This window comes from Triticum aestivum, chromosome 6A (assembly GCF_018294505.1).
Source record: "Triticum aestivum cultivar Chinese Spring chromosome 6A, IWGSC CS RefSeq v2.1, whole genome shotgun sequence".
NCBI lineage: Eukaryota > Viridiplantae > Streptophyta > Magnoliopsida > Poales > Poaceae > Triticum > Triticum aestivum.
This window is the reverse complement of record NC_057809.1, coordinates 338,270,851-338,342,939: the sequence shown is the minus strand read 5'-3', so window position 1 is coordinate 338,342,939 and position 72,089 is coordinate 338,270,851. Positions and strand designations below refer to the sequence as shown.

Below are 72,089 nucleotides of genomic sequence, written 5' to 3'. Positions count from 1 at the left end.
AGGCTGCCAAGGATAAACAACTAGATTGTCGGATCCCACTCATACCAAGCATTTCAATCATACACACAATATGCCCGATATGAGTACATACAACATGGCATCACAACAAAACTCTACAACTCAAGTACTCTATTTAAAGGCTCCAGAGAGCCATACATAACATGTCATACGGATAGGGGTCACATGACCCGATACTCAAGTCATACAATCATACAAGCACATGCGGAAGCAACTAGTCTGAGTACAGACACTAGAAAGAAAGAAGGCTTCTCGAAGCCTGTCTATCTACATAGGGCCCTCCATGGCCAGGATCACCACCTGGGTGGCTAGTCACTCGTCGACGTCAAGGTTTACATAAAACCCATTGGAGGGGGCAGTGTTGTTGTCTGAAAAAAACAAATAACCAAACATGAGTACAAAGGTACTCAACAAGTCTTACATCAGAACCTACTATACATGCTTATTCTCAAGAAGGCGGTGGGGTTGATGCAGCAAGCCAGCTTTGACTCTTGGCTAAGCTATCCTACGGAACTCCACCAATAAAATAGTTTTCGCACACGAGTCCACTACTCACCAACACAATACTCCACCGGGGATCCTCCCTCGTCATCCTATGAGAGGGCCATCCTCGGTACTCACACTTATCTTGAGTCTTTTAGTAGTATCCATTAACTTGTCTATGAACTGTATATGCAACCAAGTAGTCCTTTACCGCGGACGCGGCTATTCGAATAGTTTTATACCATGTAGGGGTGTACTTCGTCACACATGTTTCCACCACTTAGCGTCTGCACACGACATGTGCTCGGCAGACTTCAAGCGAAAACCGACGTGGGTGTAGACCACGACCTGACTAACCTCACAAGTCTCTAGTCTAGGTTTATCGCCTATTCAGGTTCCATCCGCAAGGAAATCCGGCCGGGGTGTCCTCAACGGCCCCAAACGATGTGAACAGGGTTCCCGAGACACCAAACGGGTGACTCGGTACACCGTGCCATGGTGTATCTACCGCAACATAGCCCACCCCTAGGGTCAGCGCTACGCACGGCCGCCAACACATGTCCTACAAACACTAGAAACTAGTTGCAACTCCTGGACAGAGGCAGGAGGGGTCAGTAAGTCGAGCGGGGTCATATTTCAGGGCCCAATGTGTGGTAGTAGCTGAATCTTAAATCACTCATACAGATCTTAGTTTTTTAGGGACGGCCTCAATGAAACAACCCACCATGTACTCCTACATGGCCTCTCATCGATACCTTTACCAAAACATGTTCAACACATCCCTCATATTACCGGCATAAGCATTTCACTCTAGCCCATCTCCCAGATGAACCAGACCTGACACAACTCTAAGCAAAGCAGGCATAGCAAGGTAGGAATCACATACATGGCTCAATCAACTCCTACACATGCTAGTGGGTTTCATCTAGTTACTGTGGCAATGACAGGTCATGCAGAGGATAAGGGTTCAACTATCGTAGCACACAGCAGTTTGAATCGCGTTGTCTTAATGCAGTAAGCAAGAGCAGAAGCGAGAACATGGGTTTGTATCGGAATGATCAATGGTTGCTTGCCTGATGGAGTGGTAGCGGGATACTGCCCTTCAGTTGGATACTCGTGAATATCCTCGGAGGCAGAACCTACCACGAAGAACACATCGGAACACAATCAACACATGACGATATGCAACAATATGATGCATGCTATGACATGGCAATATGATTGTGTCTTGGCCTAATGCAAGCTAAAATAGAAAGGGATGAACTCATTTGAATCAAAGATTCAAATATTAGCTCATTAAACATGGCATTTATAGTGCATTACCTTATTCTGCCTAAACAGCAAGGTAAACTTGTTTTGTCATGCATGAAACCATTACAGATGGATAGATTGAATTTTTCTGATAATTTTTCATATATAAATTATTTCATTTGGAGTTACGGTTGAATTTCTATGAATTTTTGAAGTTTGAACTATTTCCTGGAATTTCTTGTATAAAAATAAATCCAGAAAATGCATTACTGTGTCAGCATTGCGTCATGCTGACCTCAGAAGGTCAAAGGTGCCAGCCCAGGTCAAACCTGACTGGTGGGCCCCTTCTGTCAGCCTCTTAGTGCACTAACTACTTTTAGTTAGCCTAATTACTGGGCAGGGCCCACTAGTCAGTGACTATACTAATTAAACTAACTAATTTTAGTTAGAAACTAATCTGGATAATTAGCAGAGGGGGCCCACTTGTCATTGACTCAAAGGAGTCAACCTGGGCCCACCCAGTCCACGTCAGTGGTCAAACCACTGGTCAACAGGGCTAATCCCACCGGCGTTGAGTCGCCGGCGAGGCCGAGACGGCAGAGGGCTTCGGAAAACGCCCTCACGCGACCAAATCGACGGCGGAGACCATCTACGGGTAGCTGGGAACGAGCCGCAGCATTTGGTGGTGGTAGTTGGGCTCGGGGTGGCCGGAAATGTCGCCGACGACGAGCTTGGCGGTCGTCGGAGTCGGGTGAGGTCGGTTTCGACGCTACGGTGCACGGGAGGAAGATCTGGTGGTGGCTACGGGTTCCTGGTACTGCACTGAGCATGGTGAGGCGCTCGGACGCGTGCTTACATGGCTGTAGCCACGACGGCGACATGGCCGGCAGCGAGGAGCGCTCGGGCTCGAAGGGGGCGGTGGCTACGAGGCGTAATCGAGCACGGGAACTAGGGGGAAAAGAAGAGGAGCTCACAGCGGAGTCGAAGAGGGGGTCAGCAAGCTCGGGGACGGGCTGGAGAAGAGGTGCGGTCGCCGGCGATCTCGGATGCCCGAGGTTGAAGACGAGGGCGAAGGCGGCATTGCAGGGCTTCTGGCGAAGCGTGGCTCGGTGGGGAGGACGAGGGAGTCGAGGCGGAGCTGATGGGCTCGTCGGAGGGGCGAGGAAAGGTCTCTGGCGGCGACTACGGCGATCGGCGGCGAGGGACGCGCTCGGCCATCGCGAGGGAGGATGAGGGAGACGAGGGGGAGAGTGAGAGAGGATGAGAGGGAGACGTGGGGTCGCGTGGCATCCTCTGGGCGTCTCCCGGCGTCGGCAGAAGCAGGAGGTGGCCGGCGCGCGGCGAGCACGCACCCCTGCCTCCTGGCGCGAGGTAGGGGGTGACTGGCCGAGCCAGGTAAGGCCCAGGTGGGCTTCTTTCTCCCTTTTTTTGATTTAGTTTCTGTTTTCTATTAAACTGCAACTGTTTAGCTTTATTTAAAATACTAGAACATTTCCAAAAATCCTAAAAATAAATGTGGCCTCTGTTTAGAATATTTCCAACAGGAAACATTTACTCCCAGAATTATTTGAGCATTTAAATTATTTTATAGCATTTAAATGCCCAAATTCAAATACTTATGATTTAATTCAATGACCTTTTGTTGACCTAGAAAATTGTGCACCAATTTTGCCAGAGGTTCTAACCTAAGACAAAGAGGGTGAACATTTTAGAAGGGCATTTCAGGTTCATTGAAATTATTTTTAGTAAACCCTAGTTGATTTAAAAAGGGTGTTGGGAGTTCTGCCTTCCCCATTTCAAGTTTCTGATGAAAAGTAAACATGATGCACACTCTAATGCATGGACTAGCTAGGGTGTGACAGGTGTGCCCTGAGAACGAGATATGTGCAGCTCCTATCGGGATTTGTCGGCACATTCAGGCGGTGTTGCTGGTTTAGTTTTACCCTTGTCGAGGATGTCTTGTAGAACCGGGATGCCGAGTCTAATCGGAATGTCTTCGTTGACCGTGAGAGCTTGTGATGGGCTAAGTTGGGACTCCCTTGCAGGGATTTGAACTTTTGAAAGCCGTGCCCGCGGTTATGGGCAGATGGGAATTTGTTGATGTCCGGTTGTAGATAACATGAACCTTAACTTACTTAAAATGAATCAACTGCGTGTGTAACCGTGATGGCCTCTTCTCGGCGGAGTCCGGGAAGTGGACACAGTGTTGGAGTAATGTTTGCGGTAGGTTGTTCTATAGTTCTTCGTTCGTGCTTTGGCTTCTCTTCTCGCTCTCTTTTGCGAACAGGTTAGCCACCATATATGCTAGTTGCTTGCTGCAGCTCCACATATTACCTTGCCTTACCTATAAGCTTAAATAGTCTTGATCGCGAGGGTGCAAGATTGCTGAGTCCCCGTGACTCACAGATTACTTCCAAACCAGATGCAGGGACCGATGTTTCCGTTCCAGATGATGCGCTTGAGCTCAAGTGGGAGTTCGATGAAGACTCATGCCGTTACTATGTGTCTTTCACTGATGATCAGTAGTGGTGCCCAGTTGGGGCGATCGGGACCGTGTCGCATGTTGGGGGTTGATCTTTTATTTTGGTACCGTAGTCGGGCCATGAGTGTATTGGATGATTGTAATGTTATTCATGTATTTGTGTGACGTGGCGAGTGTAAGCCAACTATGTACCTTTTCCCCTATTATCTATTTACATGGGTTGTTGTGAAGATTACCTTACTTGCGACATTGCTTTCAATGTGGTTATGCCTCTAAGTCGTGCTTCGACACGTAGGAGATATGGCCGCATCGAGGGCGTTACAAGTTGGTAATCAGAGCCTTCCCCGATCATAGGAGCCCCCCTACTTGATCGAATTAGCTGGCGTTGTTGAGTCTAGAAAAATGTTTTGAGTCAATTAGGAATTATATATCAGAGAGTTTAGGAATTCTTTTTACTCCCCAGTCCCTTCATCGCTCTGGTAAGGCATCCTGACGTAGAGTTTTGTCTCTTCTCTTCTCAAATTTCACTAAAAAAAATTTAGGATCACGCGGGTATCTTGGAATCGTTCCGATCGATTTGTGACGAGAACATTGTTCTTGGTGCCTCCTGTCATTTAGGGGTTGTGGCAGTGTCCCGGGGAGTTGAGCTCCGAGGTGTTGTGGTCACAGTTTTATCGTTGCAGTTCTGGAATACCTGAGTTTAGTTTCGCCGACATCGAAAATCTCTAGAAGCTCCGCGTCTAAGGAAGCTCCGCGTCGGCTGCCCCGCGAGGCTTGGCCCCTCGCAAGGGTCTTGGGTTTGTGTTGGTGAAGATGGGCCGCACTGGGCCCCCCTTTGAGCCACGCCGCAGGCAGCAGGCAGGCAAGTCTGGGGACCCCCGTTCCCAGTTCGCCGACATAATGATGCTATATTCGTTGTCATCGACAAACTCACTAAAGTGGCTCACTTTCTGCCTATCAAAGAGTCTATCACTGCAGCTCAATTGGCAGAGCTTTATACCTCTCGGATTGTCTCTCTGCACAGCATTCCGCAATTGATCTCTTCAGATCGTGGCAGCATCTTTACCTCGAAGTTTTGGTATTCTTTTCAAAAGTCCATGGTGTAACGCCCTCGATGTGGCTATATTTCCCACGTGTCGAAGCACGACTTAGAGGCATAACCGCATTGAAATCAATGTCGCAAGTGAGGTAATCTTCACACAACCCAATTATTACGATAGGGGAAAAGATACATAGTTGGCTTACAATCGCCACTTCACACAATTACATGAATAAAGCATTACAACATCCAAATACAATCAAGGTCCGACTACGGAAAAAAAATAAAAGAAGAACCCCAAATGCGACAAAGGTCCCCGATCGACCCCAACTGGGCTCCACTACTGATCAACTAGAACGAAACAACACAAAGGACAAGATCTTCATCGAGCTCCTCCTTGAGCTTGGTTGCGTCACCTGCTCGGTAACATCGGTACCTGCAAACTGGTTTTGGAAGTATTTGTGAGTCACGGGGACTCAGCAATCTCACACCCTCGCGATCAAGACTATTTAAGCTTATGGGTAAGGTAAAGGTATGAGGTGGAGCTGCAGCAAGCGACTAGCATATATGGTGGCTAACATACGCAAATGAGAGCGAGAAGAGAAGGCAAAGCACGGTCGATAAAAGTATGATCAAGAAGTGATCCTAAAACAACCTACGTCAAGCATAACTCCAACAACCGTGTTCACTTCCCGGGCTCCACCGGAAAGAGACCATCACGGTTACCCACGCGGTTGATGGATTTTAATTAAAGTCAACTTCAGGTTTTCTACAACCGGACATTAACAAATTCCCATATGCCCATAACCGCGGGCATGGCTTTCAAAAGTTCAAATCCCTGCAGGGGAGTCCCAACTTAGCCCATGACAAACTCTCACGGTCAACGAAGGAATAGACCTCCTCCCGAGACATTCCGATCAGACTCGGTATCCCGGTTCTTCAAGACATCCTCGACAATGGTAAAACAAGTCCAGCAAGACCGCCCGATGTGCCGACATCCGGATAGGAGCTGCACATATCTCGTTCTCAGGGCAACACCGGATGAGCGCTCCATACAACTAAAACCAGCCCTCAAGTTTCCCCGAGGTGGCGCTGCAAAGGACTCTAGTTTGGACCAACACTTAGACAAGCACTGGCCCGGGGGGTTAAAATAAAGATGACGCTCGGGATGCGCGACTCCCAAGGGAAAAAGGCTAGGTGGCAAATGGTAAAACCAAGGTTGGGCCTTGCTGGATGAGTTTTATTCAAAGCGAACTGTCAAGGGGTTTCCATTATAACCCAACCGCGTAAGGAACGCAAAATCCAGGAACATAACACCGATATGACGGAAACTAGGGCGGCAAGAGTGGAACAAAACACCAGGCATAAGGCCGAGCCTTCCACCCTTTACCAAGTATATAGATACATTAATCAAATAAGATATAGTGTGGTATCCCAACAAGTAAACATGTTCCAACAAGGAACAACATCTCCATGTTCCAACAAGGAACAAACTTCGATCTTCACCTGCAACTAACAACGCTATAAGAGGGGCTGAGCAAAGCGGTAACATAGCCAAACAACGGTTTGCTAGGACAAGGTGGGTTAGAGGCTTGGTTCAACAATATGGGAGGCATGAAAAGCAAGTGGTAGGTATCGCAGCATAGGCATAGCAAAAGAGCGAGCAACTAAGCAAGCAAAGATAGAAGTGATTTAGAGGGTATGATCATCTTGCCTGAAATCCCGCAAGGAAGAAAAACGAGTCCAAGAAGAAGACAATCGGATATAGACAAACGGGTCCTCACAAACGCGATGATACCGGAACCAACCCAAAGAAGCAAACACCGAAAAGAAGCACACAACATAGTAAACAACCAACACATGAACATGGTATGATATGCGAGATGCGGTATGCGATGCATATGCATGATTTGATAAGGAATGAATGAACCTGGCCTCAACTTGGAAATCCAAGTGTGCCACTGGAAAGGTGAGACGAAATTGCTTGAAAACAATATAAAGATCACCGGAATCGGAGTTACAGTTTGGAAATAGCGAGCAATTCAAATATGGCACCGATCTGCGATTTACAGCAAGTAGCCATCTAAATGCAACGAGATGAACATGCTACAGCACTCAAACATGGCATAAAAATACATGACAGGGATTCATTCATGATGCTTAACAAAAGTCTAGCACTGAGCTACGGCCAATTCATCCATTAACAGGTTCAAACAAGCATGGCAAAAATGCATATGGTAAACAGATTTCAGACTTAGTGAAATTAACACTTGTCTGGAATTTCAGATCAGATAGCACTCTTCGGAGCATGAAAATTATATGTTACAGGACCTGAACATGGCAAAGTAAAGCATGGAATGGAACTACTCAAAGAGCTTAACAAAAGTCCCTTAGTGACCTTGAGCCAAAAGGGATCATAAAATACAATTGCAAGCATGTGAACATGGCAAAAACATAATCAGATCACAGACTTTGAAAACTGGAGCATGCTGAAACTGATATCAAGTAGGCATGTTTACGAGCTCGATGCACTCACTACAGAGCAAGGAATGACAATCTAAGCATACACCCATCAAGAATACACATTATACAAGCTAGACATGGCAAGAACAATAACATGGCATGCACGGATCAACTACAACATCCTCGGCAAAATCGCTAACAAGTAGACAATCTGCCCAGATTCATGAAATAGCAAAAGTAGAGCTCGATTGACTCAAGCTAGGGTGCTCCATAATTGCAAACAAGGACGTGGATGGATAGAGCACTACAAGATTAACAAAACATCCTTACTGATCATCCTCAAAAGAGGCACGGATCACTAGGAAACAACATGAACATATGACCATATGAGATAAACAGCTCAAGGACTTAGTGGAAATGCTAAGTCCCTGAAATCAGCATTACCAAGTGCCTCACTTTGCAAGCTTGTGCTAGTCACCACACACATCACAAAAATACATGGGTTGCACCTCTGGATAGATGGAAAAACATATAACAAAACATATGTAGAGCTCAGGGGCATATCATGCACACAATAATCATGGCAAAAATGACAAATAGCTAAATGGAGCAACAGATCTAACAATTATCTCAAGTACCACTCTTCTAACAACATTTCGGACATCAAGATGAACTCTAATGAAAATGATGCAATGAGATGAAATGATGTACTCTCTGAGATGAACATTTTGATATGCTATATGCTCAAATCGGAGTTACGAATGCGGAGTTACGACATGATGAATATGGGCATATGAAACATGGAAATCTCGAGGACTAAGTGGAATTTTACCCCGCGGGAAAAGTGGATCTCGCGGATCGGGACGGAGCGGTGCGATGCGGCCATTTGGATCAGGGATGGATGGATCTCTTCCATCTTCTCCGGATCCGGCGACTGCGAGGACTCCGGCGAGCGCCGGAAGGCGAGGAGGCCAGCGGGAGGAGCTGGGCGCGCCGGCGAAGGAGTCCGTGGGCGGCGGCGGAAGGCGACCGGCGCGGTGGCGCGTATGGCGGCGCCGGCGAGGAACCAGAGCAGAGGCGCGGTGCACGTCGAGAGCGAGGCCGGCGAAGGCGGGATGCGGTGGCGACGGGCCACGCCGGCGAGGCCGCGGCGGCGTTGGTCGGAGGAGGCGAGGGCCTCAGGCGGCGGCGGCGCTCCGGGCCGGGGGGCCGGATCTGGGCCTCCCGGGCCCGCGTGGGAGAGGCGGCGGGGCAGGCCAGGTGGCGGCGTGTGGTAGGCTGTGGACATGTCCGGCGCAGCGCGGACGCGTCCGGATGCGCGGTGGAGGAAGACGACTAGGGTTAGACCGCGAATTTCGGGGAGAGGGACATATTTATAGGTAGAGGGAGCTAGGAGAGTCCAAATGAGGTGCGGTTTTCGGCCACGCGATCGTGATCAAACGACTGAGATGATGGAGGAGGTTTAGGTGGGTTGTGGGCCAACTTGGAGGGGTGTTGGGCTGCAACACACACGAGGCCTTTTCGGTCCCTCGGTTAACCGTTGGAGCATCAAACGAAGTCCAAATGGTACGAAACTTGACAGGCGGTCTACCGGTAGTAAACCAAGGCCGCATGGCAAGTCTCGGTCCAATCCAAAAATGTTTAATCCCCACAAACGAAAGAAAGGTAGAAATGACCACCGAAGGAGAACGAAGCGCCGGAATGCAAAATGGACAACGGGGAAAAAGCTCGGATGCATGAGACGAACAAGTATGCAAATGAAATGCAACTGATGACATGATAAGCAATGCATGACATGCAAGCAATGACAAGGCAACAACAGCGAATAACTGGAGGACACCTGGCACATCGGTCTCGGGCGTTACACATGGGCACCGACATCCGTTTCAGCACAGCTTTTCATCCTCAAACTAGCGGCCAAGTCGAGCGTGTCAATCAGATTCTCGAAGATATGCTCAGGGCTTGCGTTATCTCTTTCGGTATGAAGTGGGAAGATTGTCTTCCATATGCCGAGTTCTCCTACAACAACAGATTTCAAGCGAGTCCGGGCAAGGACCCATTTGAAATTCTCTATGGCAGGAAGTGTCATACTCCTCTTAACTGGTCAAAGACTGGTGAATGTCAACTTCTTGGCAACGACTTGATCACAGAGGCAGAAGAGATGTGCAAAGTCATTCGTGATAACCTCAAAGTAGCGCAATCGCGCCAGAAGAGCTACTACGATAGCAAACATTGTGATTTGGCTTTCGAGATCGAAGACCTTGTTTACCTCTGCATCTCTCTAATGAAAGGTACTCGTCGCTTCGGTATCAAAGGGAAGCTTGCCCCTAGATACGTGGGTCCTTTCAAGATCGTCAGCAAGAGAGGCGATCTCGCCTATCAACTTGAGCTTCCCTCCAATTTTGCAAACGTGCACGGCGTGTTCCATGTGTCTCAGCTCCGCAAGTGCTTCAAGACCCCTGACCGTACCGTTAACTTCGAAGACATTGATCTCCAAGAAGACATTTCTTATCGTGAGCACCCAATTGCTATTCTTGAAGAAACTGAGCGCAAGACTCGCAACAAGTCAATCAAATTCCTCAAAGTCAAGTGGTCACACCATTCCGACCGTGAAGCCACCTGGGAACGCGAGGATCACCTCCGTTCTGAGTACCCGGAGTTTTTCCAGTCCTAGATCTCGGGACGAGATCCTTTCATAGTGGTGGAGTGTTGTAACACCCCGGATGTAATTTACCTTATCTGTATCCCAACTCTTGCCGTTTCCGGCACTAAGTTATTTTATTTCATCGTTGTCGGGTTTTTGTCTCCGTGTGTTGTTGTCTTTGTCATGCATCTCATATCATGTCATCATGTGCATTGCATTTGCATATGTGTTCGTCTCATCCATCCGAGCATTTTCCCCGTTGTCCGTTTTGCATTCCGGTGCTCCTATGTCCTCCGGTGGTCCTTTCTACCTCTTTTCGTGTGTGGGGGTTAAACATTTCCGGATTGGACTGAGACTTTTCATGCGGCCTTGGTTTACTACTGGTAGACCGCCTGTCAAGTTTCGTGCCATTTGGACTTCGTTTGATACTCCAACGGTTAACCGAGGGACCGAAAAGGCCCCGTGTGTGTTGCAGCCCAACACCTCTCCAAAGTGGACCAAAACACAGCTAAACCTCTCCAATCATCTGGAGCGTTCGATCACGATCGCGTGGCTGCAAACCGCACTCCATTTGGAGCTTCCTAGCTCCCTCTACGCCTATATATACACCCCTCATTCCAAATCCCGGGTCTCTTCTCCCCCCTAACCCTAAAAATTCCATCTCCGCCGCCGGACACGTCCGGTTCCCACCGGACGAGTCGCCGCCGCCGCCCGCAGCCAGTGGCGCGCTGCCACGTGGCCTCCCACCAGCGCCACCGCCCGCGGCCCGCCGAAGCTCGTGGAGGGCCGCCGTGGCCCATCCAGCCGCCGCCCGCGCCTCCTCGCTGCTCCGCCCGCGCGCCGATGCCTCCTCCCGCGCCGGTCGCCGCGCGCCACCACGCCGGCGAGCTCCACCGCGGCGAGCCTCCTCGCCGACCGCGCCGCCCGAGCCGGCCCCGGCTCCGCCCCGCCTTCCCATCACCGCCCCGGCTCCTCGCCGGCCGGATCCGGCGAGATCCGGCCCGAGAGCACCTCCCCGCCTCGTCTTCGACAACTCAGGCCACCGCCGCGGCCATTTCCAGCAAACCTCATCGCGCAAAGCTACAGTAACCACACGAATCTGAGATCTATTTCACTCGGTTGACTTTTAATCCCCGAACCCTAATTTTTTTGCAAACTTTGGCATGTCATAACTCTCTCATCGTAGCTCTGATTCGTGCGTGTAGCATATCAAAATGTTCGCCTCAACGAGTACATCATTTTATCTCATTGCATCATTTTTTTAGCTCATCTTGATGCCCAAAATGTTGTTTGAAGAGGGCTATCTGGTGAATTTGGCAGATCTGTTTCAGCAAATGGCATTTTGTCATTTTTGCCATGTTTAATGTGTGCATGCTATGATCCTGAGCTCTACATGTGTTTTGTTATATGCCATGCCATGTTTACAGGGGTGTGTGCCATGTATTTTTGTGATATTTGTGGTGACTAGCACAAGCTTGCAAAGTAGCGTAATTGGTAATGCTGATTTTCAGGGACTTAGAATTTCACAAAGTCCTTGTTCTGTTTTTGTTGTTATGCCATATGTTCATGTTGTTTCCTAGTGATCCGTGCCTCTTTTGAGGATGATCAGTAAGGATGTTTTGTTAATATTGTGGTGCTCTATCCATCCATGTCTTTGTTTGCAATTATGGAGCAACCTAGCTTGAGTCAATCGAGCTCTACTTTTGCTATTTCGTGAATCCTGGCAGATTGTTGACTTGTTAGCGATTTTGCCGAGGATGTTGTATTTGATCCGTGCATGCTATGTTATTGTTCTTGCCATGTCTAGCTTCTATGATATGTATTCTTGATGGGTGTATGCTTAGTTTTTCATGCCATGCTCTGTAGTGAGTGCATCGAGCTCGTAAACATGCCTACTCATTAACTGATTTGCATGCTCTAGTTTTTCACTAAGTCTGAATTTGTTTGTGTTTTTGCCATGTTCACATGCTTGCAATTGTATTTTATGATCCCTTTTGGTTCAAGGTCACTAAGGGACTTTTGTTAAGTGCTTTGAGTAGCTTCATGCTATGCCTTGCCTTGTCATGTTCAGTTCCTGTAGCATGTAGTTTTTCATGCTCTAAAGTGTGCTTCCTGATGATAAATTCCAGACTTGTGTTAATTTCACTAAGTCTGAAACCTGTTATCATTTGCACTTTTGTCATGCTTGTTTGAATCTGTTAATGGATGAATTAGCCATATCTCCATGTTCATATTTTGTCAAGCTTCATGAGTGGATCCCTGCCATGTATTTTGTTGTCATGTTTGAGTGCTGTAGCATATTTATCTTGATGCATTTAGTTGGTCACTTGTTGATTATCGCAGACCGGTGCCATATTTGTTTTGCTTGCCATTTCCAAACCGTGCATCCGATTCCGGTGATCTTTATATCGATTTCAACCGAAATCACCTCACCTTTCCAGTGGCACTCTTGAATTTCCAAGTTGAGGCCAGGTTCAATCATTCCTTGTCAAATCTTGCATATGCATCACATATCGCATCCCGCATATCATACCATGTTTGCATCATGTTGTTTGAGCATTGCATGTGGTTGATTGTGTTCCTTTTGCTTGTTGTTCTTGTTTGGGTAGAGCCGGGAGACGAGTTCGTGAACGAGGATCCCGTTGAGTTCGCTTACGAGGATCAAGTCAACTCTGAGAACTTTGTAGGCAAGATGACCATACCCTCGAAATCACTTCTATCTTTGCTTGCTAGATGCTCGCTCTTTTGCTATGCCTATGCTACGATGCCTACCACTTGCTTATCATGCCTCCCAAATTGCCATGTCAAACCTCTAACCCATCATGTCCTAGCAAACCATTGTTTGGCTATGTTACCGCTTTGCTCAGCCCCTTTTATAGCATTGCTAGTTGCAGGTGAAGATTGGAGATCGTTCCTTGTTGGAACATTGTTTATTGTTGGGATATCACTATATTATCTTGTTATCTTAATGCACCTATATACTTGGTAAAGGGTGGAAGGCTGGGCCTTATGCCTGGTGTTTTGTTCCACTCTTGCCGCCCTAGTTTCCGTCATATCGGTGTTATGTTCCCGGATTTTGCGTTACTTACACGGTTGGGTTATAATGGGAACCCCTTGACAGTTCGCCTTGAATAAAACTCCTCCAGCAAGGCCCGACCTTGGTTTTACCATTTGCCACCTAACCTTTTCCCTTGGGTTTCGCGGACTCAAGGGTCATCTTTATTTTAAACCCCCGGGCCAGTGCTTCTTTAAGTGTTGGTCCAACCCAGAGCACCGTGCGGGGCCGTCCCTTGGCAACTTGGGTTACGTTGGCTCCCGTACGCTTAGCTTATCCGGTGTGCCCTGAGAACGAGATATGTGCAGCTTCTATCGGGATTTGTCGGCACAGCGGGTGGTCTTGCTGGACTTGTTTTACCATTGTCGAGGATGTCTTGTAACCGGGATGCCGAGTCTGATCGGAATGTCTCGAGAGAAGGAATATCCTTCATTGGCCGTGAGAGCTTGTGATGGGCTAAGTTGGGACTCCCCTGCAGGGATTTGAACTTTTGAAAGCCGTGCCCGTGGTTATGGGCAGATGGGAATTTGTTAATGTCCGGTTGTAGATAGCATGAAGTTTAACTTAATTAAAATGAATCAACTGCGTGTGTAACCGTGATGGTCTCTTCTCGGCGGAGTCCGGGAAGTGAACACGGTGTTGGAGTAATGCTTGATGTAGGTTGTTCTAGGATCACTTCTTGATCATAGTTGTTCAACCGGGCTTTTGCCTTCTCTTCTCGCTCTCTTTTGCGAATAGGTTAGCCACCATATATGCTAGTCGCTTGCTGCAGCTCCACGTCATACCTTGCCTTACCTATAAGCTTAAATAGTCTTGATCGCGAGGGTGCGAGATTGCTGAGTCCCCGTGACTCACAGATTACTTACAAAACCAGATGCAGGGACCGATGATACCATTCCAGACAATGCGCTTGAGCTCAAGTGGGAGTTCGATGAAGACTCACATCGTTACTATGTGTCTTTCCCAGATGATCAGTAGTGGTGCCCAGTTGGGGTGATCGGGGACTTGGTCGCATGTGGGGGTTGATCTTTATTTTGGTACCGTAGTCGGACCATGAGTGTATTGGATGATTGTAATGTTATTCATGTATTTGTGTGACGTGGCGAGTGTAAGCTAACTATGTATCATTTCCCTTTTTTTTATTTACATGGATTGTTGTGAAGATTACCCTACTTGCGACATTGCTTTCAATGCGGTTATGCCTCTAAGTCGTGCTTCGACGCGTAGGAGATATAGCCGCATCGAGGGCGTTACAGACGCACTCCGGATCTAAGGCCGGAGCGGTGGTTGGGGCCACGAACTCTTGGAAGATCAAGTCTCCTTGGGTATCAGCGACGTAGTTTAGATTTCCAAAAATGATCTGGTGACCAAGGGCATAGGTGTCGATCTACTCCAGGTGGCCAACCGAGTTGGCACACAGTGCAAAGCCGCCGAATACAAAGATCTGGCCGGGGAGAAAAATCTCCTTCACGGCAGCATTGTTGTAGATGATTGATGGAGCCATCGAGCCTTTCGACGACGGCACAATGGAACTCTTAATGAAAGCACAAATGTCAGTGTCAAAACCGGCAGATCTCGGGTAGGGGGTCCCGAACTGTGCGTCTAAGGATCGAAGGTAATAGGAGACAGGGGACATGGTGTTTACCGAGGTTCGGGCCCTCTTAATGGAGGTAATACCCTACGTCCTGCTTGATTGACTTTGATGAGTATAAGGGTTACAAGAGTTGGTCTACCACGAGATCGTAATGGCTAAACCCTAGATGTCTAGCCTATATGATTATGATTCCCTCTATGGACTTAACCCTCCGGTTTACATAGACACTGGAGGGGACTAGGGTTTGTACATAGTCGGTTACAGAGAAAGGAATCTTCATATCCGCATGCTAAGCTTGCCTTCCACGCCAAGCAGAGTCCCATCCGGACACGGGGAAAGTCTTCCGTCTTGTATCTCCACGGCCCATTAGTCCGGCCCATATCACATAGCCCGGACGCCCGAGGACCCCGTAATCCTAGACTCCCTCAGTAGGCTTAGAGAAAGTATTGTCAACGCTGAAGAATATTTGAAGATGTAGGATAAAAAGAGGAAGGTGGAGAATGGGCTCGGATTTTTTAAATCAGACTTTGCTAAGATGGTGTTGGCGAAGGAGGAGACAGTTTCCCGGTTGGCTAGTGCAAAACAGGTTCTTATTGAACTGAAAGCAGAGGTGGGTAAGACGAGCCTGGATGATCTCGATTAGGGAAATGAATATATTGTTCTAATATTGTTCTTATGAAGCTGAACTAACTATATGTTATATTGTGCTAATTTCAAGTAACTATCGTACTATGATGTTAAAATATATTATGTGTCTGATATGAAATTGACAAACAACTGTTCGATATGAAATGTGAATTTGTGTGATACTGGAATTATTAATTATAAGCTAATAAACCTGCTAAATGGGTCATGAAACTTTGCAAACGGTTCTACCAGTAAAAGCGCTTGTGATGGATAGCCCAATGACACACAGTTTTCTTCATCAAATCATGTGTGATGTAATTTAATAAAAGCAAATGGTTATCCGAGGCATAGTGTGTGTGATAGTTACACCTATTACACACGAGCCTATACATAAAACTGTGTGAGATGTACATACAAACGTAAACATTTTCCTCAGATTGACTGTGTGGGATGTACATATGAACGGAAACGATTTCCCTGGATTGGCCGTGTGGGATGTACATAAGAACAAAAACATATTCCTTGGATTGACTGTGTAGAATATACATAACAAACGGAAACGTTTGTTTGGGACTGACTATGTGGGATGTATTTATGATCGGAACTGATTGGGCATGTATAATCGTATTTGATCGCTCGCCCGTCGCACACGACCTCATTTTGCCAAGCGTGTGTGCCAGGAGAGCCTATCCCCGACAGTTTCTTGGTCATGTGGGAAGGACCCCTCTATCGCCCACACTCACTAGGTTTATAATGTCGTTGCAGAAAGGGGTTAAAAACCGTTTGTATAGCACCTCGTTGTTCCAGTGACGCCGACAGCTGTCCACCTCCAAGAACTCATTACCCTCACTGCTGGTCCCTCCGCCGCCAACTGACTCATCGCTGTTGTAGCAACACAGAGAGAAGAGAATGAGCGGTAAAGAGGAATGGAGTGCACGCGAGAGAGAGGGAACTGACATAGCCAATCAGGTAACGACCGCCAACCCCCTCTCTGTCTCCCTCTGCTGACGTGGCACCATCGAGCGGGCCTAAGATGTCAGAAATTCAGGTTCGTTGGCTCCAATCGACCATCAGTGTTTATTGAGAGTCTCTACTCCTAATGTCTGAGTTGGTTGAATAGTACGGTTTATTTTCGTCCCACCACTTTCAACCGTTTTATTTGGCTGGGTTTTTTCGTCCCCTCCCCCACCCTATCGGTTAGTTCCGCGTCACGTCTGAACGAATCAGAATTTTCCATGCTGGCGCAAGTTATTTAGTAATATCTTTATGTGAAAGAATCAATCACGATCAATCTCATTAATTAATTAGCCTTACCATAAATTAGACTGTTCATCAGTACACAGGCTAATCAGTACCCTCACATCATTCCCACCTAATGAAATCCAAGAGTCTACGTTACTCTAATAGTCTGCCATAGTATCTAATGGCTTAGATTGAATGTTCTGTTGTGGTCTGCCAGGATTTGGCTGCTCCACAAACCACGCCAACAGCTTCCTTATGTGCATCGTCCTGATCAATGAAATCACGCGTCCTTATCAATCCACGCCGTCGTCCCAAATAGAAAAGAATTATATGAAATCAGGTCTCACATGCTAGTATGTAAGACCCATCATGATGGATGACACGTGGCATTTACAAATCACAAAGCATCTACCCGACCCCTATTTGAAATCAGAGGGGAAGATTAGATACTTTATGATTTATGAATGTCACGTGTCATTCATCAAGATGAGTCTCACCTGCTAGCCCGTGAGACCTGGTCTTGTATAATTTTTTTCCGTCCCAAGTCAGGTCACCCAGAAATCTCCTCCTGATGCTGATCAAGCACGAGGGGATCAATCGCATGGCGTCCTGGGGAAATTATGTGGCCTGGTAGGACCATGAGGGCCGGACCATCTCCACCACCATGTGTGTTGATGCTTCCGCGTGCCTCGGCAAGCTCCGCGATCAGATCCTTGTCGGACGCACTTCCTTCGCCGACGTCGCGGCACAGGACTCCGATGGCTCCTCCACCTACCGCAGCGGCGACCCAGGTACGCCATCAGTCGCCCGGGCCGCCGCCCCGCCGCCTTTCAGATAGGGTCTTGGATTTTGGTGCGCCACTGCTAGGATTTGGGGTTTACTCCTGGTGATTCAGTCGGTTGTTGGTTCCTCTCGAGGTATAGCGGATGCGTGCGTTCGTTTCTTGGTTGCTATTTGCAGATTCAGTACATAACAAGTGAAGCAACATATATTGTGATGAGAAATATATGATCCTGATTTTTGGTCACTGCCAAATCGACGACGCTGATTTCTCTTGTATGTCCGCCTCCTTGGCAGTGTCGTTTTTGTAGTTACAATATGAAGATGATTTGGATGCTCATGTTCAAGTTTGCATCCTTGGGTGAGTTTTGGTTCTTCTCAACATGAGATAACTTTTTATTTTCTTTCATTCTTATTTTTTAGCTCATATTCTGTCTAGCTAGCATAGGATCCATGGAAGATATCCACTTGTGGGAAGACAAATAGCTTGTTGGAAAGCATGCTCGCTGACGGTGGCATCCAGGACGACGATGCGCTCGGGGACAACAACTACCACCCGCACGAAGGCATTCCTGCGGAGGGCAGCGTCCAGCAGGGCGACGTCGTCCGCCTATATGATGGCGTGCCCACGGAGGACTGTGTCCACCAAGACAGCGAGTTGTTGTACGGACGCCACATCCTCGGCCATGCCGTTCAGGAGGTTTGCTGCCTTGCACAGCCGACGATGGTGACTATGTGGCGCATACAGACGGCCAACATGCGCGCAGACGATGGCCACGGCATGGCGCAGGCCAATGTCCAGCACTCGCACGCCTCGCGAAGTCGAGGAATCTACGGACTCCGCCAGGTTCCCGTGGATGACGACCACGTCATTGTCATTGTTGTTATGGAGGACGATCACCATGAGCAGGCCAGTGATGGCGAGACGTATTGCACGCGGGCAGCCAGCATGCGGGTGCCAATGATGGCCACTGCATGGCGCAAGTCGACAGCCACCACCACTTGCACACAGGCGTCCACTACTTGCGCCGCTGCTCTTGCTGGCCTTCTCTGTGTTGTGTACTCTTTCCTTCTTAATATACTTGCATGCAATTCTCCTGCATGTTCTCAGAAAAAATGAAAAAAAATAAGTAAAATTGAAGCAATTATTTTTAGCTGAAATTTCTTATCTATATGCAAACTAATTGTCTGTTTTTAGTACTCTTGCAGGACATCAAAGAACAGTTGTTGCAGACTTTGGATATTGATTAACTCATTTTTGTTGTTTCTAAGCTTCCTTGATTTTTCTAATATCTATTTTGATGTTTCTCTTGGCAGCAAGTATCAATTTAATGCTTGAGAAGACTCGGACTCTGAAAATTTTAAGTGTGGGAGATTGTGCTTTCAAAGTTATTGGTAAAGGTGATTATGAATGAATTCATATTTATCTTAAGGTTATTAAAATACTTCAAATGTAGTTTAAATTTTTCTTTTCTTTATTAACATACAAGACAAGATGTTCTCAACATGCCCTCACGACCATTACTTTGACATTCCATACCTGGTAATCTCCATGGCAATTCGGTAACCATATTAGGATGCACTGCTATTTACTTTTTGATTAAACTGAATGAGCTATTTTTATGTTTATTTTGAAGTAGCACCAATATGACAGGGGGAAATGATATAAAACTCTACCTCGTGGCAATTTTAAAAATACCAATTTTGCAGGTACTTGTGATGTTGATTGCCACTATACAACTAGCCAGGCAGCTTGATAGGTGACTAGAGAAAAATGAGTGAATAGGAGAAGGTAAATGGCAATTCTTTTCAATTCTATTTGGCAAAATAATGGCCAAACCAGTATTGACGTCAGTACTGAAACCACAAAGGGGATGTGTTACTGACTTCTGCCCTAAACATCTAGATATATGAAGCAATGCAATGAAAGCCGAACCCCGAGCGTGGGTGTGTTCTTAGGCCACTGATTGTAAGTGACATTGTAAACTATAATAAATTGTTGTTTCTCATAGAAGAAAAAATATGCCATGAATGGTGTGTCGTCGATAATTTTTTAGAGGTTGGTGGAGAGCGGGTTATATTATTCTGGTGTGACGTCATCCTAGCCACGCTAGAATCAAAGCGTCCCCCTCCCGTTTGGAGTGGTGGAATATGGATACGAGGACCCACTATCTCGACGACAAAAGGTGGGGCAAACCGTCACCGCCATTTTCTCGCTACGGGGAGAGTTAGGAGAGAGTGAACCATGACTCTTTGATAATATGTGACGCTCACTAATTAAGTGAACATGAAAAGTTATCCTTTGCCGATTCCATCAAATATATCTGCTTGCATGCAGTTCAAAAAAAAGCGGCCGATCCTAATCTTCTCTAGAGGTGTACGAAACGTGGGAACTATATCATCTGGCTTTGGTTCTTTATTAGCATCCAATCTGGAAAATACTCTTCTATGTATTGGTACACGCTCTGTATGATGAGCAACAACATGTATTGATTTCCTTCCAAATACAGGAGCAATTATAGGTCCACAAAGCTAATGCACACGGTCATCATTTCCTCGATGAAACCTGATGGCATGCATGCCAATAATTTTCGCAAATTTTTCATGGCTTGACTCATTAACTGGCTCAACTTTAGTAGGATTATGGATCAATGGTTCCATGCACGTATCACGGTTAGCATAGCAAGGTTTATATGTTTGATTAGCAAAGTCATTTCCTCCCGCATCCTATAATCTATATAGAGCATGGTAATGTTAGAATATAAAATAACGGAAGCAAAAGGAATTTCTCATGCCACACTTTTTTACCTACTAATAAAGCACGCATTGTACTGATGTTTACAAAAAAGGCACGCATTGATTCTAGCAGGTTCATCGTCGCGCACTTTTTGCGAATAAGTCCATGTGGTTTCTGGTAATTATACATGTTCTCCTTTTTTAAGTGGATCTGAAACGTTCTATTTTTGCCAAAAGAAAAACCCTGCACCTATCTTATCCAAAAGCATGAGGCCAGGCTCGTCGACGGCCGTGTTGCAGGAGGCTTCGCGCCTCCCCTCCGGCCGGCTCTCTCGGCCTCTCCCTCCTCTGCCCTCGGCCTCCGGCTCTCCCCTCCGCCTCCGGACCTCTCAGCCTGCTCCCCTCTGCCTCAGGCCTCCTCGAACCCCCTACATGTGCCCAGCGCCCTCCATCGCTGCTGCCGGTGCCTTCACTCTTTGTTCCTCTTCGTCGCACACAGCAGCGGCGGACGTATAGAGCCAATGCGGTCAGGGTCGAGCGGGCAAAATCAGGGGCCTATGCAAAATTTAAAAATGGAGCCCTAGCTCACTAAAAAAATTGAACTAATGAGTAATTACAATGTATATATATCTCGTAGAAGAAAAATTATAATGTATATAATATAATGTCTTACATAACAATTGGACATATAATTTTTTTAAAAAATATCATTCTTTTAGTATTCTTTGAAATGAAATCTTCAGTGATATCCTTGTAATCAATCTTCTCCAACATTTCACTCTCAAATTTTGTTCTCTTTCTTTTCTCTTGCGCTTAGAGGAACCAGATTGATGTTTCCCCATGATGACTCAAATCTGCATAATTGAAAGACAACATACAAAAGATTAATAAATAATAATTGAAGTTATAGAGTAGCATATATCAATCACAATCAATCTCATTAATTAATTAGCCTTAAGTTATGGCTTTCAGAAGTATTTAAACATCATGTCTTTTATATGGTTGTCTACCTTTTCAAAAAAATTGAGGATCAATTGAGCTATCAAACATAATATAGGACACAAAAATAGAAGTGTATGAGCATGTAGTGTATAATTGGGGAAATTAGGGGAATGTACTAACAAGTGACAAGCATATTTCCTTGGGTCGTCGATGATGCTTCCTTAGCTCACACAGTAGTTCTCTTAATGCGTATCGTACTCGATTTGATTGGCAGGCTTCACATAATTTGTGTTCATGTGGTAAGATCAATGGACCTGTACTGCTAGGAATTATATCACAGACTATGTGCTACTTTATTAATTGTAGTTTCTTTGTTCAGATAGTTCTTTGGAGAAAAACCACTTCTTCTCCCGACGTATATGTTTCTTGGCAAAATTTGTTGTGATACTAATCTTCCAAAGATTGTTATAAGAAATAAGTATATTTACTATCTTATCTCATCAGTTGGCTAATTCTATAAAAGAACTAGTAAGGAGATTTCTTAGCAGTACTTTATATGTTTGCAGCAGTGAGATAATTTTATCCTATATGACTTTCTTTCTCTCGCCTTTCCTGATTTCGTTTTCCCCTCCATTTTTTTCAGGTTCCAAGGTTTGGTCGCAGCTAGCTTGATTTGGAGACATTTCCTGTTAGGAGTTAAACTTTGGTTGGAGGCATTGAGCTTTGGCTGTAACTAGCTTTGTTACTTGGTATACCTCTGTCGGTGTTCAGGTAAACACTATCTACCACATTGTTTATTCTAGGGTTTACTCTGGTGTCAAGTGTACTATATTGCTAGATTTAACTTTAATCTATGAGTTGCTCTGTATCTATTTCGGCATAAATGGTTCATACTAGGATATAATTAGTGATCTTACTTCTGTTGCTTCTTGGTGACTATGAAATATATTGCATTTTCATGGAAGGAGGAGCCGGGTAGTTGTGGAGCGGGTCGTGGGAGAGGCGGTCGGCGAGCGCGGGCTGGACGAGAAGGTGATTCCAGTGATGGCGACCCTGTCGGCAGGCAGGGCAGGGTCGATCGTGGCCATCATGGTGTTTCCGAGGGAGAGCGAGGCATCTACCATGACGTAGCTGAAGAAGTCGATGCTCGGGGCGACGTTGGCCACCGTGGCCGGTGTGAAAGCTGATGGACTTAAAGGCCGGTGACAGGTTCGCTGCCTTCGCACCGTCTCTCAACTTGGTGGAGACACGAAAGAAGAGCCATGGCGCCATCAAGACCTCGACGCATGCTGCCGTGACCACGACAGGCCATTGTGCTGGTAATAAAGATAGTTTTTTGCAGGGTGCTGGTAATAAAGATACTAATTGTATACATATTCCCCAGCCTCGGAAACATTAGATAAATATCCAACTTATTATTGAAAAATCTTGATTCAAGATAAATGAAACCTTTCCTATATACAATGAGCTCAGAAAACATTAGATAAATATCCAACTTATTATTGAAAAATCTTGATTCAAGATAAATGGAACCTTTCCTATATACAATGAGCTTATTATTGAAAGTTGCATCGATTGTGCTATTATTGCTGAAATAAGAGGCTTATGTGAATTTGTCAATCTTTTTGTACCTTGTAATACTGTTTTTCAGTCTTTGTGTACCTTGTAATAGTGATTGTCAATCTTTGTGTACCTTGTAATAGTGACACGTGGATGCATGAAGTTGAGTGACACTCCCTCCGAAAAAATATAAGAGCGTTTAGATCGGAAAGTCAGTTTGGCTCCCGGGAGCATATGCTTAGGGGCCCAAATTTTTTTTGAAAAAAAATCAAGACAAAATTTGTTTGTATACTTAGTCACATCCAAGTGCCACCTACAAATTTGGAGGCAAAAAGCTTAAATATTTTGGCTTGAGCAAAAAAACAAATTGAACACCAAAATGTGAGCCCAAATTTGTTTTTTTGGCCGATGAAACACCGCCGCTCTGCTTCGCATGAAATTGTCATGCATGCTTGCAACACTAACACAAACATCTACAAAAAAATCAGAATTTTTTGAAAACATCTAATATAATTTTTTGCGTTACTGTTCTAATTTACAGAGGGAGTACTAATACTATTTAAAAATGGATGATATATATCCAGTTATCAGTTCTTGGGTGGCGATCGATTTGGATGGTTAAGGAGATACGAAGATTACCCAAAAGGAAAAAGATGAAGATAATTTAAGGATTTAATTAGTGATCTTACTTCTGTTGCTTCTTGGTGACTATGAAATATATTGCATTTTCATGGAAGGAGGAGTCGGGTAGTTGTGGAGCGGGTCATGGGAGAGGCAGTCGGTGAGCACGGGTTGGATGGGAAGGTGATTCCAGTGATGGCGACCATGCCGGCGGGCAGGGCAGGGTCGATCGTGGCCATCATAGTGTTTTCGAGGGAGAGCGGGGCATCTGTCATCACGCAGTTGAAGAAGTCGATGCTCGAGGCGACGTTGGCCACCGTGGTAGGCGTGAAAGGTGACAGACTTAAAGGTCAATGACAGGTTCGCCGCCGTCGCACCGTCTCTCAACTTGGTGGAGATGCGAAAGAAGAGTCGTGGCGCCATCAAGACCTCGACGCATGCTGTCGTGACCACGACCAGGCCATTGTGCTGGTAATAAAGATACTTTTTTTGCGGGGTGCTAGTAATAAATATACTAATTGTATACATATCCCCCAGCTTTGGAAACATTAGATAAATATCCAATTTATTATTGAAAAATCTTGATTCAAGATAAATGAAACCTTTCCTATATACAATGAGCTTAGAAAACATTAGATAAATATCCAACTTATTATTGAAAAATCTTGATTCAAGATAAATGGAACCTTTCCTATATACAATGAGCTTATTATTGAAGGCTGCATCGATTGTGCTATTATTGCTGGAATAAGAAGCTTATGTGAATTTGTCTATCTTTTTGTACCTTGTAATAGTGTTTGTTAGTCTTTGTGTACCTTGTAATAGTGAGTGTCAATCTTTGTGTACCTTGTAATAGTAACACATGGATGCATGAAGTTGAGTGATACTCCCTCCAAAAAATATAAGAGCATTTAGATCGGAAAGTCAATTTGGCTCCCGGGAGCATTGTAGGATCGAAAGTATGTCTAGAGGGGGGTGATTAGACTACTTGACCAAATAAAAATCAAGCTTTTCCCAATTTTAAGTCTTGGCAGATTTTAGCAACTTAGCACGAGTCAAGCAATCAACCTACACATGCAAGTCTAAGAGTATAGTAGTGGAATGTAAATCATTGCATATGAAGGTAAAGGGAGGAGTTTGGAGGGAGCAAACGCAATGTAGACACAGAGATTTTTGGTATGGTTCCGATAGGTGATGCTATCGTACATCCACGTTGATGGATACTTTGACCCACGAAGGGTAACGATTGCGCGAGTCCATGGAGGGATCCATCCACGAAGGGTCCACGAAGAAGCAACCTTATCTATCCCACCATGGCCATCGCCCATGAAGGACTTGCCTCACTTGGGGAGATCTTCATGAAGTAGGCGATCTCCTTGCCCTTACAAACTCTTTGATTCAACTCCACAATCTTGACGGAGGCTCCCAAGTGACACCTAACCAATCTAGGAGACACCACTCTCCAAAAGGTAATAGATGGTGTGTTGATGATGAACTCCTTGCTCTTGTGCTTCAAATGATAGTCTCCCCAGCACTCAACTCTCTCTCTCTCTCCCAAATTTGGATTTGGTGGAAAGATGATTTGAGTGGAAAGCAACTTGGGAAGGCTAGAGATCGAGATTCTTGTGGTTGGATTGGAATATCTTGGTCTCAACACATGAGTAGGTGGTTCTCTCTCGGAAAATGAATGGTAGAAGTGTACGTTCTGATGGCTCTCTTCATGAATGGAGGTTGGGTGGAGGGGTATATATAGCCTCCATACAAAATCTAATCATTACACACAATTTACCAAACTCGGTGGGACCGAATCATGAAACTCGGCCAGACCGATTCAGTTCAAAATGTGAACATTAGGATTTTTTGTGGGACCGACACATCAACTCGGTGGGACTGATTTCATTAGGGTTTGGGCATAACGTCAGTGAGACCGATCACATAAACTCAGTGGGACCGATTTCTGTAATAGGAAAACAGAGAGTTGACCAGGCAAACTCGGTGGGACCGATCGCTCATTTCGGTGAGACCGAAACGTTACGAAAAGGAAACAGAGAGTTTGCATTGCGAACTCGGTGGGACCGATCGCTCATCTCGGTTAGACCGAAACGTTAGGAAGGGAAACAGAGAGTTTGCAATCCCATCTCGGTGAGACCAAGATCCCTATCGGTGAGACCGAACTGATTAGGGTTTCTCGCTATGGCTATGTCAAATGAACTCGATGGCGCTGGATAGATCAAATCGGTGGGGCCGAGTTTGACTTTAGGTTTAGGACATATATGGATATGAGAAAGTGGTTGAGGGATTTTGGAGCATATCACTAAGCATTTTGAGCAAGCAAGCCATTAAGCAACACCTCATCCCCTTTTAATAGTATTGGCTTTCCTATGGACTCAATATGATCTTGGATCACTAAAATGAAAAAGAAGAGTCTTGAGCTTTTGAGCCAATATGTGTCCTTAGCATTTTGAGGGGTCCACATTCCTAGTCCATGCCATGCCAATCATTGAACTTTCTAAAATGATCATCTTGAAAGAGCATTAGTTTAATGAGATACATGTTGTTATGAATTACCAAAACCACCCAGGGATAGTTGCACTTTCAATCTCCCCCTTTTTGGTAACTGATGACAACATATAGAGCAAAGCTTCGACAAATGATAATAAGATTGAAAAACATCGTCACTTTGAGAAGTATGTGATAAGCAAGAACTCCCCCTAAATTTGTGCATTATTTAAAATTTGCTTTTGAATGCAAATGCACAATCGATTAGGATCATGGGTTACTCTTCCATGTCACATACATCTTGGTAGAGCGCTCAAAATGATAGAATATGAAATATGCACTCATCACCAAGGTAAAGTGAATGATTATACATGAGAGATAAATAATGTCATCATTCAAGCACAAGCATTAAAGTAATATGATCAAGCACATGATCATACAAGTATCTCACACACATAAACATAGAGTATCATCCAAGCAAACACACAAATAAGTATCAACCAAATAGCAAAGGCAAAAGGAAGCAAAGCTCTCTCTCTCTCTCTCTCGAAGCCTATGATATATACACTTTCTCCCCCTTTGGCAGCAAGTTACCAAAAATCTTGAAAATGCATAGTGCTATGCATCTCTCTAGGCTTGATCTTTGGGAGGAGGCGTTGAGAGGACTCCAAGGACGAATGCATCTGTTGAAGTTGTTGGAGCTAGTGGAGTGGCAACTAGAGGTGCTACTGATGTTGTGGCTGCAGGTGATGTTGTAGTAGATCTTGTGTCAGTCACTGGCACTACAGCAGATCTCTGTCCCCTTGGCACTCTCTAAAAGGCATCTGTGGTAGCCTGCCCTTTCCTCTCCTTAGCTTCTTTCTGGAGCTGCTCAACAGCTGTCTGCATCTCTGTCACCTTTAAATCAAGATCATAGAATTTTGTTTCAATGATCCTCTCTAGGCTTTCTTGGTTCTGAGTCAGGGTGGCCAATCCCTTCTCGATCCTCAAGGTGGCTTGAATCAGATATCCAAGTTGATCTTGCTTAGATTTGAGAAACACTTGAGAAGCATATTCAGCACTTGGCATCTTTGTTGCCTTCTCAGCTTTAGCTTTTTCCCTCTTCTCTTGAGCCTCTACAGAAGTAGGATCTTCAGCATTCATGACAACTGTGTTGTCCTCAAAATCTGGCCTCAAGGGAAGATGTTTCTTGTCCAACAGGTAGGTGTCTATGCCCATCTTGGAGTTGATGAGCATCTAGATGTGTGGAGCATACCCACATGACCTATTTTGATCTGCAGTTGTCCTCTTGATTGTCTCAACAATCAGACTCGTCACTTTGAACTTTTGGGGCACATCAAACAACTGCAGCAAGTTAATGGAATGGCCTCTGATCATTCTATGACCTCCTGACTTGGGCAACAGGGTATGCCTCAAGATTGTGTTGATGGTGGTCAGACCAGACAATAGATAGTACATAGAGCCCATCTCGTGAGTCTCCAAGGCTTTGTATGTAATCTCCTTATACATGTTAGTCATGGAGTTGTGATCCTTCTTCTTATTGGCATATGCATCTATGCCATCTTCATGCTCTATAGGGGCATTGATCAGTTTGGCCCATTCAACAACTGTCGATTGGTACATGGTACCCTCAGACATCCAGACAAATCTGCCATCAGGATAAAAATGTGTTGTGGAGTAGAATTGCATGATGAGTTCATCATTCCACTTGGTCAATTTCTGACCCACAAATTTGTCCACTCCACATAGCCTGAAGCTCTCATGTACTCATGGAAAGTGGTCTTCATTGTTGTCAATATACTTCCAGTCTGCCCACTTCATATCACAGACAATTGGCTTCTTATCAAGCAAAATGGTCTCATAGAAGTCTTGTTGTTCCTTGGTGTGAAACCTATAGTCCACAGCAGTCTTTCTCCTCGCAGCATATGGATTAGATTGTCTGCATAGTCTGAGACCTGCATCCTTTCTGATCTTCATGTTTTCTACCACTGGATGATTGTCATCATGGTCAGGGATCTTGGGCTTCAGCTTCCTAAGCACTTGGGCTTCAGCATCTTCTTCTTCTTCTTCAATCTCAGTCTCAGGCACTGGGCCTTGTTCTTTTCAGCAACTGGTATATTCCTTGTGCTCCTCTTTGGTGCAGTCTTGGGAGCTGGAGCAGAGGCCTTGGGAGCAGTCTTGAGCTTAGAGGAAGCAGCCCCAGACTTAATGGCATCCCCATAAGCTTTTGAGCTTTAGTTGCTGGTGCAGCATCCTCTTCTTCCTCTTCCTCTTCCTCTTCATCCTCAGCTGGGTCTTCCATCATAGAGGATCTCCCAATGACTTTGGCCATAGTTTTCTTGACCCTTTCTTTTCTCTTCTTGCCCTCACCAGTAGCCTCTTCAGTTGATTTGGAAGTCTCAAGAGTGGAGGCTCTGGCCTTTGACATGGGCACTCTTTTTGCAGGAGCCTTTTTGTGCATACCAGGCTTTGTGGATGCAGTTGTGCCAAAGTCCTTCTTAACAACCTTTTTCTTGGAGCTAACCTCCTCCTCAATAGCTACATAGTCTTCATCTTCAGACTTAGAATTTCTCTTCCTTCTCTGCCTAGTAGCAGCCTTAGGCAGGTTGCTAGGAGTACTTCTGTTGCCTTCATCATAACTGCCAGAGGGACTAGTGAAGGAAATATGCCCTAGAGGCAATAATAAAGTTGTTATTTATATTTCCTTATATCATGATAAATGTTTATTATTCATGCTAGAATTGTATTAACCAGAAACTTAGTACATGTGTGAATACATAGACAAACAGAGTCACTAGTTTGCCTCTACTTGACTAGCTCGTTGAATCAATGATGGTTATGTTTCCTAACCATAGACATGAGTTGTCATTTGATTAACGGGATCACATCATTAGAGAATGATGTGATTGACTTGACCCATCCATTGGCTTAGCACGATGATCGTTTAGTTTGTTGATATTGCTTTCTTCACGACTTATACATGTTCCTATGACTATGAGATTATGCAACTCCCGAGTACCGGAGGAACACTTTGTGTGCTACCAAACGTCACAACATAACTGGGTGATTATAAAGGTGCTCTACAGGTGTCTTCGATGGTACTTGTTGAGTTGGCATAGATCGAGATTAGGATTTGTCACTCTGATTGTTGGAGAGGTATCTCTGGGCCCTCTCGGTAATGCACATCACTATAAGCCTTGCAAGCAATGAAACTAATGAGTTAGTTGCGGGATGATGCATTATGGAACGAGTAAAGATTCTTGCCAGTAACAAGATTGAACTAGGTATTGAGATACCGACGATCGAATCTCGGGCAAGTAACATACCGATGACAAAGGGAACATCGTATGTTGTTATGCGGTTTGACCGATAAAGATCTTCGTAGAATATGTAGGAGCCAATATGAGCATCCAGGTTCCGCCATTGGTTATTGACCGGAGACGAGTCTCGGTCATGTCTGCATAGTTCTCGAACCCGTAGGGTCCGCACGCTTAACGTTCGGTGATGATCGGTATTATGAGTTTATGTGTTTTGATGTACCAAAGGTAGTTCGGAGTCCCGGATGTGATCACGGACATGACGAGGAGTCCCGAAATGGTCGAGGCGTAAAGATTGATATATTGGACGGCTATATTCGGACACCGGGAGTATTCTGGATGGTTTCGGAGAAAACCGGAGTGCCGGAGGGGTTACCGGAACCCCCCGAGGAAGTATTGGGCCTTAGTGGGCCTGAGGGGAGAGAGAGGGCAGCAGCCTAGGAGGTGGCGCGCCCCCTCCCATGAGGAGTCCGAATTGGACTAGGGGAGGGGGCGCGACCCCTCTTTCCCTCTCCCTATCCCTCTCCCTCTCTTTCCTTCCCCCTTCCCCCTTCCTAGTAGGACTAGGAAAGGATGAATCCTACTCCTACTAGGAGGAGGATTCCTCCTCTCCTTGGGGCGCACCAAGGCTGGACGGCCTCCTCCCTTGCTACTTTATATACGGGGGCGGGGGGGGGGGGCACCCAAAGACACACAAGTTGATTGTTCCAAGCCGTGTGTGGTGCCCCCCTCCACCATAATCCACCTCGGTTATATCGTAGCAGTGCTTAGGCGAACCCCTGCGTCGGTAGCATCATCATCACCGTCATCATGCCATCGTGCTGATGGAATCTCCCTCGAAGCTCTGCTGGATCGGAGTTCGTGGGACACCACTGAGCTGAACGTGTGCTGAACTCGGAGGTGCCATACGTTCGGTACTTGGATCGATCGGATCGTGAAGACGTATGACTACATCAACCGCGTTCTCATAACGCTTTCGCTTACGGTCTACGAGGGTACGTAGACAACACTCTCCCCTCTCGTTGCTATGCATCACCATGATCTTGCGTGTGCGTAGGAATTTTTTTTGAAATTACTACATTCCCCAATAGTGGCATCCGAGCCAGGTTTATGCGTAGATGTTATATGCACGAGTAGAACACAAAGGAGTTGTGGGCGTGGGTATATACATATTGCTTGCCATCACTAGTTGATTCTTGATTCAGCGGCATTGTTGGATGAAGCGGCCTAGACCGACATTACGCGTACGCTTACGCGAGACTGGTTCTACCGACATGCTTCACACACAGGTGGCTAGTGGGTGTCTGTTTCTCCAGCTTTAGTTGAATCGGATTCAATGAATATGGTTCTTTCTGAAGATCAAAAAACAATCACTATACCGCATTGTGGTTTTTGATGTGTAGGTAAGAACGGTTCTTGCTCAGCCCTTAGCAGCCACGTAAAACTTGCAACAACAAAGTAGAGGACGTCTAACTTGTTTTTGTAGGGCATGTTGTGATGTGATATGGTCAAGACATGATGCTAAATTTTATTGTATGAGATGATCATGTCTTGTAACACAGTTATCGGCAACTGGCAGGAGCCATATGGTTGTTGCTTTATTGTATGAAATGCAATCGCCATGTAATTGCTTTACTTTATCACTAAGCGGTAGCGATAGTCATGGAAGCAATAGTTGGCATGAAGACAATGATGCTTCGATGGAGATCAAGGTGTCAAGCCAGTGACGATGGTGATCATGACGGTGCTATGGAGATGAAGATCACGGGCACAAGATGATGATGGCCATATCATATCACTTATATTGATTGCATGTGATGTTTATCTTTTATGCATCGTATTTTGCTTATATCAATGGTAGCATTATAAGATGATCTCTCACTAAATTTTAAGGTATAAGTGTTCTCCCTGAGTATGCACCGTTGCAAAAGTTCGTCGTGCCGAGACACCACGTGATGATCGGGGGTGATAAGCTCTATGCTCACATACAACGGGTGCAAGACAGTTTTGCACATGCAAAATACTCGGGTTAAACTTGACGAGCCTAGCATATCCAGATATGGCCTTGGAACACTGAGACCGAAAGGTCGAGCGTGAATCATATAGTAGATATGATCAATATAGTGATGTTCACCATTGAAAACTACTCCATCTCACGTGATGATCAGACATGGTTTAGTTGATATGGATCACATGATCACTTAAATGATTAGAGGGATATCTGTCTAAGTGGGAGTTCTTAAGTAATATGATTAATTGAACTTTAATTTATCATGAACTTAGTACCTGATAGTATTTTGCATGTCTATGTTGTTGTAGATAGATGGTCTGTGCTATTTTTCCGTTGAATTTTAATGCGTTCCTTGAGAAAGCAAAGTTGAAAAATGATGGTAGCAATTACACGGACTGGGTCTGTAACTTGAGGATTATCCTCATTGTTGCGCAAAATAATTACGTCCTGGAAGCACCGCTAGGTGCCAAACCCGCTGCAGGAGCAACGCCAGATGTTATGAACGTCTGGTAGAGCAAAGCTGATGACTACTCGATAGTTCAGTGTGCCATGCTTTACGGCTTAGAACTAGGATTTCAACGACGTTTTGAATGTCATGGAGCATATGATATGTTCCAGGAGTTGAAGTTAATATTTCAAGCAAAATGCCCGGATTGAGAGATATGAAGTCTCCAATAAGTTCTACAGCTGCAAGATGGAAAAGAATAGTTCTGTCAGTGAGCATATACTCAAAATGTCTAGGTATAACAATCACTTGATTCAACTGGGAGTTAATCTTCTGGATGATAGTGTCATTGACAGAATTCTTCAATCACTGCCACCAAGCTACAAGAGCTTCGTGATGAACTATAATATGCAAGGGATGGATAAGACAATTCCCGAGCTCTTCGCGATGCTAAAGGTTGCGGAGGTAGAAATCAAGAAGGAGCATCAAGTGTTGATGGTCAACATGACCACCAGTTTCAAGAAAAAGGGTAAAGGGAAGAAAGGGAACTTCAAGAAGAACAATAAGCCAGTTGCTGCTCAAGTGAAGAAACCCAAGTCTGGACCTAAGCCTGAAACTGATTGCTTCTATTCAAAGGTACTTGCCACTGGAAGCGGAACTGCCCCAAGTATTTGGCGGATAAGAAGGATGGCAAGGTGAACAAAGGTATATGTGATATACATGTTATTGATGTGTGCCTTACTAATGCTCGCAGTAGCACCTGTGTATTTGATACTGGTTCTGTTGCTAATATTTGCAACTCGAAACAGGGGCTACGGATTAAGCGAAGATTGGCTAAGGACGAGGTGACGATGCACGTGGGAAATGGTTCCAAAATTGATGTGATCGCGGTCGGCACGCTACCTCTACATCTACCTTCGGGATTAATTTTAGACTTGAATAATTGTTATTTGGTGCCAGCGTTGAGCATGAACATTATATCTGGATCTTGTTTAATGCGAGACGGTTATTCATTTAAATCTGAGAATAATGGTTGTTCTATTTATATGAGTAATATCTTTTATGGTCATGCACCCTTGAAGAGTGGTCTATTTTTGATGAATCTCGATAGTAGTGATACACATATTCATAATATTGAAGCTAAAAGATGCAGAGTTGATAATGATAGTGCAACTTATTTGTGGCACTGCCATTTAGGTCATATTGGTGTAAAGCGCATGAAATAACTCCATTCTGATGGACTTTTGGAATCACTTGGTACTTGCGAACCATGCCTCATGGGCAAGATGACTAAAACACTGTTCTCCGGAACTATGGAGCGAGCAACAGATTTGTCGGAAATCATACATACTGATGTGTGTGGTCTGATGAATATTGAGGCTCGCATCGGGTATCGTTATTTTCTCACCTTCACAGATGATTTGAGCAGATATGGGTATATCTACTTGATGAAACATAAGTCTGAAACATTTGAAAAGTTCAAAGAATTTTAGAGTGAAGTGGAAAATCATCGTAACAAGAAAATAAAGTTTCTACGATATGATCGTGGAGGAGAATATTTGAGTTACGAATTTGGTCCTCATTTGAAACAATGCGGAATAGTTTCACAACTCACGCCACCCGGAACACCACAACATAATGGTGTGTCCGAAGGTTGTAATCGTACTTTACTAGATATGGTACGATCTATGATGTCTCTTACTGATTTACCGCTATCGTTTTGGGGTTATGCTTTAGAGACGACTGCATTCACGTTAAATAGGGCACCATATAAATCCGTTGAGACGGCGCCTTATGAATTGTGGTTTGGCAAGAAACCAAAGTTGTCGTTTCTTAAAGTTTGGGGCTGCGATGCTTATGTGAAAAAGCTTCAACCTGATAAGCTTGAACCCAAATCGGAGAAATGTGTCTTCATAGGATACCCAAAGGAGACTGTTGGGTACACCTTCTATCATAGATCTGAAGGCAAGACATTCGTTGCTAAGAATGGATCCTTTCTAGAGAAGGATTTTCTCTCGAAAAAAGTGAGTGGGAGGAAAATAAAACTTGATGAGGTAACTGTACCTGCTCCCTTATTGGAAAGTAGTTCATCACAGAAATCTGTTCCTGTGACTCTACACCAATTAGTGAGGAAGCTAATGATGAAGATCATGTAACTTCAGATCAAGTTACTACCGAACCTCGTAGGTCAACCAGAGTAAGATCCGCACCAGAGTGGTACGGTAATCCTATTCTGGAGGTCATGTTACTTGACCATGACGAACCTACGAACTATGAGGAAGCGATGATGAGCCCAGATTCCGCAAAATGGCTTGAGGCCATGAAATCTGAGATGGGATCCATGTATGAGAACAAAGTATGGACTTTGGTTGACTTGCCCGATGATCGGCAAGGCATCGAGAATAAATGGACCTTCAAGAAGAAGACTGACGCTGACGGTAATGTTACTATCTACAAAGCTCGACTTGCTGCGAAAGGTTTTCGACAAGTTCAAGGAGTTGACTACAATGAGACTTTCTCACCCGTAGCGATGCTTAAGTCCGTCCGAATAATGTTAGCAATTGCCGCATTTTATGATTATGAAATTTGGCAAATGGATGTAAAGACTGCATTCCTGAATGAATTTCTGGAACAAGAGTTGTATATGATGCAACCTGAAGGTTTTATCGATCCAAAGGGTGCTAACAAAGTGTGCAAGCTCCAGCGATCCATCTATGGACTGGTGCAAGCATCTCGGAGTTGGAATAAATGTTTTGATAGTGTGATCAAAGCATATGGTTTTATACAGACTTTTGGAGAAGCTTGTATTTACAAGAAAGTGAGTGGGAGCTCTGTAGCATTTCTAATATTATATGTGGATGACATATTGCTGATTGGAAATGATATAGAATTTCTGGATAGCATAAAAGAATACTTGAATAAGAGTTTTTCAATGAAAGACATCGATGAAGCTGCTTATATATTGGGCATCAAGATCTATAGAGATAGAACAAGACGCTTAATTGGACTTTCACAAAGCACATACCTTGATAAAGTTTTGAAAAAGTTCAAAATGGATCAAGCAAAGAAAAGGTTCTTGCCTCTGTTACAAGGTGTGAAATTAAGTCAGACTCAATGCCCGACCACTGTAGAAGATAGAGAGAAAATGAAAGACGTTCCCTATGCTTCAGCCATAGGCTCTATCATGTATGCAATGCTGTGTACCAGACCTGATGTGTGCCTTGCTATTAGTTTAGTAGGGAGGTACCAAAGTAATCCAGGAGTGGATCACTGGACAACGGTCAAGAACATCCTGAAATACCTAAAAAGTACTAAGGATATGTTTCTCGTTTATGGAGGTGACAAAGAGCTCATCGTAAATGGTTACATCGATGCAAGCTTTGACGCTGATCCGGATGACTCTAAGTCACAAGCCGGATACGTGTTTTTTGAACGGTGGAGCTGTCAGTAGGTGCACTTCTAAGCAAAGCGTCGTGGCGGGATCTACGTGTGAAGCGGAGTACATAGCTACTTCGGAAGCAGCAAATGAAGGAGTCTGGATGAAGGAGTTCATATCCGATCTAGGTGTCATACCTAGTGCATCGGGTCCAATGAAAATCTTTTGTGACAATACTGGTGCAATTGCCTTGGCAAAGGAATCCAGATTTCACAAAAGAACCAAGCACATCAAGAGATGCTTCAATTCCATCCGCGATCAAGTCAAGGAGGGAGACATAGAGATTTGCAAGGTACATACAGATCTATGATCAAATGTTCTTATTTGACTCTAAGTCAATATACTCATCGTTTAAGAACAAGTGGGGTTACCACTTTTACATAAAGCATTGTTGTGTTCACACCATTAGAGTTGCTTTAGCTCAATTCTTAGAGTAAAGCTCCCCCTAGATGTGATATCCCCCCTAAGAGGGATGAACTAACCTTGGGTTTTGTCGACGATGACTTCATGTAGATGTTGAAGATGTGGATGGTCAATGTTGATGTAGATCATTTGGAGAAATCCATTGGAGTGAGTTGCACTTTCAATACCTACACGGGTTGGTCCCACAAGGAACAAACAAGTATATCCATAGACATAGAGTGAAGTTCACACAAGAAGATGTCCATGAAAGCATTAGGTTAGCTTGTCCCTTGTATTACCAACAAGAGGGTTTGTGACTCCCTAAACTGGTGCAAGGTGTGGAAATTATTTGCACTTGTTCTCGCCAAAATGATATGAGTGAAGTATGTTGGCGGAGTCACCCTCAAGAACTCTCTAGTTCTTCTTCTTCGGGATCCACATCAACTTGATGGGAATCCTTGGAGTTGTAGTCATACTTGATGAAGTAGAACTTGATGTAGTCTTGGGAACCCACTTGACCAAGGCCTTGAGGGCTTCTTCAAATTCATCAATCTCCTCTTGAAGCTTGTGCTTGCCTTTGTGCTTGTGGTCTTGTGGTGGAAGATCATCTTGATCTTGTGTCCCCTTGAAGGAAGTAGGATCATACTTTTCTTGTTGAGGGACAAACTTCGTCTTGGGGTATTGATCTTCTTTCCACTCAACTCCATTGGGATTGAACTTTCGTTCAAAACCAACACCTTGATTCTTCCGGTGCCTTCCTTGCTTGCGTACAATTTCCTCAAATTGCTTATTTCCGGCAAGACTCTTGTAAACACCTTTCTTTATAATTCCCTTCAATAAACTATTTTCTTACTCAAGTGTAACTTGGATAAGAGAATCATTAGTGGAATGAAGAGAACTACTAGAAGCAACATTATTGGATTTAGCATGATTATTGTTACTACTAGAAGAAGAATCTTTCTTACTCTTGTTGCTAGATTTTACTTGTGGCATGCAAATAGACAAGAGTAAAGGCTTGACAATGTATAAAGAACTTTTCTTACGAAGATCATCATTGATTGTCTTTAAGAACCCATGCTCTTGCTCAAGGTTGAGCTTTTCAAAGCGTAGCTTCTCATGAGTCTTTAAAAGCTTTCGATGATCTTCCAAGGTAGTTTCATGATCTAACTTAAGAGTGTTTAGTTCTTTAGTTAGATGCCCAATCTCCTTCTTATCATTGTCATTCGTTTCATCTTGATTAGCAAGATTAATAGCAAGTTCATCATAGTTTTCATCACTAGAGTTGTCAACAAGTAAATCATCATCACCTAGCAAATCATCTTCATCACTATTGAAATCAACATACTCGGGGTGTGATACCTTTGGGCTTTTAGCCATGAAGCATCTTTCAATTCCTTCATTTGGTGAGTCAAATATGTCATAGGAGTTGGTCGACACAAGTGCTAGATCGGCAACACCTTCATCTTGAGTATATTCGGAGTCGGAATGATAACTTCTCTCGGAGTGATGGTCGGAGTCGGAGCCGGATACCCATTCACCAATGTGAGCTTGATGTCTTCGTTTTGTGTAGCTCCTTGATGACTTGTCCTTCCTTTCCGAATCCTTACTTCTGCGAGAGGTTCTTCCTTCATAACGATCATCTCTACTCCTTATCTCTCTTGGAGGTGATTCTTCTCTTCTACTTCTCCTTTTGGGTGAGTCTTCTCTTCTTTTGTAGGGAGCCATACACTCATTGGAATAGTGTCCGAGTCTTCCATAATTGTAGCAATTACGCTCATGACTAGAAGATATTTTGTCATTGTAGGACCTTGACTTGAAACTTCGTTCCTTGCTTCTACTCTTGTAGAACTTGTTGAAGTTCTTCACCATTAGGCTCAATTCCTTATTGAAGGCTTGTTTCTCACTTGATGATATAGGAGCATCACATGAGGCTTTGTAAGCACAACTAGACTTGTTGTGATAGAGGCAAAGGTGTCCCGTCTTTCGATGAGATGATGGATATCGCTTTGGTGGCAGTCGACTTTGACGATCCGACTACGAACGTGCGAGGACGTCGCGCCTTAGCAATCGCTAAACCAACTCCGAGAGGTTATTGACCACGCCGGAGCACGATCAACCTGACCACGAGGGTCTGTTTCCTGCAAGCAAACGAAGAACAAGCAAGAAACTGAGATTGCAATCTGGATATTGCGAATATAAGATGAAAGCTTTATTGATCAAGGTGGGGTTCTGTGACGCCTTTGTCTGGTCGTTGAACACAAACGAAGTACGCGAAGTTGCAGCTATGGAGAACTTTTAATCTAAACAAAACCCAAAGTCTAAACGATGCCCTAAGAGCTGTATATATGGAGGAAGAGGGGGGAATTTCATGGCCCTTGGTGGAGGGGTCCGAAATCAACCCAATCTCTTGTTTCCCCACACATACGGACTCTAAAAATAGCCTATACTTATGTATTTCGAAATTACATGGGCCTGGCCCAATAAAAAGGTGACGCAGCACCTAAAATAGCCTCTGGACGAAATTTATGAAGTGGCATCTTGTATATTTCGTCCAAGGCTTCATGCACCCATTATGGTGGCTTCAAAGTCCTGAAATCATCACTTGTAACTCCGTTCTTGTTCCCCTTGCGCATGCCATCATCTCCATGCTTGTTCTTGCTCCAATGTTCATCCTTCTCCAAGCTAGGCCCTTCATTTGTAAGCAAAACAAATGTATCCAATTTAGGCAGCATCATATTCTCATGAACATTAGAATCATTACCAAGAAACGAAAGTACCTGGTAATTTAGTTGGCGTGCACGAGCTCTAGTAATTGGTCCAGTATGTATAGCAGCAGGGGCTGTGGGTGTAACAATTGTATTGATGTCCTCATCATGTTGTGAAGCTCTTCTTTATCCTTGAGTGGCATCTCATGAGCAACAATTTTTCCAATGACTTCCATTGGCTTGAGATCTTTATAGTTGGGCATCATTTGGATCAATGTGCACAAAGTATCATATTTTCCATCCAAGGCTCTTAGGATCTTCTTGATGATGAATCTGTCGCTCATCTCTTCACTTCCTAAGCCGACAATCTCATTTGTGATGAGAGCAAGCCTAGAGTACATTTCAGCTACACCTTCACCATCCTTCATTTTGAACTTGTCAAGCTGACTTTGAAGCACATCCAATTTGGATTGCTTGATGGAGTCGGTACCTTCGTGCATATCAATCAAAGTATCTCAAATTTCCTTTGCATTATCAAGACGAATGATTTTGTTGAATTCTTCGGGGCACAATCCGTTGAAGAGGATATCGCAAACTTGGGCATTATATTGCAACATCTTCAACTCTTCCGCGGCGGCTTCACGGTTCGGTTCTCTCCCATCAAAAAATTCACCTTGCAAGCCAATACACGCAATAGCCCAAACGGCGGGGTTATGTTCAAGAATATGCATTTTCATCTTATGCTTCCAACTAGCAAAATTAGTAACATCAAAGTAAGGACCTCTACGGTGGTAATTTCCCTCGCTAAACGTCATACTCTCCTAGGTTGTGAAACCAAGGCTATGATCACCAAAGCTATGGAAATCAAGGCAAATGGAGACCAAAACTCTAATACCATTTGTAGGATCGAAAGTATGTCTAGAGGGGGTGATTAGACTACTTGACCAAATAAAAATCTAGCCTTTTTCCAATTTTAAGTCTTGGCATATTTTAGCAACTTAGCATGAGTCAAGCAATTAACCTACACATATAAGTCTAAGAGTATAGCAGCAGAATGTAAATCATTGCATATGAAGATAAAGGGAGGAGTTTGGAGGAAGCAAATGCAATGTAGACACGAAGATTTTTGGCGTGGTTCCGATAGATGGTGCTATCGTACATCCACGTTGATGGAGACTTCAATCCACGAAGGGTAACGGTTGCGCGAGTCCACGGAGGGCTCCACCCACGAAGGGTCCACGAAGAAGCAACCTTATCTATCCCACCATGGCCATCACCCACGAAGGACTTGCCTCACTTGGGTAGATCTTCACGAAGTAGGCGATCTCCTTGCCCTTACAAACTCCTTGGATCAACTCCATAATCTTAACGGAGGCTCCCAAGTGACACCTAACCAATCTAGGAGACACCACTCTTCAAAAGGTAATAGATGGTGTGTTGATGATGAACTCCTTACTCTTGTGCTTCAAATGATAGTATCCCCAACACTCAACTCTCTCTCATAGATTTGGATTTGGTGGAAAGATGATTTGAGTGAAAAGCAACTTGGAAAGGCTAGAGACCAAGATTATTGTGGTTGGATTGGAATATCTTGGTCTCAACACATGAGTAGGTGGTTCTCTCTCAAAAAATGAATGGTAGAAGTGTAGGCACATTTCGATGGCTCTCTCCGCGAATGGAGGTTGGGTGGAGGGGTATATATAGTCTCCACACAAAATCTAACCGTTACACAAAATCTACCGAACTCGGTGGGATCGAATCATGAAACTCGATCAAACCAATTTAGTTCAAAATGTGAACATTAGGATTTTCGGTGGGACTGACATGTTAACTCGGTGGGATCGATTTCATTAGGGTTAGGGCATAACGTAATCTCGATGAGACCGATCACATAAACTCGGTGGGACCGATTTCTGTAATAGGCAAACAGAAAGTTGACCAGGCAAACTCAGTGGGACCGATCGCTCATTTTGGTGAGACCGAAACGTTACGAAAAGAAAACAGAGAGTTTGCATTGCGAACTTGGTGAGACTGATCGCTCATCTCGGTTAGACCGAAATGTTACGAAAGGAAACCGAGAGTTTGCAATTCCATCTCGATGAGACCGAGATCCCTATTGGTGAGACCGAACTGACTTTAGGTTTAGGATATATGTGGATATGAGAAAGTGGTTGAGGGCTTTTGAAGCATATCACTAAGCATTTTGAGCAAGCAAGCCATTAAGCAACACCTCATTCCCTTTTAATAGTATTGGCTTTCCTATGGACTCAATGTGATCTTGGATCATTAAAACGGAAAAGAACAGTCTTGAGCTTTTGAGCCAATATGTGTCCTTAGCATTTTGAGGGGTCCACATTCCTAGTCCATGCCATGTCAATCATTGAACTTTCTGAAATGATCATCTTAAAAAAGCATTAGTTCAACAAGCTATATGTTGTTACAAATTACCAAAACCACTCAGGGATAGTTGCACTTTCAAGCATATGCTTTCGGGCCTAATTTTTTTTATAAAATAATCAAGACAAAATTTGTTTGTATACTTAGTCACATCCAAGTGCCACCTGCAAATTTGGAGGCAAAAGCTTAAACATTTTGACTTGTGCAAAAAAAACAAATCAAACACTAAAATATCACCCTAAATTTGTTTTTTTTGCCGATGAAACACCGCTGCTCCGCTTTGCATCAAATTGTCATGCATGTTTGCAACACTAACATAAACATCTATAAAAAATTCAGAATTGTTTGAAAACATTTAATACTTTTTTTGCGTTACTATTCTAATTTACAGAGGGAGTACTAATATTATTTAAAAGTAAATGATATATATCCAGTTATCAGTTTTTGGGTGACGATCGATTTGGATGGTTAAGGAGATACCAAGATTGCCCAGAAGGAAAAAAAATAAAGATAATTTATATTTATCGTTGCATCATGAAAACTGGATGTAACTATGTTTAACTCGTATTTCTAAATTAGAAGAATAATTTGATCAACGTGTCTATATTTTTATTATTCCGTGGCAACGTATGAATATTCGGTTTTCTTCCTTCACGTGCATTCTACTAGTTTTAGTAAGGAAATTGTGTGAGGAAGAAATGTGATGGCAATCTCGGAACAGGTGGTTTTTTGCAATTCACTTCAAATATTGCGTTAAGTTGACGTCAGCACACTCTGGTGCGCACCAGTCGTGTCAGTCCAACGCCTTCCCGCTTCTCGTCCCTTCTCAGTCCCAGATCCATCTGACCATCTCCCCTCGACGGCTCAGCCGGTCCCCGCCGTGCAATGGCCGGCCGCCCCCGCCCGCAGGCGCACTCGTCGTCCGCCTCCACGCGGCGGCGCGAGCGGTGGCTTGTCGTCCTCGGCATCGTGCTCCACGCCGTGTACATGCTGAGCATATTCGACATCTACTTCAAGTCCCCCATCGTCCACGGCATGGCCCCGGTGCCGCCCCGCCTCTCCGCGCCTCCAGCCAAGCGCCTCGTCCTCCTTGTTGGTTCGTCGCCCCCCCCCCCCCCCCCCCCCTTCCGATCCTCTTCTGATCCTGCTGCTCAGGCTTTCACTCTATTTGGGGGGTTTTCGTCCGTGTTTTCTGTGGGTGTGATGCAGTGAGGGTTTTGAAAATTTTGGTGGCTGCAGCGGACGGGCTCAGGGCGGACAAGTTCTTCGAGCCGGACGAGCGGGGAAGGTATAGGGCACCATTCCTGCGTGGGGTGATTGAGGAGAAGGGCCGGTGGGGCGTCAGTCACGCGCGGCCACCCACCGAGTCCAGGCCAGGGCACGTCGCCATCATCGCCGGCTTCTACGAGGATCCCAGTGCTGTAACAAAAGGTGCGCTGTTTCATCTCTAGTTCCAGTGTATCTCTATTGGGCAGTAGTGTTCTTCATGTTCATAAGAGCTAGTGCAATGTTGGTTGTTGGTGCTTACTGCCAACTTGAATTCATACTGTTAGTTGTGGTTACTGCCAACCCCATAACATGCTCGGTTCATACATTTTAAGGCTCCAAAGTAGTTACTTACTGTTAATAATCACACTTCAAAGATCTGGACGATTCTGGCACAGCTTACAGAGGGGTGAGGGGGCAATGGATGTGAGGGGAGGACAATTCTGTCTCTGTCTTTGGGAAGGAGAGGGGTGGGTGGGTGGTAATGGAGGTGAGGTTGGAGAAAAGGAGTAGCCTGGAGCAGCGCTGGGGTGTACAGCACGTCTACATTATTAGTTATTTTAGTTTTTAGGAGTTACGTGAGCAATTTCATTAGAACTCACTGTCTCAGTTACAGCGTTGGCGTTAGTGTTCAGTGGTGGGTATTTGCAGATAAGAACAATGACTGGTTAAGTCATGGCAATACCTTTGGATTCGACAAGACTCACATGGACATGTTTTTACAACAAGTCATTCAACTTGCTGTAATATTCTTGTCTACTGGATTCAGTTTCTGTATTGCCTAATCTGGCAAGGGCCTCCTTGGCAGTTATGAGGACTTTGGAGTGATGTGTGCATCAGGTACGATTGTTTAATTTTTTTGTTACTACTGGAATAGTGCGGGTGGCACTTGTTCCCACAGTCCACTGACATACTGGCCACTATGCATGTACTGGACCATGTACCAGTGACCATGGTCCATCGGAGTATGATTCGTTGAAAGTATAGGATTTACAGCCTGCATTGATTATAATCAACAAACACCAATTATAGTTCTATTCCCTGCTGTCGTGTGATAGTTTGTTTTGTGTTATTGGAAATTTGGGATATGGCGGTGAGGTTGGGGAAAAGGAGTAGCCTGGAGCAGCGCTGGGGTGTACAACGCGTCGTCATCATTAGTTATTTCAGTTTTTAGGAGTTATGCGAGCAATTTGATTAGAACACACTGTCTCAGTTACAACGTTGGCGTTAGTGTTCAGTGGTGGGTGTTTGTGGATAAGAACAATGGCAAGTTAAGTCATGGAAATACATTGGACTCGACAAGACTCACATGGACATGTTTTTACAACGTCATTCAGCTTGCTGTAATATTCTAGTCTACTGGATTCAGTCTCTGCATTGCTTAATCTGGTATAAGGACTTCCTTGGCAGTTATCAGGACTTCGGAGTGATGTGTGCATCAGGTACGATTGTTTTTTTTTTTGGGTTACTACTGGAATAGTGCGGGTGGCACTTGTTCCCACAGACCACTGACATACTGGCCACTATGCATGTACTGGACCACGTACCAGTGACCATGGTCCGTCGGATTATGATTCATTGAAAGTATAGGATTTACAGCCTGCATTGATTATAATTACATGTTTTTACAACAAGTCATTCAGCTTGCTGTAATATTCTAGTCTACTGGATTCAGTTTCTTCATTGCTTAATCTGGTAAGGGCTTCCTTGGCAGTTATCAGGACTTTGGAGTGATATGTATGAATCAGGTGCGATTGTTTATTTTTTTGTTACTACTGGAATACTGCGGGTGGTACTTATTCACACAGTCCACTGACATACTTGCCACTATGCATGTACTGGACCATGTCCCAGTGACCATGGTCCATCGGAGTATGATTGTTTGTAATTGTAGGATTTACTGCCTGCACTTGATTATAATTAACAAACACCAATTATAGTGCTATTCCCTGATGTCGTACGATAGTTTGTTTCGTGTTATTGGAAATTTGGGGTATGAAGGCACTTCAGAGATAAATGTAGGAACTGATGACTTGTTGCATGAAATTGCTTCCACGATATTTACACATTTCACTTATTGTTAGTGCAGGATGGAAGGCCAATCCAGTTGAGTTTGATTCTGTATTCAATCAAAGTCGACACACTATCTCGTTTGGGAGTCCAGATATTGTTCCTATATTCTGTAGCAGCCTACCTCACAGTACCTGGGGTAGTTATCCACATGAATACGAAGACTTTGCAACAGGTCAGACTTATTGATACTGCATGCAACAAATTCGCAACGGGATCATCTGTATTTTACTGTGTTTTGATTTATATGATAATCAGAGAATCATCTTGTGCCTTTGTCACCATATATTGGTAATGCTGTGCTTACTTAATGCATGCACATCATACTGAATATTCCTGTACTCTAAAAGTTATGTTACAGTCTTTGAGTTGATAATTTGGATGTAAATAGGGTTCTAGATCTGCTTTCTGAGTTTAGGTCATAATTTTCAGAAATCTGGGAACTCGCAATTATCATTGTTGAACTTATAACCTTTTGTGCGATGAGTTAAAAAAAGTTAATACTGCAATTGCTATGTTTCTTGTATGAATAATTAAATGTTTTGATCCAATTGAAACTCTAAATATCACATAATCTAAGGCATCAATCCTCTACTTTTCTGATTTATTTTGTCTATGGAATCATTTATTCACTTGGTTAGAGACCTTGATTGCAGATGCATCATTTTTGGATCATTGGTCGTTTGACCAGTTTGAAGGTCTTCTCAACAGGTCTCTTGATGATGTTAAATTGAGGCAGTTACTCCTACAGGATAAGTTGGTTATATTTCTGCACTTGCTGGGTTGCGATTCTAATGGTCATGCACATCGGCCCTATTCAAGCATCTATCTGAACAATGTCAAGGTTGTTGATGAAATAGCTGAGAGAATGTACAATCTCATGGAAAGCTACTTCAATGACAACCGAACAGCTTATGTTTTTACTGCAGATCATGGAATGAGCGACAAAGGTACGATAAAGTACTACACACACAATGTTTTCACCCATCAACTTCCCTCCCCTTTTTCGGGTTTTCCATATGCTTTTTAGGGCTAGAGATCCCTATAAAGTTCTAGACCTACAGGGTTTGACAGCTCAGGGCATGGCATCTTAACACTCCACAGTCTACTGATTTTGGTCTAACCTTGCATGGCATTGCCTCAGGGTGTTGTGCATCACAATCACATGTATTGCTGACCTGCTAGTAATAGCAGAGGCTTCTGCTTCTTGCTTCACTTTTTATTCTGTAGAGTAGCGTTGGTTGGTACTTGGTACATCATATTATGCATTTTAATGATGCCAATTTTGATTTTTCACTTATAGTTTGGAGAATAGGGTTGGTTGGTAGTACATGGCTCATCATATCTTATGATGCCAATGTTTTTATGATACTAATATAATTATGCATTTCTACTGATAGGAAGCCATGGAGACGGACACCCTTCAAATACTGATACTCCACTTGTAGCATGGGGGGCTGGAATCAGGAGCCCAAAATTCTTGGCCTATACAGACAAACCTGATGATGGCTTTCGGTTTGTTGATGACCACAGACACGATATGCCCACGCCACAGAACTGGGCTCTTGAAGGCTTCGAAAGAGTTGATGTCAACCAGGCTGATATAGCTCCTTTAATGGTTGTTTACAATAGTATACCTTATTTTCCTTTCTTCCTCAGCATGTTCTACATTTGTAAACACAATATTGCATTTTCTCAGTCGTTCATAAATTTTGCAGGCGACACTTGTTGGTCTGCCATGCCCTTTGAATTCTGTGGGGAACTTACCTTCTCATTATCTGAAGTTAAGCAAGGTTAGGCAATAAGCACCACAGTACTATCCAAAAATTCTTCTGTGCTTGCAGCCTAGGCTTGCAAACTTCTCGTTGAATTCTATATCCCAATTATTTCTCTTTTATTTTACAGTCTGATGAAGTTGAAGCAGTTCTGGCCAACACAAAGCAAATTCTTAACCAGTTTCTCCGAAAGTCAGGTACCCATTCAGAACAAGATCTGAAACATATTTGTATTTTTTTTTTGCTTACTCCACTCTTCTAAGCTAGTAGGCTGTTGCACTCAATTGTACATAAGACTTGGAATGATAATGATTGATGGGGACTATTTCATTATTTGTCCGCTGAAGTCAATGTTTTACAGCAGACCGTTGGAAACTGTTATCCCATCATGGCAATCACCTTTGTACTTTATGCAAATTTATCGCCTCCAAGCTGAATACATCGGATGATATTCTTACTCCACACATGTCTTTCCTTGACAATCTCAGAGCAGAAGCAATCCAGTTCACTCTATTTCAAGCCTTTTAAACCACTGGTGAACTATTCGTCTGTCCTCGATCGAATCGAAGATCTAATATCTGCAAGGGACTACAAAACTGCCATGAAGTATTCTGAAGAGCTCCGTAGTATGGCTCTTGCTGGTCTCCATTATTTCCAAACATACGACTGGTTCATGTTAATGACAACCATTACCCTTGGATACATTGGATGGATGGCAAACCTCATTCTACATGTGCTACAGTCTTATACAACATTTCCTGCTAATCTTCTAAAGAGGACTCAAGTTTATCCCAAGAATACCTCCATGAAAGTAAGATTATCTAAGTACGATTCTATGTCTATAACATTGTGTGAACACATGCTTCTGTTGCTATAGACTCCTGGATGCCGAAGGTGTCCTTACGGTGATCTTGTAGTTCCTATGGGGTGGAGACAATGGAGTCAGTCCATGGAGTTTCCCTTCTCTAGCTTGCTCAGGGTGGATTGTCATCAATATATTTTTTATCCACTAAAGACCCAAAGTGGTCGGACCCTTCCCTGGACCCTGCGCAAGCGGGAGCTACATGCACCGGGTTGCCCTTTTCATATATGTTTTGTTTCTGTTTCTCTCAGATACTCTTACTTTCCCTAATGAAATTCAGCATTGCTGTAAAATTTACATAAGCGTCAGATAGAATTATGTTCAGAATATGTGGGTTTGGTACTTGTTCATTCTTTTTCTCTCAGATACCCATATTTTCCCTAATGAAATCCAGCATTGCTGTAAAATTTACATAAGCGTCAGATAGAATTATGTTCAAAATATATGGGTTTGGTACTTATTCATCTTGTGAACTGTTCAAAGTTACTTGAGAAATGATGAATTATAATTATAATTTACTGGAATGTCTTTTCTGTTTGGTGACAGCTGATGTGGTCCTTTACACTATTTTCATCTTATCTCTCCTGGTTTCAGGTATACATAGGTGGATGCTTGTTCATGGGTTTATCATCCATTATACTACTTCTAGAGAAATCTCCACCTCTTTACCATGCTTATGTATTTGTGACAATATTCCTTTGGACAAGAATTGTACAAAACTATGAATTCATGAAGTCAGCATGGAGAGAATTGTTTAATATGCCATTTAAGTACAATATGAATCTTCTGATCAGTTCGGTTGCTGCATTGCTCATATTGGAGTTTCTGGTGCGTACACCACCTGTTATTGACATCTCAAATGTTTAAGTTTTATAAGACTGATATTTGACATGGGATTTGATACTTCTGTGCAGGTTATGAGCTTCTTTGATCGGAAGCTTTATACCTGGTGCTTTTTGGCCCTTGGGATACTAGCTTCAGTTTGTGGAGCCTTTTCTATTGAAGCTAGCCCTGCTGTTGCAATATACACATGGCTCGCATGCTGGTTCCTGTCTGTATTCACATTGATGCCAGCTGAAATTCCAGAGAACAACAACTTAGTGTATGCTTCTTTGCTCACAGTATTAATACAATGTTTCTTTCATTTTTTTAATATTAGCTAACACAAGAGAGTTTAAAAGTTACATATACATAATATGCTATCAATGCTGTTCTCTGAAATTTATGACTTTGAGAGTCAAGGCATACACATCTAACTGTCACCACATTTTAATTTTTCTGTTTTGTGTTTACTTGCATTTATTATATTTGATGAATCTTACTTGTGCAGAATTTTTAGTGGGGCACTTATAATACTGATCGCAATGGCTTCGAGATGGGCGACCATCAATACCACTACCTTTTGGTTGTATCTTAATCGAGCAAACAAACAAGCCCCTAAATCCTCCAAGCTATTTTTCGTTCAGGTACAAAAGGCAATTTGTTGTATTGATATTTATTTTGTGAAAGTTAAGTTGAGACAGTGTTGACAGCTGTCATGTGCTCTAGGTTATTTTGATCTCAGTGTCTTCAATAATGGTGTGGTTAACTACATCTCATCGGTCCCAGCACAAAGAACTGCACCTGTTGCACCAGTTGATCAACTGGTGTGTAGCTGGTAAGCCATAAACACTGACCCTATAATCTTGCAGTCGTGCTGTTAAGTATCTCCAGTATCTCACATTTCTTTCTCACTTCAGTTTTTCATGGCTATGGGAATGTTTGGATTGTGGCCAAAGTGTACCTTAGCAAAATTTTGGCCATGGCTCAAAAATTGGTCTTTGTTTGGATGGTTGCCGACCTTTTGGCATGCCAATGCACTTTAAAAGAAAAAGCAGGAAAAGATTATAAAAATATTTTTCCATCGAACAACTCTAACTTTGTGTTAGAAAAAGCAGAAATAGCTCAGTTCGAGAGGGGAATCCACTTTGAATTTGATAAATGTATTGCTTCTGAAGTACTATGTGTTCGCATATATGCGATAGATCTACCCATTGTGGATTGGAGATTTGAAAAGGACATTAATGTTATATGGATGCAACTTGATTGTATTGCAAGGCCCAAGGGGCATATATATAGCACAAAAGGCTTGATATCTAATATATCACAAAAGATTTGAGGTACAAGAAAGGAAATATAGGACTCCTAGACCGATGCTAATATACCCCCCCCCCTCTCAAATGCAAAGCGTATGCAATAGCATTGCATTTGAAGAAGTGTAACACCATAAAGAAAATTGATAATCCAAATTCCGCGTCTTGAGAGTGTCGTCGTATCATGAGGAGTCTTCAAAACTTGTCGAGTCAAGCCAAAGAAGAAGATGGCGCATCAGAGGAAGACACTGCAGACACAGCATCACTAGAAGATACAAGATAAGTATCAAGAGAAGATGGGTTGTCAGAAGAAGATGACACATCAAGAGAATGAAGCATTTCACACAAAATCATGCCCAAGAAAACCGGCGACAAGAGAATGGGCGTAGATCAACAATGCAAAGAGAGGCCACAAAAATCCTATAGAAAGGACAAGGACCGGAAAAAGGCTGACAGACAATATGGTGGACTTGCATGACATGAGAAACACAAAATATCAATGGATTTGGTGGACGCAGCGGAAAATATAGAGCTAGGAACTAGAAATCATACATGGGACAGAGATGCAAGTCATCGTGAATGCAAGAGTGGAAGAGGCGGAGAAAGCCGTGCACATTAGATGTTGACAAAGAGCAGCAAAGAACAACAAGTAGCGGAATAGCAGGCAACACCGATAGAAGATGCATGCGCGAGATGGAGCACCGTCAAAAATCATCGAACAATTAAGGGAGTCGGTGTAGAGCAACAATAACCATGTGCGAAGGTCACAAGAGGATTTGCTGTATAGTGACCAGCACAGCCTGCGAAAGATGTCTGAAAGGACGACGTCATAGGTGTGACGAGCACCAAGCACCGAGAGACAGCGCATGTGCGAGACAGGACCAATATAGGAAACACCGTCCAAGAGTCGGGGAGCGAGGGAGATGCATACCCGACGAGAACATTCTGTTTTTTTTAACTCAGCGGAGCAGATCTACTCGCAACATGCGTGTGCAAGCTACTCAGCTGAACCGACCTGGTCGGAACGTGCGTGGATGAGTGCCGACGACATGGGTGGGGGTGCATGGGGCGCAACGCGCCGGCGGCCGGCGGGGGGCGGAAGAGGAGCCGATGGCCTGAGCGTCGAGCTGGAACATCGGCTTGGAACATCGATGGCAACAGAGTTTGATCTGGAACAACAGCGGGAGGAAATCTCAATCGGGAAGAAGCGTGAATCGTGGGCGAGGTGACGAAGAGCGGCAGCGGGACTTGTTGGGTGATGGCGTTGCGTTGACTTGAAGCAGATCATGGGAGAGAGTAGCGACCAGAGCAGTCTTACATGAAGGCAGTAGAGGAGGAAAACAGCAGCCGGCCGAGAGGATTACGACGACACGATATTGGATTGGAGCACGAGTTGCGCCTGCGAAAAAAGAACCTAGAGGTCTAATACCATGTTATGGATTCAACTTGATTGTATTGCAAGGCCAGAGGGGCATATACATGGTACAAAAGACTTGAGGTACAAGAAAGGAAATATAGGACTCCTAGACCGTCACTAATACTTACTAAAAATTTAAAGCAAATACTAGTTTGTTAAGAATCAATTGAATCAAGGTCATAGTGTCATCCTTGGCTGCAAAACACACGCAATCTACTTGTATCCACTAGTCTTAGGCCAACTTCAACTTGTCGACTCAAGCGGACACGCAATGTGTCTATTTTTTGTCGGTTTGGGTCGGCTAGGCGGACAACAAAGTCTGGTTTCATCCACCGGCTTGTAGGTACGCCCAAAAGGGACGCATTTGACGTGGTTCGGATTTGCGAATTAAAAAAATAAACAGCCAACAGAAGTCCAGTCTTACATTAATTAAAACTAAAAAACATTAAATAAAACTATTCTAGTTGTCGCCGTCGTCCTCCTCTTCGGTTAGATTGACGAACACCGGCCCCTCCCATGAAAACACCTGCTGCCACGCTAACAACGCCGCCTGCGCCGCCTGATTTTGATGCGCTGCATCCTGCCGCGCCACCTGCCGCTGCTTGGCCTCCCACAATGCGTGCCGCTCGGCCTCCTCCTCGGACGCGCCCAACCACATGAGCGTGCATGACACCCACCTCGGCGAGTAGGGCACCATGGTCATCCATGACCAAGATTGCCCCGCCAATGGCCCTAGCGCGTTCTCTGTCTCCACCGGCTGCTGATGCCGCTCTCGCACGGAGACATCGCCTGCGGCCGATAAGGCTAGTTGCTCTGTCAGGCCCTCTCATTCGGCTTGCTTGGCGAGCTGGGAGTCCTCGATGGCCTTTTTGTAGGCCTAATCGTTCTCGTCAGAGCTGGAGGCTTCGTCGGTTGGTGGCAAAGGACTGGGGGCATGCGCACACGCATGAGTGGCGAAGTAGGAACGACGCCAACGTTGTGATCGTCATGGGACCAAGTGTCCCAGAATGGCGAGTTGACGGCGAACGCCGGGTCGCAACGGAGGTCCATGCGTGTGCGGCCGGAGGCCGGAACGGCAGGCATTGGAATCCTCTTCGGGTTCAGGTGCCAGCCGTTTGGTAAGTGGGCGTCAAGCCACGACACCGGGGTGGCCTCTTGCCAGTACCGCTCGCACTGCTCGACGCTGACGTACACACGTTGTCGTGGGGCCGCATGTGGCGTCAGGGTGAAGCTTGCCGCGCGGCGTCGGCTCTACCCCGAGGTGGAGCCGGCCTCGTGTTTGTGCTTCTCGACCTTCCCGGGGATCCATATCCATGGCATTGTTGTGCCGGTGGCTGGTGGGACGGTGGGCGGCGACTAGGGTTCTATGTCGGACGGTTGCGGGGCAAGAGGAAGAGAACTGGGCGCCCCCCGCACACGTGGCATTAAAAAAAAACGCGTGGGGAGGAGGTTGGGTGGCTGACATGTGGGCCTGCCAGCACACGTGGAATTAAGTAGGACCAACGGGGGTCGGTTGGGTGGCCGACACGTGGGCCTGAGCTGGACACGAGTGGATGCGCGGTGCGTCCGTCTCGTGTCCGTGTGGACGCAAATTCGGCCCAATTTGGGGCGGATTTGCGTCCGTACGGACACGAGACAGACAGAAGATGTGTTTGCGTCCGCATGTTGGGCCGTGGTTTTTGCCCTCGCGGACCCAACCAAACAAAATGGGTCCGCCGTTTGGAGTTGCCCTTAATAGAGCGTTGATGCCTTGACGACTATCACCTCGTACAAAATTCTCTTTCATTGTTGTAATAGGAATACAGGATAATTGATAGTCCAATCAGTTCGGATGATTATATCACAGAAATGTGAAGTTTCTCGCATAAGCTTTATTCATAATCACTAAGAGCAACTCCAATGCGCCAACCAAACAGACGTGCGTTTTGTCCGTTCGGGTCGGCCGTCCGCTCGACATCCGCCCAGTTTTTGGTTTGGGTCGGCAGTGCGCCCAACGCGCTGACCCATATTTGCCCGCGCGGCCGGGTTGCTGTGGTGTTTCAATCAATACACACACATTTTGCATAGTTTCACAAGCAAACAAATATAGCATAGTTCCACAACCCAAATAAATATATTGTAGTTTACAAGCCGAATAAAAATTAAATTGTCTTAAATACATTTAAAAAAAGGTACATCTATTGGTTGCCAACATGAGCCCACATATGCTCAACCAAATCATCTTGCAGCTGAATGTGAGTTTCCCAATCACGCATTTGATTATGAAATTGGGTGAACTGTGCAAACATTGCCGCTCCTCCTCCATGCTCAGGCACAACATTGTCACCTTGGAACTGAAACCCTTGATCGTAGATACGTCCTGGGCGCTTATCCTCTACTATCATATTGTGCATGATCACACAAGTAGTCATCACCTCCCACAACTTCTTGGTGCTCCAAGTTCTAGCAGGATACCGAAGGATGCCCCATCGAGATCGCAGAACACACCAAATGCACGCTCGACATCCTTCCTAGCACTCTCTTGCTCTCGGGCAAATCTCCTCCTCTTCTCTCCGATAGGGTTGGGGATTGTCTTCACAATAGTGGTCCACTAAGGATAGATACCGTCAGCTAGGTAATATCCTTTGTTGTAGTTGTGGTCGTTGATGTTAACATTCACCGGCCGGCAGTTGCCTTCGGCAAGCCTTGCAAACACCGGCGAGCGTTGAAACACGTTGATATCATTGTGCAATCCGGCCATGCCGAAGAAAGAGTGCCAGATCCAGAGATCTTGTTAGGCCACGGCCTCAAGTATGACAATGCAAGCCTTGACATGGCCCCTATACTGCCCTTGCCAAGCAGAAGGGCTGTTCTTCCACTCCGAGTGCATGCAGTCTATGCTGCCAAGCATCCCTGGGAAGCCCCTGCTGGCATTCATCATCAACAAGCGGTCTATATCTTCGGCAGTTGGCTCTCTCAAGTACTCAGGGCCAAACATTGCAATCACAGCCTTGCAAAACTTGTACATGGAGTCTAGGCACGTAGACTTGCTCATACGGACGTACTCATCAATGAGATCACCGGGTACTCCCAGTGCATTTCTGATAAGAGGAGAATCCAATCTTTCCAAGGGCATCCTCCTTGCACTCGAAATACTTAACATATCCGACCACCCCCTCCCGTATACGGTTGAAAACATGCCTAGCCATACGGAAGCGGCGCCGGAATTGGTGATGTTTGAAGAGCGGGCTGGGTGTCTCAAAGTGGTCCTTCCAAAGAAGGAAATGGCCGCTCTCTCGGTTGCGATTCAACGCCGGAGTGTGCCCCGGGATCGAGCCCCGGAACAACGGCCGCTCCTACTAAGGTGGTCATAGACCAACAAGGCAGCCACCATCTCCTCATCGTCGGATGAGGAATCGTCGGAGTCGCAGAGGAAATTGTGGAAAAAGAACTCGTCGCCGGAGTCCATTTGTACCTTGGGGGCAAACTGTCGAACAACTTGCGGGCGTCGTTGAAGAAGCTAGCCGGCGAAGAGACGCGCGCCTCCTCTGGACCAGGTAGCTGGCTTGTCCGCGTCAGGCGAAGGAGCTGGCCGGGGGCGCGGGGGCGACTTCGTGCTTGCGGCGACGTCGGGGTGGGGGTGGGAAGCTGCGGTGGCCCGGCGGTGAGACGGTGGTGACGGCGATGTGGGAGGTGGCAGTGTGCGGGGGAGGTGTGTGGGCGCGGACTGCTGGCAGGGGCACCGGAGCTGGGCGGTGCCGGCGACGGGGTGGGGCGGGCGAGGGCTTGCTGTCGATGGGGGTGGAAGAGAATGGCCAATGTGCCACCGACTGGCGGGCCAGGGGGAGCAGCGCGGGGAGCAGGCGCGCGTAGCGCGCATCCGCTTCGTGTCCACGCCAACGCAAATGAGGCCCAAATTTGGGCCAGCAATGGGTCGTCAGGCAGACGAAAAGCGGACGCACGTCCGTTTGGGTCCGTTTGGGTTGGCGCGTTGGGCCGACTTTTCTGTCCGCTGCGACCCAAACGGGCACGCGCGGACAAAATGGGTCGGTGCATTGGAGTTGCTCTTATGTCAGTGTTCAGTTTTACGGGAAAAGATCTCAGGACTGCACTGGAATATGTTGACAGAAACTGTACATCTAAAAGAAGGAAATACAAATTATCCGAGACACTGAGAAATAGCTGATCCCGGGTAAAGAAACTAACTTTAGTTTTACATTACCACACGGATCAACAAAGCTTCTTCTATCTGAAATCGAGTTTGCTAAACTGCATTAAACATGCACCATTTTGTTGTTGAAACCATATGGGCTATCTTTTGATTATTGTTATCCTGGTTTGCTCTTGCTGAACTTCTAAGACTTTTGGGTGTTTGTTTTTTTAACATATCATGTTTTGGCAGGTTTTGCGATGGCGCTACCGCTCTTTTCACCTTGTAGTGTTCTATCCCGTCTTACATCTATCTTCTTGGGTTTTGCTCCTCCGTTTCTGCTGCTTTCTATTGGGTATGCAGTTAACTTATGTTGAAGTATTCATAGATCAAAGATTTTGTTGATATATCCATGGGATGACATGTACATCATACGTTGTTTGAAAATTTGACCTCTGCAGCTATGAAGCGGTTTTCTATAGTGCTTTTGCGCTGGTACTCATGGGATGGACATTTCTTGAATCTGCCAACTTGTATTGCTCTGAAGGAAGCAATTCTTCATGCCACAGTGGCCTTGCGGATGGATCAGTTTATGGCTATGACGAAAGATGCTTACAACTATCTGATTTACGAATCCCTCTGTTATTTGTAAGCCTATGATCTTTTCCCATTTTGTGTTCTGGACTGCAGTATGCTTTCTGAGTAATATGATCTCAATCCATAGCTGAGGTGCATAACAGCACTGAGGAAGATGTTCAGCACTATACAAGGTTCCTGACTAATAATAGCTTATAAACATACTTTGTTCTCTCCTCTCTTGATGAAAAGGCAGCACTCCTGCCGGTTGCTTGAAAAAAATTTAATTATCTTATGAACACGGGTCATCCGCCAATATGAAGATGTATTAACTACAGTCAAAGCTGAATCCTTTAGTAGGGATAGCCAATGGAGCCTGTGAAATCAGTAGACATGCCAATAGGTAGGAAGAAAGACTCGATGGTATTGCAGTAGGACAATGGAATTGATAGTATCATAGGCTTAAAATTTTAGGGTTCTGATGAGCGATATCAAGTGAGTTAAAGGGATTGTTGGGTTTCATTGAACTGAAATCAGTGCACTTCATTTTTTGTTAAGTCCCTTGAGGTTCCTTGTTTGCCTTATATATGTTCTGGTGCTTGTAGTTGTCACATATTTGCCTCCACAAGCCTGACACCCATTGGCTGTGTGAAGGCATTTCTTGATTGATGCAGTATTTTCAGGCCACTCAACATTCACATCCACCTTTCCTACCTTACCAGCTCCAAAGTTCCAAGGCCTCTGCTACTAGTTCTTGTGTATCTTTTACAAATGCATTTTGCCTTGCAGATGATCTTATTCAATGTTGCTTTCTTTGGAACTGGTAATTTTGCAAGTATTGCAAGCTTTGAGATCTCATCTGTGTACAGATTCATCACAATATTTAGTGTAAGTGCTTGTGATGTGTTTTTCTTTTTAAGGTCGTCTTTTTAATTCCAGTTACTGATCATTCCTCCTTTTTTTTTCATGGCAGCCATTTCTTATGACGGCACTTCTTATTTTCAAATTGTTCATTCCATATATGCTTGTCATGTAAGTTTTCTCTGCCTTTTTGATCATATGTGAGTTTTTTGACGAAATGCAGCAGCACTGCTTTCAATTATATTAAGAGGAATAAATGAAGTTACAGAACACGAAAAGCGAAGCACAAAAGAAAAGAAAAACCTGAGATGCTAGCCTGTACAAGAGATTAATAGAGATGTTCAGGATGTCACACTGCACCCTGGCACCCCGGCGCCACACCATACATTCAGTTCAGAGATCTTAGCAACAAGATGAGCAGCGATAGCTTTGTTATTGATGATCCTGCAGCTCCTTGCCTTCTAGACCATCCACCTCGCAAGGATGGTTAGGGATCCCCACCGATGCTGTTTTCTAGCCGAGAGAGCAGCAATGCGTTAGACCACCAGCCTACAATGTTAGCAGCAGAAGGTGCTCGAGACAGCTTCAGGTTGGGCATTGAGAGCAGCAACTTCCAAACGTCCATAGTGAAGGAGCAGCAAAGCAAGATATGCGAGATTGTTTATGGATGGATGTGGCACAATCTGCTTATAGGATTATGCGGCCAACCTCTTCGCGGAGATGATCCTCCTTAGGTACCGCGTCCGGCTTTTCATCGAGGGCCTGCCCAATGAGGCCTTCTTGGTGGAGACGACACAACAGACGATGTGCCACTTCATTGTGTACGCTTGGATGGCCGACCCCAACTTGCCGCTGAAGAAGGTGATGTTTAGGGTCGGTAAATCGCTGCCGAACAACAACCCCTCCAGTTGCTCGCACTGCCGGACGGCTTCGACGAGAATGTCAACGACAACCCATGGGATTTGTTGGACATCCCACACCCCGTGGCCCTGCAGTGCCCGGTGCTGATCCATCTCGACTCCCTCGCCTACCGGCTTCGACGAGAACATCAACGACAACCCATGGGATTTGTTGGACATCCCACACCCCGTGGCCCTGCAGTGCCCGGTGCTGATCCATCTCGACTCCCTCGCCTACTTCCCGTGTCATGAGGGCACTCTAGCGGCGTCTAGTGATGCTGCTGGTGACGGTTATTGGGACACCTCCATCTGTTGCTACCCTTGTGCTTGAGGGCTTATCGATGCCCCCCCTCTCCCGAGCTTGCCCGTTCGGTCTTGTACCGTCTTGGCAGGAGCTCTTCCTCGAATTGGCGCCGCAAGCCGGGTGCTCACCATGCTGGGCCGCCGTCCAGTCTGTTGCCGGCACCTGTGCCTCTCCCTCCGCAAGTGCTTGGTTTGCAGGCGCCTGTTCCGTCTCTTCCAGTGGATGACCTAGCGACGCAGGACACACTCCACTCTGTGTTACCTCCTGTCCATGGTGGGCAACGGTGGGCTAACGGTGCAGTTGGGCGCATGCTCACAGCGTCCCACGCTGTCTGACAGCTGTACCACGTCTGGTTGCACAGGCGGGCCGCTTGCCACTGCTGTAGCTCCTAAGCTCGCGTGCACTCTGGTGCAACCCTCAGCATCCGTGAGCTCTGCCCTGCTCCCTCCCATGAGCGCTTTCTCTTCTTGGCTGCACCGTGGCTGGAGCATTGCCGTTATGATGCTGATGTTTGGGCGATGGAAATGCGAGCCCTGGCTCCTCCCTCTTCAACGCCTACCGCGAGACGGTCAAGGCGAGGGACTAGACCACCTGCTCTGTCGGGCCCATCCTTGGGTCCGCTCCGGTGCATGCTGCCCTTGTCATTGACTAGATGGAAGCGGGCTTGCAACTTCTCCGCCTGGAGTTGCATGACCTACTGCCCCCGCCTTCTGCCGAGCCGGTAGTTGGGCTGCTTCCAAGGGCCTTTGGGCCAGGAAAACGTTGAGAGTGCAACCGAGCCGCCCGCTCCTTATGACATGTGTCGATCGGCCGTCATTGGGCTCTTCTCTTAACCCTCTTGCGCCCATGCAGGTTTCCCTGGCCTCCCAAGATGCGATTCAGCAGACTGCTGCTAGTGAGATATCTGGCAGTGTGTCTTCTGCCCACCAATTTGCCCGCGCTGATCTCGTCCCCCACTGCCACCCTCGCCAACGGTGACAACGTCCCCCCTCCGCCGCCCTCGACCGGTTCATCGCTTACATCCCCGAGCCTGTGATCCCGGGCATCCTTGCAATCACACTGTTCAAACCAATAGGCTTAGGTGTCACCATCGGGCCAAGTCTAGGTGCGGCAGCGATGCCATCTCGCAGGCTCAGAAGCTGATCTGCAAGAAGCTTGGGCTGCCATTTGAGGAGAAGCAGCAGGACCCTGCTGCTCTGTTAGTAGCAGCAGTATTGGCAGAACGTCAAGGACGGTCTGGCTCTGGTGGAGATTGATGCGCCCACGCGCTGCTGCACGCGGTTGGTGGCCGCAGGATGCAGAAGACTGCTCGAGCGACTATCATGGTGCTATGTATCTGCATCTTACAGCCTCCTAGTCTTTGCCAGCTTAGTTTCCATGATTCAGTGCAATTTTTTGGTTTGGAATGTACGGTGGTCTTAATTCACCCACCCCTAGAGCTGCTATTACAGGTGTTATGCAACAGAAGAATGTGTCAGTTGTCTGTTTGCAAGAGTCCAAGATGAATATGCTTGATGCCCCATTATTAATGATTTTGTGGTCCTGGTTTTGATCACTTCGCTTTCACCCCATCTGTTGGTGCTAGTGGAGGAGTGATCACTGCCTGGAAGGATAATATTCTTTCAGTTTGTGCGAGTCTTTGCTCTGCTCATTTTGTATCCATCAACTGTTTGCAAAGAAGTTCTGGTAAACAGCGGCAATTGTAAACATCTATGGCCCTCAATCTATTGCAGACAAGCTTGCTTTTGTTGGCTAATCTAAAATCTCTGGCTAGTGCTACTCCCGGTCCAATTATTTTCACTGGTGACTTTAACCTTAAGTTAATGTTGATCTGCTGGACAAAGTTTCAGTCTAATAACTTTGTAGTTGTGTATGCTCCCATGTCGCAGAAACCGTCGCCACCGCGCGCATCCTTAGGCGGCCACGCGCTCCCAGCCCCCGCAGCCCGTCGCCGGAGAGCGCCGGCCTCTGTTTCCGCACCCTGTTAGGGACTGCCCGAACGACATCCGCTGCCTCTACCTCGGCCACGGCTCCCGGGACTGCCACAAGTATTGCCGTGGCGTGCTTCGTGCGCCCCCTCGCGCCGCCACCCCCTCGGCCGCTGCGTCGCGGGAGCCGCAGCGCCTCCTGGCCCCGCCCCCACCTGTTGCGGCATGCGACTCCGCCGTGCCGGCCCAGCCCTCCCTCCCGGTGCGTGTGGTCATGCCACGCTCCGTTGAGATGAAGGAGGCCGAGCTCGTTCTGCGCTGTGGGATGGTGGTCTCCATCACAGGAGCCAGGCCGGTGGTCACGCCTGGTGAGGTCGAAGCTGTGCTGCACTCCTCCCTCGACCTCTAGCCCGATGACTTCTCCGTCCACGTGCACCACCCGGAGGATTTCCTCATCTTCTCCACCAACGAGACCATGCATCGTCTTGCGGGCGACCATTTCATCAACAGACCCGGCTTCACCTTGTCGCTCCGCCCATGGAACAAGCTGGCCCACGTCGGCGTGAGCTCCTTCGAGCACACCATCCAGCCGGAGCTGCATGGGATCCCGGTGCAGGCTTGGCATCTCTCCACCGCCAAGCACCTGCTCGGCACCAGCTGTTGGATCGAGCGGCTGCACCTGAGCACGTGGTCGCGTGCTGACCTCGCCGTTTTTCGGCTGACGGTGCGCACATGAAGCCATCCTGGAAATCATGGAAACTGTCCCCGCCCGCAACCGCACCTTGCCGCCGACCGTCCGCACACTCATCTACCCCGTGTCCATCAAGGTCCTTGGCGCCGTCACTGACCAGGCTGCTTCGGCCGTTGTCGGCAGTGGCGGAAGCCCGAGTGATTGCGCGCTTGGTGGTGACGTTGGCGACGAGGCACACCAGGATGAGGCTGGGCGCAACCGCGGCCGCCGCCGTAGCCGCAAGCGACGGCGCATATCCGACGCCGGCGACGGCGCGTGGACGGCATGGTTGTGGACTCGGCTGGCTGGAGAGCCATCGACCATCGTGCCCGTGCTGATGGGATAGCCGTCGTCACTGGTTGGCCCGCATCCCGCCGTCGTACGGTCGAGGCGGCGCCACTGCGCGAACGTGCTCATGGACGCACGATGGAACCCTGACCCACAGCTGGTGGGCCACGGTGTTCTCGTCGCCTTTCCAGAAGGGGAAGGAGGGTGGAAAGAAAAAGCGCGCCGCAGAGGCTGTGCCAAGGCTGCACCCCTGCTCGCTGGCCCACCCACGCGTCCTGGAGAGGACGGCCCGATGCCAGATGTCCTACCCCCTTTGGCGGAGAACCCCCCTCGAATGCGCCGCCGCTGTCACCCTGCGCGCATGACCAGGGCTATGCAGTTGCCGTAGTGCACCCGGCCAATCCTGGCAGCCCTGTGGATCCGGAGAGCCCCATGGGCCACCTGTCGCTGGACAGTGAGGTCCCAGATTCACCCAACCACGGGCCCGAGGCTGATCCTTTGTCGGGGCAAAGAGGCGCTTCGCCTTCGTCAGCGCCTGCTGTGGTGATGCCCCAGGCTGACCAGTCCACGGACCCAATCCCCTCGACACGGGACGGCATGCTGCAAGTTCAAACTTTTGTGCCAACCCTGCCACGCGACCAAGACGGAGTGCTTCTGGATCCCTCCGAGAGAAATGCGCAGAGCCCGGGCTCCTCTCTGGCGGCCCCTCACGTAGCACATGCCGCACCCATGAACAGCCTCTTGGCCCAGGCTGCTAGCCCCTCAAGACAGGGAACCCCCACGCGCTTCGCCTCGCCCCTGGTCATGATGCGCCGCTCCCGTCCGCGAGCTGCTGCAACAGCGACAACTACCTGGACATTAGGCGACTTCGTCGCTGCAGCTACCAAGCAGATCGACCCCGCCCTACCGACCCCGGGGAGGCGGCAAAGGCGATGCCCGCCCAACTTCACCCCTCAGCGCGGGTGATCTGCCTCCTCCACGACATGCAAGACCGCAACTCCGCCCACGGCGGAAAGACGCGCTCAAATCCACATCCTGCGCACTCTTGGGATCGTCGGACTCAACCAGAAGATTACGGCTGCGGAGATGCAAACTTACGATGGGCTCTTCGCGACGCCTCTCCCCATGTCCGTCCTCTCGGCCATCGCCGCGCTGGTCGATCGTGAGCTCCCCATTGATCCTGCCATCGCGCTGATCACCACGGTGATCGCCGGTAGCCCGATCGAGGCCTAGCCGTGCTACCGCGCCCGCTCGTCGACCCCTGTTCCATGTATTACGCCCCTAAGATCCTAGTTTGGAATGTGTGCTGCCTCAACGCGCGCGCTCGCCAGAACGCCATCCTGTCGCTAGTTGTAACCGCAAACGCGTTGATCGTCTGCTTCCAGGAAACAAAGATGGAGTTAATCTGCTCGTCGGTCGTCCTTGAGACTCTTGGTTTGGATTTTGACGACTACGTGTACCTGCCCGCACTAGGGACCCGTGGCGGCATTCTGCTGCCTGGAAGAGTAGAGAGGTGACCATCACCAATCCTCTTTTCACCGCCAATGCCTTGTCTGCGAAGGTCTCTACCCCGTCCGGTGCCGGCACTCCGTGGTGGCTCACCGTGGTCTACGAACCCCAGCATGACGACGCAAAGGTTGCCTTCCTACAGGAGCTACGCGACATCCGCGATGAATGCCCTGGGCCATGCATGCTTTGCGGGGACTTCAACCTTATATACCATGACGAGGACAAGAACAATGCAAACGTCAACCGCCGCATGATGGGTCGCTTCAGATGCGTGCTCAACGACCTAGCACTTAAGGAGGTTTACCTTAACGGGCGACGCTACACTTGGTCGAACGAGCAATCGCCCCCGACCCTCGCCCACCTCGACTGTGTACTCTACACCACGGACTGGGAGGAGCTGCATGGCGTGTGTCACCTTCACTGCCTCGCCTCCGTCGTCTCCGACCACAACCCTCTCTACCTGGATTGCTCTTCGGTGGCACTGACGCATCGGCGCTTCCACTTCGAGGCCTTAACGGCTTCCAAGACGTTGTCGCGAAAGCTTGGAACTCGGTCCACGAGATTGACCCATTCCGGCGCTTCATGATGCGCATGCAGGCCATCGCGCGCAAACTCACGAGCTGGAGCTCGCGAACCGTCGGCAATGTGCGCCTCAAGCTGGCAATCTCTCGGGAGCTTCTCCTTCGGCTCGACACAACGCAGGAGAGCAGGGCCTTGTCCCCGCATGAGGACTGGTTGCGTCGTCAGATCAAGGCCTCCTATCTTGGCCTTGCTTTGGAGTGCACCATTGCCCACCGGCGCGCCCACCTCGCGACCCTAAAGGACGGTGACGCCAACACCTCGTTCTACCACCAGCAATGCACCTATCGACGGCAAAAGAAAATGGTGCACGGCCTTGTGGTCGAGGATGAGGTGATCACAGACCCGAGCGACATGGCCACGGCGGCATACGCGCACTTTGATGCCCTGCTTGGCACCGCCGTGCCCCGGGAGTGCACTCTGGAGCTCTCCGCCCTCATCACGCCTGCCTACCTGGACGACCTCGAGGCACCCTTCGACGCCGAGGAAATCTGGCAGGCCGTCAAGCGGATGCCCGCGCGCAAGGCGCCAGGTCCAGACGGCTTCACTGCAGAATTCTTGCGCGCATGTTGGCCAATCGTCAAACAAGACCTTGTTGACGTATTCCAGCAGCTATTCGCGCTTCGAGGCCGGGGTTTTAGCTGCCTAAACCAGGCGCTCCTGATGCTGCTGCCTAAGCGTGCGGATGCTCGCGCCTCGGCGATTACAGACCCATAAGCCTCATCCACCTCGTCGCCATGATCTTCACGAAGGTTCTCTCGTTGCGACTCGCGCCTAAGCTCAACGCACTCGTCAGCGCGAACCAGAACGCGTTCATCCTTGGGCGCAGCTTACACGACAACTTCGTCCTGGTGCGGCAGTCCGCGCGCCTACTCCATCAGCTTGGGGCCCCTCGCATACTGGCCTTCGACTCGATTAGCTGTCCGTTCCTCTTCGAGGTCCTGCGCCACTACGGATTTGGCGACTGCTTCTTGGACTGGCTGGCCATTCTTCTTTCCTCGGTCAGCACCAAGGTGCTCCTGAATGGCAAGCCTGGCCCGGCCATCTGGCACCGCTGCAGGTTCCGACAGGGCGATCCCTTTCGCCCCAGCTATTCGTCCTAGCGGTCGACACGCATGTCCGCCTCCTACGCCGCGGCACCGAGCTGGACATCCTGCAACAGCTCCACCCCCGGCGACCGATCCCCGCCGTATCACTATATGCGGACGATATGATCCTATTCCGCCACCCCTTGCCGGGCAACATCCTGGCGGTGCAAGCGATCCTGCAGCTCTTTGGACGTGGCTCGGGCCTCCAGGTGAACTTCCTAAAGAGTTGGGCCACTCTTATTCGTTGCGATGACGATGAGGTGGCGCCCGTCATCGGTTTGCTTGGCTGCCTCATCGTGGACTTGCCGATCACCTACCTTGGCATCCCATTGACGATCAGGCGCCCCTCCGCTGCTCTACTCCAGCCCGTGGTTGACAAAACCGCGGGCATGCTCCCTACATGGAAGGCGCGGCTCATGAACAAGGCCGGCCGCCTCGCGTTCGTTAAAGCCGTGCTCAGCGCAATTCCTATCCATTAGCTGCCGGTTCTAGCACCTCTGAAGAGGATCATCAAGGCGCTTGAGAAAATCTAGAGGGGATTCCTCTGGGCAGGACGCATGGAAGCCAACGGTGGCAATTGCCATGTTAACTGGTGACGTGTCGCCCGACCAATCTTGCTTGGAGGACTAGGCGTCCACGACCTCGAGCGGACCGGCCTCGCGCTACACACACGTTGGCTGTGGCTAAGCTGCACTGACAGCACCAGAGCTTGGAGCGGTCTTGATTTATAGTTCTCCGACGACGAGCGAGCCTTCTTCTCCGCCTCGACAACCATGCAAATCGGCAATGGCATGAAGGCCCTGTTCTGGGAGGACCGCTGGATTGGGGGACGCTCGGTCTGCAAGATCGCGCCATGACTATACTCATGCATTCCAAAGTGCCGCCGAACACTGCGGACGGTGGCGGACGGCCTTCAGGCCAACAGTTGGGCGCACGACATCCAAGGCACCATTGGCGTACAGGAGATCGGCGAATACCTACAGCTATGGCACCTCATCGAGCACACGACGCTTTTTGCCGAGCCGGATCGCCTCATCTGGAAGTGGAGCTCGGAGCTCGAAGGGCACCTACACTGTCCAGTCTGCCTACCTAGCCACATTCCACGGATCCAGCACCTGCAACGCCTGGAAGCTTACTTGGAAGTGCTGGGCACCGCCTCGCGTCCGATTCTTCCATCGACTTGCTCACCTCGATTGGTGCTGGACCGCTGACCGCCTCACCCACCGCGGCCTGCAGCACCCTGTGCGCTGCCCACTATGCGACCAGGCGCCGGAGGCCATCCAACATCTCCTCGCCTGCCCATTCTCACGGCAGATTTGGTATGAGGTACTGTGCTGGCTTAGGGTACCCTGCAACCCGCCTGACAGCGAGCCATCGATCAATTCTTGGTGGCTCTCCGCGAGGCAGCTCACGCCCAAGCCCATGAGCAAGGGCCTCGCCTCCGCAACCCTGGTCATACCATGGATGATCTGGAAACACCGAAATGATTACGTCTTCGAGAGAGCTAGCCCCTAAACCGCGGCGCTGATGACCAAGATCAAGGAGGAGGCGGCCCTCTGGGCCAGAGCCAGAGCGCTGGGGCTTCGCGCCCTCACCCCCAAACCTGGGATGTACACTGATTTCGCGCTTTTGCATTGTATGTTTGCCTCCTAGGAGGATTGTAACCCAAACTCCCGCCTTTTCAATGAAATGGAACGCAAAGGTCTTTTGCGTTTTCTCGAAAAAAAGGGTTCCTGTTACAAAACAAGTTTTGCTGTGTGATACAAGGATGAAGCAAAAATCTGTATCCTAATCTACCTTCCCTTGTTTTTCTCTGGGAGGCAATTTTTGGAAGAATTAATTGTACAGCTTCAAGATAATTGATACACCATGAATGAATGAGTATATATCTCTTGGTCCTTAATGGGTAATGATAATTACTAAAACACCAGTTACTTTTTGTATCTGACAAAATAGTAGACTATAGAGTTTTCATCTTCATTTTACATATGGATGTATATAGACATATGCAGTCGGGTTAAATGTGTAATGTTCAACTTAGTACACTTGGGTGGTTTTGGGAATAATTTCGTTTCCTGTTCAACATGTTTAGTCTGCCTCTAGCATATTTGAAAGGAAAAACATACATATGGGGCATCTTCCGTATGGAACCTTTCGTTTTGTGGAGTGCCTATTTAGCGTCTGCTGTCTAGCATATAATAGAAAACGGAACATGTTCAGTCTGCAGAAGACGGGGCTTTGGGCCTTCCATATGACACCTAGATAATTTAGTCATTTTTATTCAAGTTCAACTGCTTGTTATTTGTCAGTAAGCTTATACAGTATGTTCTGACTTACTGCAGATGTACATTTAGTGCCATAACCAAGATTGTACGGATTCCACGTATCGGTTGTTATTTTCTTGTAATACTGCTTTCAGATGTGATGACAATTCATTTCTTTTTTCTGGTATGTGTGTTCTGCCCTTATGTACCTGAAATTTTCTTTCAACACTTTTAGCTATTTTCTTTCATTGACCATAGTTAATTTATATACAGTACAATTTTTGTCATTTCTCATTCCCTTAACATTTGAATGGTGTTTGGTTTGTCATGTTAGAGCTCTGCCAGGTAAACTTCTTATATTACATTTGAATGGTGTTTGGTTTGTCATGTTAGTAATGCTAAACTAAACGTGAGTGTAGAATAGCTTATTCTACAGCACAGTAACACTTCATACAAAATATAGTAACGCAGTATACAAAATATAATGATTTTAAAAAAATATAGTATATCACAAACTTGGATAATAAAAAAATATTTTCAAAATTACTACATTTTGTACACCATTTTACAAGATTTTGTATATAGCGTTACTAGGGGGTGTAGAATAAGCTATTCTACACTCACGCTTAGAATAGTGGTATATAAAGCGGGCTTGTAAGTTATCATTCTGTTGGTACAAGTAATGGTCTTGTAACCGTTGCTTTTAGACTGAAGTTGTAGAGTTCATGGCCTCAAGGGTTATATGCCCTTCGATAATTTTAAATTGAACTGCACCTGAGTCCAAAATTCTTCTCTTCAGAAGTGCCGTTGAACCTAGATGTTCTTTGTTCAAACTTGTTGATGAAATGCTCAATACATGTTGATTTTCCTATGCTGATAACTATGTTCAGGGCACATTTGCCATGCAGGAGAGTCACATGGAATACATAATGCATGGTTCAGTTCCCACATAATTTAGAATATTTTTTGTGTTTCAAACAGAGACTACTCCCTCCGTTCCTAAATATTTGTCTTTTTAGAGATTTCAAATGGACTACCACATACAGATGTATCTAGACATATTATAGTGTAGATTCACTCATTTTGCTTTGTATGTAGTCACTTGATGAAATATCTAGAAAGACCAATATTTAGGAGCGGAGGGAGGTTTTTGTCTACATAATTATCTCTGTTTAAATGGCAATTCCTACTTCCGCAGTAAACAATATGGTCAATATTCTTGTTCATTTCAACCACAGGTCCAAAACACAGGGAGCTGGATGGAGATTGGCAACAGCATTAGTCATTTCGCAATTGTGAGTGCGCAAGTAGTCTTCGTGTTGCTGCTTTTTGCACTCACAAATATATACACAAAAGATATCGAAGTCTCGTCTCGGCAATTAACCTCGCGAAAATTTATGTGAATTGATCTGACTTTATATAGATTTTGCAGAATGTATCCATTTTTGTAGAACTAACTTATGGGCTGTGTTTTTATATGTGGCCCAAGTTTTGGGACTAAGCTCTTGTAGTTTATATATATTCATTGTATTGGGTTGATTAACTTGTTTACCCTTGTCGTTCTTAGAGACAGAAGTGCCTGCTTAAAGACATAATCTGGCCACGACATCATGAATTTGTTAATGCAAATGGTCGCATTATGACTTTATGAGTTAGAGGTTGTTAGGGCATCTCCCCCACGGATCATCAGGCTTCCACTCGCAAATGTCTGTGGGCACATTTGAACGTGTCAGCAGACATGTCTGCCCCCTTTGTTTTTTCTGTTTACATTCTGAATATTGAAAATAATCAAAGATAAGTACCACGGTGCATCAAGAACTCAAAAGATAAATATACTCAAAACATAAATATTTCAGTGCAACAGTAATTTAAATAAAAATATTACTCCCCTCGTAAAGAAATATAAGAGCGTTTAGATCACTAGAGTAGTGATAACTTAAACTTATGAAATAAAATAGTTTAAATTTGAATTTAGTTTATTTAGACACATGTTCTAATTGTCCTTGCCCACTGATCATATCAGAAGTGCACCCTTGTACAGTCCCAAATACTAACCACAACTATCTCATAGGGCGTGCCCATGCCCACTTATTAGCTTGTTGAGGATCACCTCCTCGAATAACAACCAAAGGGCTTTAGAACATTCCCTGGGTGTAAGATGCCAAGTTCATGAAGGGTCTTCGGCCTATAAAGATTGGCTCTCAATTAATCTTGCACCAGCCATAGAATATCTAGTCATACCCTACCCAAAGGAGCGACCGAAACTGCTCAAGCTATCCATAATGACTCTCACTGACAGCGGTAGGGAGGTGAGTTGGTAGATTGCTTGATATCAGAGCGCTAACTTGGTCGAAGTCGTATGTTCGCATCGTGATGTACCTATCCTCCTGTGTGAGAGGGTGAGCTTGGTGGCCACCTGTTTGAAGGAAATATGCCATAGAGGCAATAATAAAGTTATTATTTATTTCCTTATATCATGATAAAAGTTTATTATTCATGCTAGAATTGTATTAACCGGAAACATGATACATGTGTGAATACATAGACAAACAGAGTGTCACTAGTACGCCTCTACTTGACTAGCTCGTTGATCAAAGATGGTTATGTTTTCTAGCCATAGACAAAGAGTTTTCATTTGATTAACGAGATCACATCATTAGGAGAATGATGTGATTGACTTGACCCATTCTGTTAGCTTAACACTTGATCGTTTAGTATGTTGCCATTGCTTTTCATGACTTATACATGTTCCTATGACTATGAGATTATGCAACTTTCGTTTATCGAGGAACACTTTGTGTGCTACCAAACGTCACAACGTAACTGAGTGACTATAAAGGTGCTCTACAGGTGTCTCCGAAGGTACTTATTGGGTTGGCGTATTTCGAGATTAGGATTTGTCATTTCGATTGTTAGAGAGGTATCTTTGGGCCCACTCGGTAATACACATCACTTAAGCCTTGCAAGCATTGCAACTAATGAGTTAGTTGTGGGATGATGTATTATGGAACGAGTAAAGAGACTTGTCTGTAACGAGATTGAACTAGGTATTGAGATACCGACGATCGAATCTCGGGCAAGTAACATACCGATGACAAAGGGAACAACGTATGTTGTTATGCGGTTTGACCGATAAAGATCTTCGTACAATATGTAGGAGCCAATATAAGCATCCACGTTCCACTATTGGTGATTGACCGGAGACGTGTCTCGGTCATATCTACATAGTTCTCGAACCCGTAGGGTCCGCACGCTTAAAGTTCGATGACGGTTATATTATGAGTTTATGTGTTTTGATGTACCAAAGGTAGTTTGGAGTCCCGGATGTGATCATGGACATGACGAGGAGTCTCGAAATGGTCGAGATGTAAAGATCGATATATTGGACGACTATATTTGGATACCGGAATGGTTCTGGGTGAGATCGGGATAATACCGGAGCATCGGGAGGTTATCGGGACCCCCCGGGAGGTATATGGGCCTTAATGGGTTTTAGTGGAAAGGAGGGGAAATGAGCAAGGGAGGGGGCGCGCCCCCCAAGCCCAATCCGAATAGGGAGGGGGGCCGGCCCCCCTTTCCTTCCTCCCTCCTTCCTCTTCCTTCCCTCTCCCCTCCAAATAGGAAAAGGAGGAGTCCTACTCCCGGTGGGAGTAGGACTCCCCCCTTGGGCGCGCCTCCTCCCCTTGGCCGGCCTTCTCCTCCCCCTTTATATACGGAGGAGAGGGGCACCCCATAGACACAACAATTGATCTCTTAGATCTTTTAGCCGTGTGCGGTGCCCCTCTCCACCATAGTCCACCTCGATAATATCGTAGCGGTGCTTAGGCGAAGCCCTGCGATGGTAGAACATCAACATCATCACCACGCCGTTGTGCTGACAGAACTCTCCCTCAAAGCTCGGCTGGATCGGAGTTCGAGGGACGTCATCGGGTTGAACGTGTGCAGAACTCGGAGGTGTCGTGCGTTCGGTACTTGATCGGTCGGATCGTGAAGACGTACGCCTACATCAACTGCGTTGTGCTAACACTTCCGCTTTCGGTCCACGAGGGTACGTGGACACACTCTCCCCTCTCGTTGCTATGCATCACCATGATCTTGCATGTGCGTAGGAATTCTTTTGAAATTACTACGTTACCCAACAGTGGCATCCGAGCCTGGTTTTATGCGTTGATGTTATATGCACGAGTAGAACACAAGTGAGTTGTGGGCGATACAAGTCATACTGCTTACCAGTATGTCATACTTTGGTTCGGCGGTATTGTTGGATGAAGCGGCCCGGACCAACATTACGCGTACGCTTACGCGAGACTGGTTCTACCGACGTGCTTTTCACACAGGTGGCTGGCGGGTGTCAGTTTCTCCAACTTTAGTTGAACCGAGTGTAGATACGCCCGGTCCTTGAGAAGGTTAAAACAACATTAACTTGACGAACTATCGTTGTGGTTTTGATGTGTAGGTAAGAATGGTTCTTGCTCAGCCCGTAGCAGCCACCTAAAACTTGCAACAACAAAGTAGAAGACGTCTAACTTCTTTTTGCAGGGCATGTTGTGATGTGATATGGTCAATAGATGATGCTATATTTTATTGTATGAGATGATCATGTTTTGTAACCGAGTTATCGGCAATTGGCAGGAGCCATATGGTTGTCGCTTTATTGTATGCAATGCAATCGTCCTGTAATTGCTTTACTTTATCACTAAGCGGTAGCGATAGTCGTAGAAGCAATAGTTGGTGAGACGACAACGATGCTAAGATGGAGATCAAGGTGTCGCGCCGGTGACAATGGTGATCATGATGGTGCTTCGGAGATGGAGATCACAAGCACAAGATGATGCCAATATCATATCACTTATATTGATTGCATGTGATGTTTATCTTTTATGCATCTTATTTTGCTTTGATTGACGGTAGCATTATAAGATGATCTCTCACTAAATTTCAAGATAAAAGTGTTCTCCCTGAGTATGCACCTTTGCCAAAGTTCATCGTGCCCAGACACCACGTGATGATCGGGTATGATAAGCTCTACGTCCATCTACAACGGGTGCAAGCCAGTTTTGCACACGCAGAATACTCAGGTTAAACTTGACGAGCCTAGCATATGCAGATATGGCCTCGGAACACTGAGACCTAAAGGTCGAGCGTGAATCATATAGTAGATATGATCAACATAGTGATGTTCACCATTAAAAACTACTCCATTTCACGTGATGATCGGTTATGGTTTAGTTGATTTGGATCACGTGATCACTTAGATGATTAGAGGGATGTCTATCTAAGTGGGAGTTTTTAAGTAATATAATTAATTGAACTTAAATTTATCATGAACTTAGTACCTGATAGTATTTTGCATGTCTATGTTTGTTGTAGATAGATGACTCGTGCTGTTGTTCCGTTGAATTTTAATGCGTTCCTTGAGAAAGCAAAGTTGAAAGATGATGGTAGCAATTACTCAAAATGTCTGGGTATAACAATCACTTGATTCAACTGGGAGTTAATCTTCCAGATGATAGCATCATTGACAGAATTCTTCAATCACCGCCACCAAGCTACAAGAGCTTCGTGATGAACTATAACATGCAAGGGATGGATAAGACGATTCCCGAGCTCTTCGCAATGCTAAAGGCTGCGGAGGTAGAAATCAAGAAGGAGCATCAAGTGTTGATGGTCAATAAGACCACCAGTTTCAAGAAGAAGGGCAAAGGGAAGAAGAGGGGAACTTCAAGAAGAACAACAAACAAGTTGCTGCTCAAGAGAAGAAACCCAAATCTGGACCTAAGCCTGAGACTGAGTGCTTCTACTGCAAGCAGACTGGTCACTGGAAGTGGAACTGCCCCAAGTATTTGGCGGATAAGAAGGATGGCAAGGTGGACAAAGGTATATGTGATATACATGTTATTGATGTGTACCTTACCAGAGCTCGCAGTAGCACCTGGGTATTTGATACTGGTTCTGTTGCTAATATTTGCAACTCAAAACAGGGACTACGGATTAAGCGAACACTTGCTAAGGACGAGGTGACGATGCGCATGGGAAATGGTTCCAAAGTCGATGTGATCGCCGTCGGGACGCTACCTCTACATCTACCTTCGAGATTAGTTTTAGACCTAAATAATTGTTATTTGGTGCCAGCGTTGAGCATGAACATTATATCTGGATCTTGTTTGATGCGAGCCGGTTATTCATTTAAATCCGAGAATAATGGTTGTTCTATTTATATGAGTAATATATTTTATGGTCATGCACCCTTGAAGAGTGGTCTATTTTTGATGAATCTCGATAGTAGTGATACACATATTCATAATGTTGAAGCCAAAAGATGCAGAGTTGATAATGATAGTGCAACTTATTTGTGGCGCTGTCGTTTGGGTCATATTGGTGTAAAGCGCATGAAGAAACTCCATACTGATGGACTTTTGGAATCACTTGATTATGAATCACTTGGTACTTGCGAACCATGCCTCATGAGCAAGATGACTAAAATGCCGTTCTCCGGAACTATGGAGCGAGCAACTGAATTGTTGGAGATCATACATACTGATGTATGTGGTCCAATGAATGTTGAGGCTCGCGGTGGGTATGTTATTTTCTAACCATCACAGATGATTTAAGCAGATATGGGTATATCTACTTAATGAAACATAAGCCTGAAACATTTGAAAA

General features: G+C 46.1%; 2 protein-coding genes across 4 annotated transcripts; both read left to right on the top strand.

Annotated features, from left to right (window-relative positions):
* Nucleotides 1-17,381: 17,381 nt before the first annotated feature.
* LOC123130624 (uncharacterized) lies at nucleotides 17,382-19,706 on the top strand. Of its 2 annotated transcripts, XR_006463933.1 has the most exons (3): nucleotides 17,382-17,689; nucleotides 17,976-18,039; nucleotides 18,118-19,706. XR_006463933.1 is itself a non-coding variant. In XM_044550464.1 (2 exons), the coding sequence occupies exon 2, from the start codon at nucleotides 18,178-18,180 to the stop codon at nucleotides 18,796-18,798; it is 621 nt and encodes a 206-aa protein (XP_044406399.1). In that variant the 5' UTR covers nucleotides 17,382-17,689; nucleotides 17,976-18,177; the 3' UTR covers nucleotides 18,799-19,706. The 2 variants fall into 2 exon arrangements, 1 of the variants encoding a protein (XP_044406399.1); XM_044550464.1 differs by having other exon boundaries at nucleotides 17,976-19,706.
* Nucleotides 19,707-41,519: 21,813 nt separating this feature from the next.
* On the top strand, nucleotides 41,520-67,081 carry LOC123127513 (GPI ethanolamine phosphate transferase 1). Of its 2 annotated transcripts, none has more exons than XM_044547242.1 (18): nucleotides 41,520-41,845; nucleotides 41,989-42,180; nucleotides 44,105-44,260; nucleotides 44,742-45,035; nucleotides 45,486-45,703; nucleotides 45,804-45,878; nucleotides 45,991-46,057; nucleotides 46,349-46,671; nucleotides 47,317-47,550; nucleotides 47,637-47,824; nucleotides 48,053-48,188; nucleotides 48,271-48,379; nucleotides 54,653-54,755; nucleotides 54,862-55,048; nucleotides 55,766-55,864; nucleotides 55,950-56,008; nucleotides 65,505-65,610; nucleotides 66,665-67,081. In XM_044547242.1, the coding sequence occupies exons 1-18, from the start codon at nucleotides 41,635-41,637 to the stop codon at nucleotides 66,827-66,829; spliced, it is 2,922 nt and encodes a 973-aa protein (XP_044403177.1). In that variant the 5' UTR covers nucleotides 41,520-41,634; the 3' UTR covers nucleotides 66,830-67,081. The 2 variants fall into 2 exon arrangements, with proteins under 2 accessions (XP_044403177.1, XP_044403176.1); XM_044547241.1 differs by having other exon boundaries at nucleotides 41,522-41,845; nucleotides 41,959-42,180.
* Nucleotides 67,082-72,089: the final 5,008 nt, after the last annotated feature.

Excerpts from the sequence above, each read along its gene's own strand:
- LOC123130624 (XM_044550464.1), top strand. The coding sequence starts at position 18,178 with ATGCTCGCTGACGGTGGCATCCAGGACGACGATGCGCTCGGGGACAAC.
- LOC123127513 (XM_044547241.1), top strand. The coding sequence starts at position 41,635 with ATGGCCGGCCGCCCCCGCCCGCAGGCGCACTCGTCGTCCGCCTCCACG. Across the intron at positions 46,672-47,316 it reads CCAAGAATACCTCCATGAAA|GTATACATAGGTGGATGCTT; the intron begins GTAAGATTATCT and ends TCCTGGTTTCAG. Across the intron at positions 55,865-55,949 it reads GATTCATCACAATATTTAGT|CCATTTCTTATGACGGCACT; the intron begins GTAAGTGCTTGT and ends TTTTCATGGCAG.